The sequence below is a fragment of the Sminthopsis crassicaudata genome, chromosome 1, assembly GCF_048593235.1.
Source record: "Sminthopsis crassicaudata isolate SCR6 chromosome 1, ASM4859323v1, whole genome shotgun sequence".
NCBI lineage: Eukaryota > Metazoa > Chordata > Mammalia > Dasyuromorphia > Dasyuridae > Sminthopsis > Sminthopsis crassicaudata.
In genome coordinates this window covers 432830043-432890990 of record NC_133617.1, presented here as the reverse complement: position 1 = coordinate 432890990, position 60948 = coordinate 432830043, and the positions used below count along the sequence as shown (strand labels likewise).

The 60948-nt window shown below is 36.0% G+C and overlaps 2 protein-coding genes and 1 long non-coding RNA gene across 3 annotated transcripts; 1 reads left to right on the top strand and 2 right to left on the bottom strand.

Annotated features, from left to right (window-relative positions):
- Positions 1–987: 987 nt before the first annotated feature.
- On the bottom strand, positions 988–3123 carry LOC141550188 (uncharacterized). The gene is made up of 2 exons (XR_012484536.1): positions 2927–3123; positions 988–1166 (listed from the first exon to the last, which is right to left on the bottom strand). It is a non-coding gene; the product is annotated as an uncharacterized LOC141550188 (long non-coding RNA).
- Positions 2431–38369, top strand: BFAR (bifunctional apoptosis regulator). Its single transcript, XM_074280568.1, has 8 exons — positions 2431–2568; positions 23743–24069; positions 25366–25570; positions 27696–27865; positions 30138–30282; positions 31890–32054; positions 35478–35680; positions 37084–38369. Exons 2-8 carry the CDS (start codon positions 23807–23809, stop codon positions 37274–37276), a joined length of 1344 nt encoding a protein of 447 aa, XP_074136669.1. The 5' UTR covers positions 2431–2568; positions 23743–23806; the 3' UTR covers positions 37277–38369.
- A 1447-nt stretch (positions 38370–39816) lies between these two features.
- On the bottom strand, positions 39817–51007 carry PLA2G10 (phospholipase A2 group X). The gene is made up of 4 exons (XM_074280569.1): positions 50892–51007; positions 48828–48978; positions 45586–45692; positions 39817–41012 (listed from the first exon to the last, which is right to left on the bottom strand). Exons 1-4 carry the CDS (start codon positions 50968–50970, stop codon positions 40870–40872), a joined length of 480 nt encoding a protein of 159 aa, XP_074136670.1. The 5' UTR covers positions 50971–51007; the 3' UTR covers positions 39817–40869.
- Positions 51008–60948: the final 9941 nt, after the last annotated feature.

The window sequence follows — 60948 nt, the reverse complement described above, 5'->3', positions numbered from 1 at the left end:
TACAGTTCCTGAGTTTATCTTGGCATGTAGACTCCTAAGAATTTTATGTTGTTTACAGTTATTTTAAATAGAATTTGTCTTTCCATCTTTTGCTGCTGGGCTTTTGTTGTTCATATAAAAAAATACTGATGATTTATGTGAGTTTATCCTATGTCCTGAAACTTCACTAAAGTTGTTAATTATTTCAAGCAAACTTTTAATTGGTACTCTATAGGACTTTCTAAGTATACTATCATGTCATCTACAAATAACAATTGTTTGGCTTCCTCATTGTCTATTCTCGTTCTTTCAATTTCTTTTTTCCTCTTATTACTAAAGCCAATATTTTGTGCTATTCCAAATAATAAAATAATAGTGGTGATAAAGGCCAAGTTTACTAATAATAGCCATTATTATATGTTAAGGACTTTTTGTTTGTTTCTTCTGATGCTACTTCTAGTGATGTTTTGCATCCATTGGTTTGAATGCTTTTCTTGTTTCTTATTATCTCACAATTAAAAACAAAACCAACATGATTTTGATGAACAAAATGAAGAAGAGCACTATTTATTTGGAGCTTTTCTTCAGCTTCCTTATCAAATATTGGGTTGAAGAATGGAATTTTCTTGCGAGAATTGCAATCATTTTTATTTCATTTTGATTTGAAAGATTCATGAACATCTTGACTCAGTTTTCAACTCTTCATTCTGCCATTTCCCCGAAGTTCATGCTCTTAATATTTACATCTAGGGATCAACTGTCCTAAGATCCTACAAAGGAAGAGCTGTTTTACCATATTGCCCACTAGAGGGGAGTAGCGGTTTATGTTAAACAGCATCTCTTCCGTTAAGTTTTCGATCGAAGTGTATTAGTTATATAAAATATGAAAAAGAGTAAAGGACTGCTAAAGTGAAAAGAAAGCACACTCTACCCTGCATGTTGTGTTATGAATATGTCCTCTAGTCCATTCATAAAAATAAGCCACTTACAGAGTCTAGTGGACAAAAATTGGTTATTGCAGTTTTAATAATCATTTGAACAAATATTTTAAATTGGAATACAGCAATGATATTGTGATTCTTGGGGCTGTTGATGGCACTGTCATGAACTGAATCATTATCGTCATATTAATAAATTTGATAAGCTATTAGTTTCCAGGTCCATCCAGATGATATTATTCAGGAAATCTGTGAAAATAAAAATAAATACATATGAAAATACTAAGAGGATATAGTGTGGGAGAAATATTGGTTCTGGAAGTAGAAGATCTTAGTTCAAATTCTATTTCTGATGTTTGCTACCTGGGTAACGAGCTGAGATGAAAGGGACCTTGGAGATATTCAGTCGACTGCCTCATTTTCCAGATGAAGAAATTGAAGCAGAGAGAAATCAATTGGTTTGCCCGGCATTACCTAGCCACTAAACTGACTGAGACAGGATTTAGACCCTGGACTTCCCAATCCCTAGTCTAGTAGTTCTCCATCTGTTGAGCCACCTCATTTATAAAAAAGAGTTGGTCTACATGAAATTTGAGGTCCATTCCGGTGCTTTAGCTATGATCATAAGACATATAAGTCACTGGTAAATGTGATAGTAGCAATCTTGAATCATTTCTCCTTACTAGACATTTGCTACGCATTTACCACATTCCTGTCTGTACTGTAATTATCTGGCAATGTTTTCATTTTTCTACCGAGAGTCAGTTCCGTTAAAGATAGCCTATTTTTTAAAACCAGGCCTTGCAAAGTACTTAATAAATGTTCGTGGAGGTGAAGCAGAGCCTTTCTGGAAAGGCATACATTTTTTGCTTTGTTCCACAAAGCATGTGGAAAATGTTGGAAAAGTTATCCAGGATCTTTTGTGGGTACATAGTTAGCATGTTCTCTCTCCCTCAGCGCTTTGGGGTCAGGGAATGTGTGTCTTTTTTTGCACACCCCAGCCTTTAGCATAGTGCCTGGCCCAGAGGGGTCATTTAATAAATGCGGGATGAGCACACAAACAACCCCTGTTTGCCAGGATTAGGGAAGTTTGTTTTTCCTGATTGTGGGTTTAATAGCTGCCCGATTTCTGATTTTCAGTCAGTCCTCTGGCCAGAAGCGCTCAGGTAACAGAAAAACAACTCCATCTGCATCGCCGCCTCTAAATCTCATAGCCCGGAGGAGTCCACTAGCCTAAGGCTCAAATAACTGAAAAAGTGGGAGCGGGTGGATGGGGTGAGGGGTGGGGAGGTGTGAAAGCCGGGTGGATGAGGAGCCCGAACCTAGTAACTTTATTGCGCAGGCGTAAACTACCCCCTCTCAGCACTCCTCCCAGCCCCCGCCCCGCCCCCTCCCCCACTCCACCCCATTCCGGGGAGCTTGGCCTCTCTAGCCAGTGGGAAGATGCTATGGTGAAGGCGGTGGGAATCGTTCCGAACGTGCTCTATGGTTGCTGCGGGGGGCGCACCAATGGCGTAGTACGCCCGCACTTTATTTCCGGAAGTGAGGTCTTCCGCCTCGGCCGCCGCGGCTGGGGGTCGGGGTGGGCAGCTCCGCCTCGGGCGCCGGGGGGATGCTGTGGGCTGCTTGGGGCCGACTCCAGCACGGCGCGGTAAGACGCTGGGAATTGCGAATGAGGGAGGGCGGGAGGCGGGCGACAGCGGGGGAGGTGGGGACGGCAGCCGGAGAATCCCTCGCTCCCGGCGGGCCCCGAGATGGCTGGACAACGTCATTTGGGGATCGCGGCAGTGGGAGGCCCGCGCCTGAGGGCTTTTTCCTCAGCCTCCCGAATCCCAGTATCCTCATGTCGTTTCACTGTTTCTCCCCTCCCTTCCCCCCCCTTTGCTGCGGGGCCGTGCCTCTGGGTGAGGAAACCCCGCAGGCCTATTTCTCCGGGGCACGACTTCAGAAGATAACGGAAACCCCCGCTGTGGGCCGGAGAGAGGGCGTGGGGATAAGGAAGGCCCCACCTGGCGGAGAGGTGGTTGGACCTGTTCACCTCGAATGTGTTCTGGGGTCTTATCCCTCTCCACTAGCCGTCGCTGGAGTCGTCCGCAGTGTCAGGCCCCCCGGGGTGCCGCGCAAGTCTTGTGGGGCTACGGAGGGTGAGGCGAGGGCTGACCAAGCTGAGTGAGACTCGCCTTTCCCTTTCGGGGACCCCTCGCCCGGGTTATTAAAAAGCCCTGGCTCGGGGCGCCGATTGGCCCGCCCTTTGGGGGCTGACGTCACGGCCCCGACCGGTCCGATTGAGCGCTTGCTTTTCCCAATGGCCCAACTAAAAGCTAGACCCGGAGGGCGTGTGCTGCCCTCGCCTAGTTTGGGGCTGGTTTCTAACGCTGAGGCTGAAGGCCCCTGGGTCGTAACCCTAAGGATGTTGTTGCTGCTGCTTTGGAGGTCAGCCTTGAGTTCAGTTAGAATATTGAATCCACCCCGTCCTGGAATTCCTTCCATGACACCTCTAGTCTGCAGTGATTGTAATCTCAAAGGAATCAAATCATTCCAGAAATATTCATAAATCATTTAATGTGGTTCTCTTCTTGGCTTTTTCCCACGGTCTAAGGCAATTATTGTTATAAGTACTCTTAAATTCGGACTTCAGATTTTAACATTTTTGTGTTGTTCTGGACCACTTTGGCAGTGTGGTGCAGCCCAGGGATACTTCTAAGATCATGCTTCAAAATGTACAAAATACTGAGAATTACAAAGAATATTGAAGCACAGCTAACAAAATATTTTTTAAAAAAACAACTTCCAGAATCCTAGCTTAAGAACCCCTGATCTAATTAGAATTAGTTCCTTTGAGTCGCAGAAACTTCTATTTACTATAGACTAAGTGGAGCCATCAGTGGAATCAGAGCTTGAAGGCTCTAATCTTTTTTTTTTTTTTTTTTTTTCTCCCCCTGCGGTTAAGTGACTTACCCAATGTCTAGCACAACTAGGCAGTGTTAAGTGCCTGAGGCCAGGTTTGAGCTCGGGTCCTCTAGACTTCTCGGCTGGGGCTCTACACCAGCTAGGTGCCCCTGGAGGCTTTCTTCTTAAAGGATCACTTTTATCTCACACCATCAAAAACCAGGATTATCTGGGAAGAGTTTCTGACCTTTAAAGTTGAAGTAGCAATCCAAAACCCCGTCACCATTCCTGAGAAAGGGAATTGTGTGTTTTTCAGTTTGGAGAATTTAAAAACCACGAAACTATAAGTGTATTTGAATTTGGAAAATAGAGCCTAGAACATGTTGATCATTTGAGCTTTAATTATCTTGTTTTGTATTTATAGAAAGTGGGAGGGCCAACTTCTTCAGACAATGCACATGCAACATTATGATTTTACTGCTTTTTCTCTATCAGTTCTTTTTCCATACATTTATTTTTCATTACAAGAACACTAGAAACAGCAGTAGCTTTTTGCACAATACTTTGCAAGTAACAATATGTGGTCTTTTCTTAGTAAGGAATTTTTAAAAATTTGTGCTATAAATGCTCAACATTTTGGGTTAGATCAGTATGCTTAGCTACACACCTACAATCTTAATAAATGTTGAATTGAACTGAAACCTTATCAGCGTTTCACATGCAACAGTTGTGAAATTGACAGAAATGCATTTTTCTCTGCGCACTGCTTTGCAGTTTGCATTAGATGATTAGGAGCCAACCTTTGGGGTCTCTGTGTGTGTTTTCCAAATGCTTACGTCATGGGACTTTTTTTTTGTTTGTTGTCTAATAAGGCAGATGTCAGAGCATTTAATTTTGAAAGTCTCTTCTTGGGCATTAATGGATTCCCATTTCTGTTACTATAGCTGTCAAATATTCTCTGATCAAGGAAAATGTTGTTATCTAATAAATATCTAGTAGGCTTGCTATCCATTATAATGAGCAGAATTCCTGGTTTCCCTTAAGTCTTAGCTAAAATCCCATCTTTACGGTAACTTTTTCCAACTCCTCCTTATTCCCTCTGTTAAATTACTTCCTCTTTATCCTGTGTATAGTTTTGCATAGTCTCCCTCATTATATAAACTTCTTAAGAGTACATACTGAGTTTTGTCTCTTTTTATATTTCCTCAGTGCTTAGCTTAGCACATCGACAGGCACATAGAAAGTTTTTTTTTTAATAAATATTTATTGATTCATAGATGGGTCTGTATACTCTACAAGGGGAATCTGAGAGATTGAAGGCTATAAAATTTCTTCCTAAAAGGTGAGACATAAAGACATGTTCTCATATTATAGATCCAGCCATTCTGGAGAACAGTTTGGAACTATGTTCAAAAAGTTAGCAAACTGTGCATACCTTTTAATATAGCAGTGTTTCTGCTGGGCTTGTATCCCAAAGAGATCATAAAGGAGGGGAAGGGACGCACATGTGCAAAAACGTTTGTGGCAGCCCCCTTTGTAGTGGCCAGAAACTGGAAACTGAGTGGATGCTCCTCAATTGGAGAATGGCTGAAGAAGTTATAATATATGAATATTGTGGAATATTATTGTTTTATAAGAAACAATCAGCAGGATGATTTTAGAAAGGCCTATTGAGACTTCCATGAACTGATGATGCTGAGCAAAACGAGCAGAATCAGGAGATCATTGTACACGGCAATATCAATATATTACAACGATCAATTCTGATGGACATGACTCCCACAGTGATTGATGTCAATTTCAATGTTCTTGTGATGAAGAGAGCCATCTACACTCAGATAGAGGACTGTGGGAACTGAGTGTGGATCTCAACAGTCTCACTTTTTGTTGCTCGCTTGCATTCTATTTTCTTACTCATTTACTTTCCTTTTTGATCTAATTTTTCTTGTGCATCAAGAGAATTGTATATATTCACATATATTGGATTTAACATGTTTTAACATGTTTAACATATATTGGATTGGGGGATAGCTAGATGGCATAGCTAGATGGCATCAGCCTTGAAGTTGGGAAGACCTGAGTTCGAATCTGGCCTCAGACACTTAATACTTGCTACCTGTGTGATCCTGGGCAAGTCACTTAACCCCAATTGCCTCAGCAAAAAACAAAAACATCTAGGGGAGGGGGTGGGGGAAAGAGAGGGGAAAATCTGAAGCACAAGGCTGTACAAGGGGTCAATGTTGACAAATTATCCATGAAATATACATGAAAATAAAAAGCTTTAAAAATTTTTTTTAAAAAAAGCTCACATTGGGGCTATTAATGAATAGAGTACCAGCCCCGGAGGCAAAGAGGACTTGAGTTCAAACTAGGATTCAGAGACACTAACACTTACTTCCTAGCTGTGAGACCCTGAGCAAGTCACAACCTCAATTGCCTTACAGACAAAAAATAGTTTACATTTCTATAGCCTTCCTTAAAGTATTGTCCTCAAAATAAGGCTCTGAAATGGTTTTTAAAAAGGTTATTCCCTTTTGATAGCCAAGGTTTAGAGAATTTAAATGACTTGCACTTGTCACATGGCTAGTACCAAAATTGGGATTAGAATCCAGGTATTTTTGGCTCTATCATTTTATATCTCTATATTTCAGCAGCCTTTAAACTTAGAATTCCCTTAGTAATCAGGCACTTAACATTCATGTAATAAAATTGTTGAATTTCATTTAATTTGAATGAACATTTCTTATAAATCTGATGATCTAGATTTTGTATAGGCCAAGTCAGGAGACAAAAATATTCAAGCACCAGAGATTAAATGACATTTATTTAATAGTTACTTTTGAAGCATATCAGGGAGATAGACTAGGAAGAGAACATAATGAATAATGTGGTAAAATTTGGTGATAGTGATAAATTAGCTATATAGTTTGCAAAGCCTGAGGACTTTCAGTTTTTAGAAACCTTTGAAATCTAAAGTGCTTATACTGACTAAGCAACTTTTTATCAAAAGGGAAAAACAAGTTAATTTCTAATTCTTTTGTTTCTTTAGGGAGGAGATTATATACAATTGATATGGCTGTCCCTTTTTTCCCTGGGACTTTTTCTCTTTAAAACTCACCTTACATTTTTCTCCCTCTTTCTCCAGAAAACTATCTTGCCTCAGATATTATATTTTTACAGTCCTGTCATTAACTCTTGCATTGTTCCTCTTGCCCAGAATACTCCTTTTTTTTTTTCTTCTCATCTGTGTTTCTTGCTATCCTTAGCTCACTTCAAGAATTTGTTCAGGACTTGTCTCTAAAAGAGACCTTTCCTGATTTCTCATCTTGCCTTACTTTGTATTCATTGTATATGTGTCTTTTTTCTTCCAGTATTATTTTGTTGAGGTTGGAGACTGCTTTTTGGTTTCTTGTAGGATTCTCAGTACTTAGCAAATGTTTATTATTAAATTGACTATTTATATTCTTTCCATTTAACCTCAAAAACTTTGCTGCTGAAACAGCTCTTGTCTTGCATGTCTGAGGCTTTGTGGTGCCCTTTTCTCTTTAGATACCATTTTTCTCTATAAGGTCATCAAGTTGGGGTTCAAATGATATTTCTATGCTGAGGTCACTTCTATTTATTTATGTTTGGCCCCTTATCTCCAATTGAGTATGGAAATATCTGAGTATGGAAATAATTTCTCATATATATCTGAAATCCAATATGTCCAAAGTGGAATTCATTATTTTTTCCTAAACTGTTCCCATTTCCTAACCTTCCAATCATCTAGCTTCATAACTTTAGGGTTGTCTTCAATAGTGCTACTCTTCTTTTTTTCAGTTTTTATAACCAATTAATTTAAAAGCAAAAAAGCCCTGTATTAACCTCTTGGGTGGGGATTAGCAGAAAAGGAACAAGCATTTTATTTAGTACCTACTCTATTCAGGAATGCTAAATGTTTTACATATATTTCTTTTGGTCCTCTAACAACTGTGGGAGGTAAGAGCTATTAATATTCCTATTTTGCAATTGAGGAAACTGAACTGAACAGAACATAAGTAACAAAATTTTAATACACAAAACTGCAGAATTTCCTAAGCGTTACATAGGCTGTAAATATTAGGGGACAGATTTGAACTTAAATCTTCCCTATTGTAGGCCTAGAGCTCACTCTACTGGACTTTTTCTCCACTCCAGTTTGCCAGGTTTATTGCAAGTTTTTGAATGTCTTCTGCCTCAAATCTCTGTCTAGTCCGTTTGCTACCCAGTTGCCAGATTGATATTCTTAAAGCACAGGTCCGATTGTGTAATTCCCCTACTCAAGAAACCACCTCGTTTCCAGTTTCAAAGACTGGGGCATTTTTAAAGCATTTAACAAGTTGGTTCCAACTTGCCCTTCTAGATTTATTGCCCATTACTCTTCCCACATATCCCATGTTCCAACCGGACTGACCTACTTCTTTTCATGTTTATGTTACATTCTATCTATGTTCATGAATGACTTTGTAGAGTGTATGAAGAGAAATAATGTGTTATCAAAGGTATCATTATATTGCAGCATAATACAATGATTCACTGTTCCTGAGTTATCAAGTTGTTAGGTTTGGCATACCCAGTTGGTAAGGAGGCATGGAAATACAAAGTACGTTTTGGCAAGATTTTTTTCCCCCAAAAAATGAGGTGTCCAAATTGACCTTTATCAAAGACACTAGTCAGGTTTTTATTGTTTTATTATTAGATGTTAATACTTTTTAACTGTTTCCTGTTTCAGATGCTTGTAAAAAATTAACCAAAGGGAATATTCACACCTATGGAATTGGCTCAGAATTACACAATAAGAACACGCTTAATTTCAGTGCAGTATAATCTGATATTGTCATTTGCCATAAGTTCAGCAAATAGCATATAGAGAGCAAACTTCCTGTTTATAAAGACCTTTAATCATATTGCAGTAGAGAGAGTATTTTAAAAAAATCATAAAGCCACAGCTTTTATTAATTTAGTTTCTGAGTTTGTTACTTCATGAAGCCGTACACTTCTAAAGTATATTTAGTATATTAAAGTATATTTCTAAAGTATACATAATAAAAATTATGTCTAATGCATATCAACTTGAAAGTATTGAAGTGTAAGACAAAAGACCTGTAGGAAGAATAGCTGTAAGCAAGAGAGTACAAAGCTAAGAATGAATATTTTTGCTTAACTTTCCAAGTTTATGACATTATAAAATTGTCCATTGAAGTATTCCAGATATTCGTTTGCAGATGTCTCTTGCATTATCAAGTACCAGAAAACTGCAGAATTTCCTAAGTGAGATGGATAATCATTTAAGAATTCAGAGTAACTATACCCACTGTAAAAACCTAGGGGATAAAAGTTGTCTTATTCCAGTGGTGTAATGATGCTATGCATATAGCCTAAGGGCTATTTTTTTTTTTTTTTTAGCATCTGTAGGTTGGAAGGTTAGATGATCGATGATGACTTTAGCTCTGAATTGAACAGAAGGGAAAAAAACAACATTAGATGCTATTTGCAACAGCCCAGTATTTTTTTTTAAATAGTTTTTATTTACCAGATATATTCATGGATAATTTTATAACATTGACAATTGTCAATCCTTTTATTCTAATTTTTCCCCTCCTTCCCCCTCTGCCCCCGCCAGATGGCAGGTTGACCAATATATATTAAATATGTTAAAGTATAAATTAGGCAGAGGTTCCTAACATGGCAGCCTTACGCCTAACATGCCAAGGATCTCTGTCCACTGGAATCCTTTTCTGATGGCCTTTTATCTCTACCTTCACCTTTTACTAACTAGACATTACTTCCAAACCCCATAATAAACCTCCTTTATCAATCTAAAAAAAAAAAAGTATAAATTAAATACAATATATGTATACATGTCCAAACAGTTGTTTTGCTGTACAAAAAGAATCGGACTTTGAAGTAGTGTACAATTAGCCTGTGAAGGAAATCCAAAATCCAAAATTCCTTTTAGTGGTTCATAGTCATCCCCCAGAGTTCTTTCACTGAGTGTAACTGGTTCTCTTCATTATTAAACAAATGGAACTGATTTAGTTCATCTCATTGTTGAAGAGGGCCATGTCCATCAGAATTGATCATCATATAGTATTGTTGTTGAAGCGTATAATGATCTCCTGGTCCTTCCTCATTTCACTCAGCATCAGTTCATGGAAGTCTCTCCAGGCCTTTCTGAAATCATCTTGTTGGTCATTTCTTACAGAACAATAATATTCCATAATATTCATATACCACAATTTATTCAGCCAATCTCCAATTGACGGGCATCCACTCAGTTTCCAGTTTCTGGCCATCACAAAGAGGGTTACCACAAATCTTGCCCATACAGTCCCTTTCCCTTCTTTAAAATCTCTTTGGGATATAAGCCCAGTAGTAACACCAGCCCAGTATTTTTAATGACTTCAAGCATCTCCATGAAACAAAATCTTTTCTTTTAAATACCAGTATTGTTTTGGTGTTCCTATATTGCTTTAAATCATGGGAAATCATAAACTCCAAAGAAACAAAAGTGTGGGCCACACAAAGGACAGTGAGATTTGGTGAGGTTGTAATGGAACCAAAGGCTGAGACATGGGAATGAGTCAGTCTGTCACTCAACTGAAGGTCTTAAAATAACTGAGTGATGGAAAGGACTTAGTTCAGCTAGTTAAAAAAAAATTCATTTTATGGATGAAGACACTGAAGTCCATAGAGTTAAGTTATTTAGCCAAAGTCATACAGATAGTCTGTGGCAGAGCCCTGGATTCGGGCATGTATCCTGTGCCATCAAGTTCAGGACTCTTCCCACTGTACCAGAAGTGTAAGTATAAACTTTTCCAATTCTCAAGAATTGGCTAAAATCAAAAAAGTTTAAAATCCATTGTTATTCAGTTGCAGAATAGATAATTATAATTTTTACTATACTATGTTAAGGAGATATGTAGAAAGGTATCTTGTTTCCTGTGATTAATATTTGAAAATACAAGCCATAAAAATATTCTCCTTGTTATGCTATGTATTGTGAGTGGATATGAACATAAGATATGCCCAGTATGATTAGGATGGTATTTAAAAAGTAGATCTTAGGTATTCTTTTAAGAATGTATATTTTATTTATGACAACTTTCATTTTCAGATCTGGCCAATGTTTTTTTATTTAAGTTTTTTTTATTTTCAAAACATATGCATGAATAATTTTTCAATATTAACCCTTGCAAAACCTTGTTCCAAATCTCCCTCATCTTCCCCCAGCTCCTTCCTAGATGGCAAGTAATCTAATATATGTTAAACATGGTAGAAATATATGTTAAATCTAATATATGCATACATAGTTATACAATTATCATGCTGCAAAAGAAAAATCAAATCAAACATGAAAAAAATGAGAAAATAAAATGCAAGCAAAGAACAAACAAAAAGAGTGAAAATGCTATATTGTGAACCACACTCAGTTCCCATAGTCCTCTCTTCATCACAAGATCATTGGAACTGGTCTGAATCATTTGAATTATTGAAGAAAGCCACATGATCTGGCCAATTTTGTAAGTACTAATATCTACTGCTAATAATTGGACAACTTATGAATTACAGATTTTTAGAACATCTTATTTTAATTTCTATGTGAATGTCTCATCTGTAAGCTTTTTAACTTAAGACTCTTGGCCAGCTTTAGTTCCTTGTGGAGTTTGTTGTTGTTGTTGTTGTTGTTTTTTTAATAGTATTTTGCCTTTCCAATTACATGTAAAAATAATTTTCAGTATTCATCTTTGCAAAATTTTGTGTTCCAAATTTTTCTCCTTCCCCTCCATCTCATCTCATAGACCGCGAGCAATGTGATACAGGTTATACATATACAATCATTTTAAACATATTTCCTTATCAGTCATGTTGGACATGCTAGATATCTATTTGGACAACCTGCTACCACTTCAACTCAATTTATCTGAAATTAAATTCATTATCTTCTTTCTAAAATTAACTTCTCCTGAATTTCCTAATTCTGTAAGCATTGGTTTTTACTAAGCATCCAGTTGAAAAACCTTGGATTCATCTTAAGAAAATTCTTTCTTCCTATATATATTTTTAATTAAAAAAAATTTTTAGTATATCTTCCAAATTAATTTTCCATTTTTACTTTACAACTTTCTCTTACATAACTTTTTCAGAACTTTGTAGTCTATTTGATGCTTCAGATAACACCTTGTTGAATCCTCCTTAAACATTAGTTGGATACAAGTTATTACTCCTCATTGTTTATGAATAAAAAAAGAATAAAGGCAAGTGATTGATTCCCCCTCTGGCAAACTTTGACCACCATCTTTAAACAGAAGTCAAAGTCAATATCAAATTAGAAAAAAAAAAAAAAAAAAGAATAAAAATTAGAATTTGTTTTATATTCACGAGGCAACTCCATGATGAAGAGTAGAAAATGGATTAAAAAACAGATATCCAACATTACTTATATTTATCAATTGCCAAATGGAAGAATATGGCACTTAAATGTATCACTAGTTTAGAATATATATTTGTAAGCTTTTATAGAGGAGGATGGTGGAAGATCACAAATAGCATTTCTCACTTTCTTATGAGGCAAGATTCTAATGTGAAAACAGGTTTATGGGAAACTTGGTTGGAGATCCAATTAAATACAAATTTTCCTGAAGCATTAAAGGATAAATTGGCAGAAAAGCAAGAAACAGATCAAAAAAAAATGGCAGTGCAATCTGGGTTTGAGGAACAGTGGAATAATGTGATGGATAATGCACTGACCTGGAGTCAGGAAGATGAGAGTTCAAATATGGCCTCAGAAATTTAATAATTGTGTGATCCTGAGCAAATCACTTAATTATTTTGCATCAATTCCTCAGCTGTAGGCAGTTACATGGCGAAATGGATAGAGCACTGCCTTGGAGTTAGGAGGACCTGAGTTCAAATCTAGCCTCAGATCCCTTACACTTAACTAGCAGGGTGACTCTGAACAAGTCACTTAACTCCAATTATTTCTCAAAAAACAAACAAACAACAACAACAAAAAAAAACCACCTCACCTAAATAAATCATATTTAAAATAAAGTGAGCCAAAGAAGAAAATGGCAAACCACTCCATTATCTTTGTCCAAGAAAATCCCAGTTGGGGTCCTGAAGAGTTGGACATGATTAAAATGACTGAATGACAACAGTATGACACGAAGAAATGCCACAATCTCCAAATAATTAAAATTGAGGGTCTCCCCAAGAGCAATGAAGAGATGTAGCATGAATAGACTGCAACATATCAAATTGGTTGGTGGCCAGCTGTGCTGCTGTGAAGGTTATGGTAACAGGTAGACAAGAGCTCCCATAGGAATAAAGGACATAGATTTCATTCTATATATTGATGAAATCTCAAATCCATACAATTAGCCTAGATTTTTTCTTTTACATTTTGTCCAATTTTGTTTTAATTTTTGATAGTATTTTATTTCTACATACATGTAGGATAGTTTTCTTTTTTCTTTTTTTTTTTTTAAGTGAACAGACCTTTTTTAATACACAAATTATTTCTTTATGACTCATCTTGAGAGAAAAAAAAAGTGAACATAACATGTTTATATTCAATCACAGTTCTCTTTCTGGATGCAGATGACATTTTCTATCTAAAGTTTATTGGGATTGCCTTGGATCACTGAACCGCTGAGAAGAACCAAATCTTTCATAGTTGATCATCACACAGTCTTGGTGTTACTGTGTACAATATATTCCTGGTTCTGCTTATCTTGTTTAATGTCAGTTTGTATAAATCTTTCCAAGCCTGTCTAAAATCAGTTTGCTCATCATTTTTTATAGAACATTAATATTTCATTATTTTCATATAACATAGCTTATTTAGCTATTCCCCAACTTATGGGCATTTACTCATTTCCAATTCTTTGCCACCACAAAAGGAGCTACTTAAAGCATTTTTGCACTCCTTTGGAATATATATCCAATAATAGCACTGCTGGATCAAAAGATATGCACAGATTTATAGACTTTTGGACATAGTTCCAAATTCAGCAATTGTTTTTGTGAGATTTTGTGTTCCAGATTTTTCTCCTTTAACCTCCCCCTCCCCAAGTCAACAAATAATCTGATATAAGTTAAATATGTGTAGTTCTTTCAAACATATTTCCATATTTGTCATATGCAAGAGAAATCAGACCAAAGGTGAAAAAGTCCTGAGGAAAACAATCAAAAAAAGGTGAAGATACTATTTTTCTTTAATCCATATTCAGTCTCCATTGTTCTTTCTCTGGATGTGGATGGTATTTTCCAGCCCAAGTCCAATGGAATTGCCTTGAATCACTGCATTATTGAAAAGAGCCAAGTCCATCACAGTTGATCGTCAAAATCTTGTTTTTACTGTGTATAATGTTCTCTTGGTTCTGCTCACTTCATTCAGCATTAGTTTGTGTAAGTCTTTACAGGTTTTACTGAAATCAGCCTGCTCATCATTTCTTATAGAACACTAATATTTTATTACATGGATATTCCATAACTTATTCAGCTATTTCCCATTTGAGGGACATCTACTTAATTTCCAGTTCCTTGATACCACAAAAAACAGCTGCTATGAGAATTTTTGCACATGTATTCTTTTACCTCTTTTATAAAGATTTCTTTGGGAGATAGATTCAATAGTGACATTGTTGGATCAAAGAGTATTTTCAGTTTTATTGTCCTTTGGCTCAACTTTTCAGACATGTTGTCAAACACTGTCAGTGAGGACAAACATGGAATTAAAGTCACTAGAGTGGAGGGAGTTTTGGTGCGTGGAATTTTGTCTGCTGGTAGTTATGTACTGAATGTAGCATCTGAAACTGAGATGCAGAAAAGTATGGATTAGTTCTCTGCTACTTATACTAATTTTGACCTAACATTTAACACCAACAAAATACAGATCTTCCATTGGCCAACACCACACTATTCATATTGGGAATCATCAATTACAGTAAATGGTAAATTTTTGAATGCTGTGGATAAGTTCTCTTTCCCTAGCAGTATACTTTCTAGTGATATCCACATTGATAATGAGATTGATGCATACATTGACAGAGTTAGCTCAGGGTTTGGGAGGCTCCGAAGGAAAGTGTGAAAGAGGAGAGGTATTGGACTGGCTACCAAAACCGAAAGTCTACCAAGCCGTTGTACTGACCGCATTTTTGTGTGCCTGTGAAACCTGGACAGTCTATCAGTGTCATGCCAGGAAACTGAATTGCTTCCATGTGAACTGACTTAGGAAGATTCTGAAGATCACCTGGAAGGATAAGATACCAGACACTGAAGTCTTTTCTCAAACTAAACTGCCAAGCATTCCAACTCTGTTGCAGAGAGCACAACTCTCTTGGGCTGACCACATTGCTCAAATGACAAATGTATGTTTGCCAATAAATTTATTTTGTAGAGAACTCACAAAAGGCAGGGCTCACAAGGAGTGATACAAAGACATTCTCAAGGTCTCATTAGCACTTTAGAATTGATTGTGTGACATGGAAGACATTGGCATAGAATCACCCAGCATGATGTGCCCTCATCAAAGGTGTTTTGCTCTATGAACAAAACAATTGAATTAGCCCAAAGGAAATGTGAGATGCACAAAATTAGAGAAGCTACCCCAAATGTTCATTTGGACTATTGGTGACCAATCTGTGGCAGAGCTTTCCCAGCTTATGTTGCTCTGATCAGCCACAGTCAGACACACTGTAACTTGACTCTAATGTGGTAATGTCATTTTGTGTCCTCTTGAGTATGAAGAACAACAATCAATTAACCAACCTTTGGACATAGTTCTATCTCCATAATGGTTAGATTATTTCACAACTCTACCAACAATGTCACCAAGATCATTAATAATTTAACCAAAATTCTCTTTGTGCTCATTTAGAACTAGACAATATGGATTCTTTGCTGTTATCAATGCAGACTACAGTCCATCCATGCTTTCTCATTCTTCATGTTTCTTGTCCATGTCTCCTCATAAATTCTTCCTAAAGGATCCATCTAATGTTCTAAAGGCTTTCCATCTTAAAACATCAGTGCAATAATAACACATTATCCCTCTTTTTCTTTTGTGTTTTATTGAATTATTTTTTTTTTAACATCTCTGTACCTCTTCTTCCTGTAGAACCCTCTCTCTCTCATAGCCAAAAAATAAAAATACAGCAGAGTAAAATAAATATTTGGTTGCATGTGGAAATAATTTCTTTATTTCTAGTGGTAACACTTTGCCAAGAAGAAAAAGGCATATTTCATCAGATTTTTGATGTCTTTGTGTCTCTTGATCTTTTTTCCCCTCTGAGGAATTTATTATTTATTGAATTGAAGTCAGTATATAACACTCTTAAATTTCTTTCTTAGAGGTTTGTAAATTTTACTTTATAATCATAACAATACTTATCAATACGCTTTTAAAACTTTGTTGACTATATTAACTTATCCACCTAAAGGAAATATTGTTGTATTTCTCTGATCTTAGTTCTTTTCAGTTGAAGTCTTTTGTCATGGAGTTCTTTGAAGTCTTATAAGTTTTCAAGTGTTATTCTTCTGTCTTCAGAAAAGAATTATAGGGTTTGCTGGAAAGTTAGTTTCAAGTATATATTTTCTTAACCACCATTGAAACAATGCTGATTAATGCATTCTGATTTATAATTTAATCTTTCTTGAGGTCTGGATTAAAAGGATTTTTTTAATTTAATTTTTATTTTATTTTATAATTATTACTTTTTTTTGACAGTACATATGCATGGGTAATTTTTTATAACATTATCCCTTGCACTTACTTCTGTTCAGATTTTTTTCCCCTCCTCCCCCAACCCCCTCTCCCAGATGGCAGGCAGTCTTATACATGTTAAATATATTACAATATATTCTAGGTACAATATATGTGTGTAGAACCAAATTTCTTGTTCACAGGAAGAATTGGATTCAGAAGGTAAAAATAACAGTTTACACTCATTTCCTAGTGTTCCTTTTCTGGATGTAGCTGATTCTGTCCATCATTAATCAATTGGAATTGGATTAGCTCTTCTCTATGTTGAAGATATCCACTTCCATCAGCATACATCCTCGTACAGTATCATTGTTGAAGTGTATAATGATCTTCTGATTCTGCTCATTTCACTTAGCATCAGTTGATATAAGTCTTTCCAAGCCTCTCTGTATTCCTCCTGTTGGTCATTTCTTACAGAACAATAATATTCCATAACCTTCATATACCATAATTTACCCAACCATTCTCCAATTGATGGACATCCATTCATCTTCCAGCTTCTAGCCACTATGAAAAGGGCTGCCACAAACATTTTGGCACATACAGGTCCCTTTCCCTTCTTTAGTATTTCCTTGGGATATAAGCCCAGTAATAGTATGGCTGGGTCAAAGGGTATGCACATTTTGATAACTTTTTGGGCATAATTCCAGATTGCTCTCCAGAATGGTTGGATTCTTTCACAACTCCACCAACAATGCATCAGTGTCCCAGTTTTCCCACAGCCCCTCCAACATTCATCGTTATTTGTTCCTGTCATCTTAGCCAACTGACAGGTGTGTAATGATATCTCAGAGTTGTCTTAATTTGCATTTCTCTGATCAATAGTGATTTGGAACACTCATAGTAGAAATAGTTTTAATTTCATCATCTGAAAATTGTCTGTTCATATCCTTTGACCATTTATCAATTGGAGAATGGCTTGATTTCTTATAAATTAAAGTCAATTCTCTGTATATTTTTGGAGATGAGGCCTTTATCAGAACCTTTAACTGTAAAAATGTTTTCCCAATTTGTTACTTCCCTTCTAATCTTGTTTGCATTAGTTTTGTTTGTGCAGAAACTTTTTAATTTGGTGTAATCAAAATTTTCTATTTTGTGATCAATAATGATCTCTAGTTCTCCTCTGGTCATAAATTCCTTCCTCCTGCACAGGTCTGAGAGGTAAACCATCCCCTGTTCCTCCAATTTATTTATGATTTCGTTCTTTATGCCTAAATCTTGGACCCATTTTGATCTAATCTTAGTATGTGGTGTTAAATATGGGTCCATGCCTAGTTTCTGCCATACTAATTTCCAGTTAAAAGGATTTTAAAAAAAATCTTTGTTTTGGAGTTTGATATATCTTGAGGCTTGAACTTTTGGTTTCTTGTTAGGATTCTGACTTTTCTTTTATTCAAGTGTGTTATTAAATATTCTTAGAAATATTCTTTTTTATTATAGCTTTTTATTTACAAGATATGTGTATGGACAATTTTTCAGCATTGACAATTGCAAAACCTTTTGTTCCAACTTTTCCCTCCTTCCCCCAATCCCTTCCCCAGATAGCAGGTTGACCAATACATGTTAAATATGTTAAAGTAGAAGTTAAGTACAATATATGTATACATGTCCATACAGTTATTTTGCTGTACAAAAAGAATTAGACTTTGAAATAGTGTACAATTAGCCTGTGAAGGAAATAAAAAATGCAGATGGACAATAATAGAGGGATTGGGAATTCTATGTAGTGGTTCACACTCATTTCCCAGAGTTCTTTCCCTGGGTATAGCTGGTTCAATTCATTACTGCTCAGTTGGTGGCCATGTCCATCAGAATTGATCATCATATAGTATTGTTGTTGAAGTGTATAATGATCTCTTGGTCTTGCTCATTTCACTCAGCATCAGTTCATGTAAGTCTCTCCAGGCCTTTCTGAAATCATCCTGCTGGTCATTTATTACAGAACAATAATATTCCATAATATTCATATGCCACAATTTGTTCAGCCATTCTCCAATTGATGGGCATCCACTCAGTTTCCAATTTCTGGCTACTACAGAAAGGGCTGCCACAAATATTCTTGCACATACAGGTCCCTTTCCCTTCTTTAGTATTTCTTTGGGATATAAGCCCAGTAGTAACACTGCTGGGTCAAAGGGTATGCACAATTTGATAACTTTTTGAGCATAGTTCCAAATCACTCTCCAGAATTTCCACCAATTCCACCAACAATGTATTAGTGTCGCAGTTTTCTGACATCCCCTCCAACATTCCGCATTATCTTTCCCTGTCATTCTAGCCAATCTGACAGGTGTGTAGTGGTATCTCAAGAGTTGTTTTAATTTGCATTTCTCTGATTAATAATGACTTGGAGCATCTTTTCATATGGCTAGAAATAGTTCCAATTTCTTTATCTGAGAATTGTCTGTTCATATGCTTTGACCATTTATCAAATGGAGAATGACTTGATTTCTTATAAATTAGAGTCAATTCTCCATATATTTTGGAAATGAGGCCTTTATCAGAACCTTTGACTTTAAAAATGTTTTCCCAGTTTATTGCTTCCCTTCTAATCTTGTCTGCATTAGTTTTGTTTGTACAAAAACTTTTCAATTTGATATAATCAAAATTTTCTATTTTGTGATCAGTAATGATCTCTAGTCCTTTAGTCATAAATTCCTTCTTGGTATCCAGAAACGTTAATCCTTTAGCATTTCTTGAGCTACTTTTGGTGCTGCTTTAACAGGAATAAAGCATATTTTGGACTAATGTTGAAATCCAAATTTTAAACTCAGTAATGAATATCACTCAGATGCTTTTGTATTTCTTTGTAGCGGTAGTTTCACTGTAACAAGTTTATTATCTTAGTTCTTGTTGATCCCAGGGGCCTGGAGGTGATTAAAGTTTTAAAAGTGAGGCTTTCCATCCCTTTCCTCTTACCCTACTTCCCCCCTTTTTCTTCCCCCCCCCCCCCAGCCCAGGGCAAGGCTACCAGTGCTGGTCACATATCTGATGCCTTGAGGGCTGGCTTATGTTTCTTCCCAATGGAGCTGATGCTGAAACAGTTTGTCTGCTCTTGATATAGGTCCTAACCTCATCCAGATTGAAGGAAATAATGTGAGGTTTGACAGCCAGGAAAAGTGTATCCCTGTGCTGCCCTCTTTCTTTGCTGTTGTGGGTGAGCTTCATACCCTTTTTTCTAAGGGCAGAAACTGAGCGGGTTCACCACCTTCAAAGAGGAGATGTTTGTCTTCACCTTTTCTAGAGTGCCACTGTTCAGCATTATTTTAATACTCTTTTTATTTACATTATTGTATTGTCTTCATAAAGAGACCATCTGCTTAATTTCTTCGTTTTATGCTGCTTTATATCCTGTTGTTTTCTTTTAATGCCTAAAAGTCTGTTGCCCCCATATTGGTAATCCAATGCCAAGTGAGGAGGTCTGCTCCCTATACATTTGGCAATCATTATGCTTAAACCTTTGTTTCCTTAGTCATTTTGGGTTTTACCTATCCTAGTGTTTCCTGTGTGCCAAGCACTGCTGGGAATACACAAAGAAAACTGAAACAATTTCTACTTTTAGTGAGTTAGCATTTTTTAATTGGAGGAAACACATATAAGAGAGATCACTTGCAGAATGGACATTAAGATCTGGTAGTTCCTAGGGTGTAAGGACAATTTAGATAGGGGTCCTTAGGGTTTAGTGGTAGGGCAAATAGGAAAGCTTGGATGTCTCCTCTTGCTAGAAAGTTTGTAGTTGGAGATTCCATATTCATCAAAGCAATGTTATTGGGTAAACTTTTCTCACAACCAGGAAGCTAAAAGCTCCATACCTATTCATTAGAAGAAGAAACATTGGTGGGATCTGGGCAGGTTTTGGTGTTTAGAGGAATGACTGCTTAGTAGCTCCCATTGGCTCCACCCTCAAGAGCCAAGTAATGGGTTTTTGTTGAGCAGAAGTTAAATAAAAAAAATGCTGCTGTGAATATTTTTCTGTATGTGAAAGGAGAGCCAACATTTCTGTATTTTATGATTTTACAGCAATATACAATCACTTAAAGAAAACTGGCATTAAAAAATTGGGCTTTTATTTCATAGAGCTTCTTGATATCTTCATCCAATTTCCCAAATTCACTTCAGGCTACTTTTTTTTCATCCTACAATTTGGGGCCCAGAACATTACCTTCCAGATATCTGAGATGATTGTCAATGGACTGCGTGTTAATCTGAGGAGTATCTATTCTTGCACTTAATTTTAAAAAAATTAATTGTTTTATTTTTTCTGCATATTAACTGTATATGTAACATTAACATGTATATTAACTTTTAAAATACACATTTCTTTGATGCCTATCAATTGGAGAATGGCTGAATAAATTGTGGTACATGAATATTATGGAATATTATTGTTCTATAAGAAATGATCAGCAGGACGATTTCAGAAAGGCCTGGAGAGATTTACATGACCTGATGCTGAGTGAAATGAGCAGGACCAAGAGATCATTATATACTTCAATAACAATACTATATGATGATCAATTCTGATGGACATGGCCACCAATTGAGCAGTAATGAATTGAACCAGCTATACCCAGGGAAAGAACTCTGGGAAATGAGTGTGAACCACTACATAGAAGTCCCAATCCCTCTATTTTTGTCCACCTGAATTTTTGATTTCTTTCACAGGCTAATTGTCCAATATTTCAAAGTCCAATTCTATTTGTACAACAAAATAACTGTATGGACATGTATACATATATTGTATTAAACTTATACTTTAACATATTTAACATGTATTGGTCAACCTGCTATCTGGGGAAGGGGTTGGGGGAAGGAGGGGAAAAGTTGGAACAAAAGGTTTTGCAATTGTCAGTGCTGAAAAATTACCCATGCATATATCTTGTAAATAAAAAGCTATAATGGAAAAAAAATACACATTTCTTCATGAATCATGTTGGAGAGAGAAAAATCAGAACAAAAGGGAAAAACCATGAGAGTAAAAAACAAAAATAAAAAAAGTAACAAACTTACAAATGACATTTTGACTGTTCCATTATACTGTGTACAATTTATTCCTGGTTCTTCTTTCACTCAGCATCAATTCCTGTAAATTCTCTCAGGCCTTTCTAAAATAAGCTTGTTCATCATTTTTTATAGAATATTTCCATTACTTTCATGTATTGTAACTTATTCAGTCATTCCCCAATTGATGGGCATCTACTCATTTTTCAATGCTTTGCCACCATAAAAGAGCTTAAGTTGATTTTTTTTTAATCCTCTTCATACACAGTAATAGCAAGATTGTGCCATGATTCCTAGTTAGGAAAGACTTGGTTCTTCTCAGTCGTTCAGTGATCCAAGGCAATCCCAATAAACTTTGGATAGAAAACACTATCTGCATCATGGAGATTGAATGTAAATCAGTACATGCTATGTTCACTTCTTTTTTCTGTTTTGTTTTGTTTTTTCCCCTCTCCCATGGTTTGTCCCCTTTTGTTCTGATTTTCCTCTTTCAACATGATTCATTTAAAAAAAAAAAAAAAGTGTATTTAAAAAGTTAATATACATGTGTAACCAGAAAAAATAAACATAATTAATAATTAATAACATTTCAAACTGCAAAAAAGCCCCCCTAAAAGATAAATATGAAACTTACTCAGCAAGTAATTGTTTTTGTTTTTTTAATCATATATTACCTTTGCATGGGAATACTAAAAACTGCCTTTCATCGTCTATCTCTTATGCACTCTTCTCTTCTTCCTCCTCTTTCTTCCTCACTATCCTTGCCTCCTACTCAATTTCATAAAATCCTCCCTTGTAACAAACCTACAAGTGACATTTTGACTGTCCCATTTGATGTCCTTTACAATGAGATCTACCACTATTCAAAAATGATTAGCCAAACAGCCAATAGGATGCTTATTTACCACTAAAAATTTTGTAGTGGTCCCTGGGAGACAAATTCTGACCCAAGCACTTTTTGGAAAACCAGAGTACTCAGATATTTAGTTGTTTTCCATTTTATCAAGTGACTGATGAAACTTAAGTGAACTTTCTACTTCTCAAGATGAGTAGAAGAAAAATTTCATACTAATTCAAAAGGAGAACAATAATCCCTGCTAACCATTCCCCTACTCCTAGTCATAGAAGACGATTTATGAACTCTTGAGTTGAAGAGCTCCATGATAATCTTACTTGCTTAAACATACCAATCAACAAGTGTTTTTTTAACCAGGCACTGCAATAAGCCCTGGAGATATAACTATTTTGAAAAATGAAACAATCCTAGAGGCACCTGGATGGTACAATGGCTGGAGCGATAGGCCTGAAGTCAGGAAGATCAGAATTCAAAGTCAGCCTCAGCTGCTTGCTGAATATGTGACTTTAAACAATTCTCTGGGCCTCAATTTCCTCATCTGTAGAATGAGCTGGAAAAACAAAGGGCAAACTCTTCAGTATTTTTGCCAAGAAATCTCCAAATCAGGTCATAGAATTGGACACAGCAGAAACAACAGCAACAAAATGAGCATGAGACTGTTGTGAAAATATTTGTAAAGTGTTTAAAACTGGCATATAATTGGACCTTTAAAAAAAATTTACTTCCTTCTTCCCCACTGACATGCCCTGGTACCTGAAATTTTCACCTTTTGTCATTCCTTTATTAAGACATTGTCTCCAGAAGGCATTTAAAAATACACTGGCTAAGGAGGGATGTAATTGTTTCCTATTTGTAGTTAGCATCTATTAATATGTTGGCTAGGATTAGTTTATTGGTTTATTTGCATTTCACTTTTACAACTAGAATGTAAAACTCTCAGGGAATAAGATTTAGGACTGATAAGTATTTAAGATAGAGGCAGCTGTGGAATTGTAGAGGCCAGAAGACTAGGCTTTTGTCCTTTGGACATTTGTGACTCTCAGCAAATTACTTGACCTCTTGATACCCTCAACACTCTAAGACTCCAGTTGCAAAGAATCTAGTAATCTACATTGGACTTTCCCTCAGCCACTGAAATCTGTAAGAAATGGCAAAGATTTTTATAAACCTCATCTATCCTAATTGATTTAAAGTTTTAGTAATAAAAGCTTAGAAGGACATTTTATTATGAGTAGAATGATTTTGGTTAATTCTTGTTTTATTTTCTCCTACACCTTTTTTTCTCCTAGATTTAATGAAGCTCTTAAGACTGAAATAGATATATCTTCAGAGTACGGAATGATCTAGAAAAAGATGGAAGACGTTCAGCTAATTGCACCCAACATGGCAAGCACTGAAAAAGAGAAACCCATCTCTGGTGTTAGTCGTCAAATTTCTGTTAGTGAATTTTCTTGCCATTGCTGTTATGATATCCTGGTGAATCCAACCACCTTGAACTGCGGACACAGTTTGTGTCGACATTGCCTGGCTCTATGGTGGGTGTCTTCCAAGAAAACAGAATGTCCAGAATGTCGAGAGAAATGGGAAGGTTTTCCAAAAGTAAATATTCTGCTAAGGTAATCCTCAGTCATCATCCAAAGCATAGATAGGTAGCTTTTATAATGGTCTTATGAATAGGAGATACTATTGCCCCATGTTTGAAAAAGGCAAATTCAGAAGAGGTCTAATTGTTGTTTTTTCTTTTTTTTGATCTATTGTAACATCATTTGAAGCTTTAAACCATAAGTTAAAAAGGGCAGAATTTGATTTCTTCTTACCTAGAGGTTTTTTAATAAGCATAGATGATAATTCTGATTATCAGATTATTTACTTGAAACAATTTGCCTTTAATAATGACTTCCTGAGTCATATGATATAACCTAGATTTTTCCTTTCAGGGCAAATGGTTTAGCCACACAATTCTTTTAAATAATGGTTATTGGTATGATTATTTCTGCAAATCTTTCACATATTATACAGTATATTACACATTATAAAGCAATATGTGGGAGCAGCTAGGTGGCGAGAGAGCACCAGCCTTAAATTCAGGCGGACCCGAGTTCAAATGTGATCTCAGATACTCAACAGTTCCTAGCTGTGTGACCCTGGGCAAGTCACTTAACCCCAGCCTCAAAAAAAATAAATAAATAAATAAAGCAATATGTGGTAGGTCAGATAACCAACAAGTAGTTTCAGTTTCTATAATATAAAATTGGGCTTTCTTTTTGGTGGGAAGACAATCAGGATTAAATTATTTGCCCAGGGTTACACAAAGTGTCGTGAGGCTGGTTTTGAACTCAAATCTTTTTGAATACAGGACTAGTGCTTTAGTTATATTATAATGTTATATAGTTTATCTTGGGCAAAGTAGGACTGAAAATCTGGACTTTACTCATTTCTTTATTACTGACTTCACTTAGTCACATTAGTGAGGTAATACGACAAATAGTTATGCATAAGTTAGTGAAAATGATGTTAGGTTATGTTTCAAAGACTGCTTTCATCCTTTAGTGGTTTGCTTTTCTTAAACTGTGGGTTGTGATCTCACATGGTATCTCATAACTGAATATGGGATTGTGAAATTATGGTTTATTATCAGTAATTATTTGATTTGTATACTTATTTTATATACCTATATACCTGAAGTCACATAAAAATTTCTTGAAAGTTTAAGTTAAAGTCCTCTTTTACAAGATTTAGTTTTCACTGAACTGTTAGATTCTTTAGTTAAAGTTAAACCAACGGAGCCTACTACATCATAAGCAAAATACTAGTATTTTCCCTACTACCAGACTTTAAATCAGGGTTCAAAGCTTTACTACATATCCTTATGAATTATTAAATGATTTTGTTTGATTTTGTTTTCTTTTTAGAGATGCCATTGAAAAGTTATTTCCTGATGCCATCAAGTTGAGATTAGAAGACATTCAGCAGAACAGTGATATAGTCCATAGTCTTGCAGCCTTTCATAAATATGGCAATGATCAAATTTCTGTAGCTCCAAATGCAGGACGAGCAAATCCTCAAAGAGGAGGGGGATTTTTTTCTGGAGTATTGACAGCTTTAACTGGTGTTGCAGTAAGTTTATCTTTTGTCCAATTCCCTCTCCACTTCATTTGCTAATTTAAGCCTATTTCTCTTTAAATATGACTAGATCATTAAATGGTATCATGAAAGAAGTAGCCATATGTAGCAGGTACAGTCAGAAAGATCTGGGCTTGAGTTCTATATTTACACATTGACTGTGGGATCCTTGACAAGTCAATATCCTGGTAAGTCTCCAACACTGTAAGGTGCAGGGTCTATGCTGATCTGCTTTGGCAAAGAGTGTTTTCTTACTGGGAGTTTTATACACCAGTGAAATTTCAAATCTCATTAAAAAACTAATCAAAATGAAACAAAAAAAACTTAAGTGAAGTTACGCAATAAATCACTGGTGAGCATTTAAAATTCCTCATTTCAAATAAATTTCTTCATATATGGAACTTTGGTATACTAAATAAAGCTTAATAGTATTTCTGTATGTGTTATATGTTGTAAAAACCTAAATATTGCATATTTTATTTAAATAGAAAGATACCAGGTTAAAGATATTGTTCTATTTTGCTTTTTTGATTGGGACCTATGATTTCATTGGTATTAGGAATTGCCAGTGAAGAAACTCCCACTGCTAGTGCAGATTGGCAGCTGCACATCATTTTACAGTCTTGACAAGATACCCTGCGGCACTGAGAGGTTGTAGCTTTCCAAGGATCCCACAGGTCTTTATGTAAAAACATCCCTTAAACCCAGGTATTTCTGACTTTATTCACTCCACATTGCTGCTTCTTCATGAAGCTATATGATTGTCTACTTATTATATGGGATTAGTATTACATCTAAAGAGGATTCAACCTTCAGCTGGTCCCAATTAATTTGGTGCTTATTTTAAGCTTATGAAAACAAACTGTACTAGTTTATACTAGTAATACTAGCACAGATTTCTTGGTGTTTCCTTGATTGTTCAGGTTCTCGGTGGAATGACTGGAAAATATAACAAAGAGCAAAGAGGTAAATAAATACTTTTCAAGGTGACTTTCAATGGTATAACTGACCTGCTTTCATATTAAAGATTTTCATTATAAATGAAAAAAAAATCAATAAATTTTTATTAAGAATCTGTGTATGACCTCTCAGATTGGCTAAGATGACAGGAAAAGATAATAATGAATATTGGAGGGGATGTGGGAAAACTGGGACACTAATACATTGTTAGTGGAACTGAACAGATCCAACCATTCTGGAGAACATTTTAGAACTATGCTTTAAAAGTTATCAAACTTTGATCTAGCAGTGTTTCTACTGGACTTATATCCCAAAGAGATCTTAAAGGAGGGAAAGGGACTCACATGTGCAAAAAATGTTTGTGGCAGCCTTTTTTGTAGTGGCTAGAAACTGAAAATTAAATGGATGCTCATGGAGAATGGCTGAATAAATTGTGGTATATGAACGTTATGGAATATTATTGCTCTGTAAGAAATGACCAGCAGCATGATTTCAGAGAGCCCTGGAGAGACTTACATGAATTGATGCTAAGTGAAATGAGCAGAACCAGGAGATCATTATACACAGCAACAACGAGATTATATGGTGATCACTTCTGATGGACGGGCCCTCTTCAGCAATGAGATGATTCAAACCAGTTCCAATTGTTCAGTGATGAAGAGAACCATTGACACCCAGAAAGAGGACTGTGGGAACTGAATGTGATTCATAACATTGTATTTTTCACTCTTTTTTTTTTTTTTTTTTTTTTGTCTCTTGCATTTTATTTTGTTTTTTGTTTTTTGTTTTTTTCTTACTGGGTTGATTTTATTTTCTTGTGCAGCACAATAATTGTATAAATGTGTATGCATATATTGGATTTAACATTTCTTCCATGTTTAACATATTGGACTGCTTGCCATTTAGGGGAGGGCATGGGGGAAGGGGGAAATTAAAACACAAGGTTTTACAAGGTCTAATGTTGAAGAATTGTCTATGCATGCTTTGAAAAATAAAAAGCTTTAATTAAAAAAAAAAGAAGAAGAATCTCTGTGTGCCAGATACTGCTAAGCACAGCTCACAGGAAATGTGCTTTTTTTCCCCCCCCTTGAAACTTTGATTTTTAACAACTGAAACATTACAGTTAATTATGCCTTAAACTTGTTATTATCTTTTCTAGGTGGTTTTACTTGTATATCACTGGAGCAGTAGAGAGTCAGAGCATGACCTGCTTGTTCACAAATCTGTTGCAAAATGGACGGCTGAAGAAGTCATCTTCTGGCTAGAGCAATTGGGCCCTTGGGCCTCTCTTTATAGAGAAAGATTTTTATCTGAAAGAGTTAATGGCAGGTAAGCAATACATTGACATTTTTAAAGATAGTCCACTGTTGTGGTAGATCAGAGCTTTCAGAAGGGAAAAAATTAGTATAATTAAATTAACATATAAATAAAATCTCACTCCTTTGCTTAACTCTGATATCTCATGTTATGAAAGTGACCCTGAGTTGCCCCAAAGACTGCCAGGGGAGACAAGCTCTGACAAATCTAACCAAGCTGGAAAGCTAAATTTAGGCCTGGAAGTGACTTATGTGTCTCATCCAGAGACCAGCTTAGTTGAGAACAGGAAGTTTACTCAAATTTTTTTCATCTACAGTAACTCATAAAGATTTCAGTGTGTGTGGAAGGGTTGTAGTCTACATCAGAAGATGGAGTATATACACCAGAGAAATGAATCCTTCAAGTTTTGAAAAAAAATAAAACCTACATGTCATTTGTGGATAAACAGAAAATTATTGAAGTTGCTTCAAAATGGAGACAAACTTCAGCTGCTGTTCACTTACTTTCTCTTGAAAGTCTCCTTATAATTTTCAGCTTTTTTCACAGTTGAAATTCCTGTAAATATAGCTATACCTTAAATTGGGGAATATAAGATGGTCATTCTGAATCTATACTATTATTACTTTGTATTTTGCCTATGTGACCTATCATAAAATATTCCTAAGATAATAATACCAACAAAGTGGTTCTCCCCAACAAAACAAAAACCAACCAAACAAAACCAGTGGAACTAGAAGATCACCTACAATAATAAGTGAGACTGAAAAAACTTTTGTTCATAGAGTTAAGATGCAGTGACTAAAGCTGAGATGAAATGTATTTTAAGTCTATATAAAGTCAGACTGGCTTTGGATAGAGTTGAACATAGAATTGTCTACCAAAAACCACATCTCCAAAGTATGAAAGGGAATAAGACATATATGGGGAAGGGTTATTTTAAGCCAATGGATAGTAACATAGAATTAACCCTATGTTTAAAAAAAAACAAAACAAAAAAAAAAACTGAGAATGTATTTAGAGAACTGTATGTGGCTGTAAAAAAACTATACAAAACTCAGAAATTTTTAAAGATATAACTGCAATCTTTGAACTATTCTTATCTATAAGCCAGCCTTAGTGCTAATGTCAAAAATTGAATTTTGTTTTGGATGGATTGTGCGGCTGATCTAGTATAATGATTCTAATGTTTTTATGTATATAGCTATTTCAGATGATTTGAAATTAATTTCTAATTAATATGTACTCTTCCACTTATCAAGTCTCTGTTAATGTTTGCTTTTTTTAAGCTATTGGAGTTGAGTAAGTTTATTATTTAAACAAACCATTTAACAGACACCTTGAGCATGAGCTAACTGTTATGCTCTACCAAGAAAAGAGCCGTGTCAAGTGACTCTGATGTCCTACTTGTTGCATCTTAAGTGGCCTCTTATGCCATTAACCAGCCTGAATCAGCCTCTAATCTGTAGGCTGGAGCTGAACAGAGCAAGCTAGAGACAGAAGAGTCAGACATCAAAGAGAAGTTTAATTTCAAAGTGAGGGAAACAACTTGCAAGTGAAGTCCACCTTCCTAAGAAGAGGTCTCATTTGCTAATGGCAGGGGTAGGGTTTTTAAGTGTGAAAAACACAAGCAAACAGTATCCAAGTTGTTAGGATTGTCAAGCCTTGTAATTGTTCAGTGGGACACAGAACCAGGGTTAAGCGTGGCTGGGAGCAGAAGCAAGGCATCTGGTTCAGTTCATTTGGTAGTTATAAGCTCAGGGGATTGTTAGCATGTCAGGGAATCTGAATGATCACTTCAGTTGTGACATGTCAGCTGTAATCTCTGCTTCCAAGTCAGGATCTTGTGGAAAATAGGGAAGCACCTATAAATTTAAATACTATTATCATTACATATATCATGTTGATTAATATGAAAATTGTAGATCTCATTAATCTCATTACAGTAATACTATTCCTGTATAATATTCATTTATATACATTTATTTCTCATTAAGCATTGTTGCTGAGACTTGGGAGCTCAGTCACTTTATGGATTTTAGAGCAGTATTTTTTGTTTGTTTTTAAATAGTTTTTTTGGCCTCTTAATGAGAATGATTTACTATATTGCTATGGTAGCCTCCACAGAAGAGTATATGTGTTGAGTTCCAGGTGTATTAAATGCTTTAGCTCTTTTACAAGTTTGGGATTTTCTTCCAATAAGAAATTTTGAACACGGAAGGGGTATTTTCAACACGTAATCTCAAAGAACAGATTTTTTTTTTTCTTTTTTGCTCCCTTACCATAGATTGCTTTTAACACTGACAGATGAAGACTTTTCAAAGGCTCCATATAACATAGAGAATAGTAGCCACAGAAAAGCCATCATAATGGAACTGGAGCGTGTCAAAACTTTAGGAGTAAAGCCCCCACAGAATCTTTGGGAATACAAGGTAAACTTTTATAGCCATTGATTCCCTTCTTCATACATAGAATAAACCATATGTGAATTTTTAAGATAAAGTACTAAATTAGAACCCAGGTCTTCCTCTTTCAGTCAGTCCCAACTTTAGCACTACCAGATGTATAACCTTGGATATTGAGTTTTACTTTTCTCATGTATAAAATTAGGTGTATTGGAACAAGTGATTCCTTTAAGCTCTTAAAATTTTATGAATGAAGTATAATTGTAATATACTATGAAAGCCCCATAAAGTCAGAGAGTTAGATATATTCCAGCCAACTCATTAGCTTCTGGGATTCTTTAAACAAAATGTTTCCCAGTCCTGAACTTTTCACTCTGGATCTTTTAAGATGTTGACACTAATTTTACTAGTAATATGAGAATATTGTAATTAGTAAAAGTAATTTTATTGCAAAAATAAATGCTACATTCCATAGCCAAATGGATTTTTTTGTACCACTGATTTCCATTCCATCAACATGATAAACAGTATAGTGTAGTGAATAGTGAATCAGTTTCCAACTCAGGAAGACCTGAATTTAAGTCTGGCTTCTGCCTTATATCAATGACCTAATCAAGTCTCTAAGAATCTTTGAGAAGATTCTAACCTACCTTAGGAGAAGAAATTCCTAATCTTGGAGTATGTTCCTATGCCAGTAAAATCATAGGTACCATTCCTATCACCTCCTTGAAAGTTGACATATAGGGAAAGGAAATGTAGCCAAATTTTGAACCTAGAAAGACATAGGAATTGTCTACTTATGTATTCACAGCATCTCTTAAACTTATATGTTTGAGGAAATGAAGACATAAAGAGGTTTCATGATTTACATAAGATCACATAGTTAATGTCAGTGTCCTTTTGCTCCTTCCCTGATATTTACATTATATCATAATGGGGTTCCTTAAATTTTCCATTTATGCTAATAATCATCTAAATATTTTTTTTTCATCAAACGAATACTTTTATGTTTAATATTTCTATGCTGGGTGCTTGTGGTCATTTGTATTTCCTCTGAGGCTGGGGTTAAGTGACTTGCCCAAGATCACACAGTTAGGAAGTGTTAAGTGTCTGAGACCAGATTTGAACTCGGGTCCTCCTGAACTCAAGGCTGGTACTCTATCCACTGCGCCACCTAGCTGCCCCTGGTCATTTGTATTTCAATTTTTCTTTCCTTATCTTCTGGAAAGTAGCTAAGAACTTTTATCTTTTCAGGCCAAGAGTTCCATTAATATGATTCTTTGAGTTGGCTTGAGTATACTTTTCCTGAAGACTTGTAATAGAACCAATCCTGGCATTGTTTTTGTAACTGGAATTTGCAGTACTGTAGAATTTTTGATCTTCAGACTTAGAAGACACTTTTATGTAGGGCTACTGCTTCTCTAATCAGGCATTTTAAAATAATTTTAGAAATTGGGACTTTATATATTGGATATTAATGAAAAATACTATTTTTTCTCATTGTTAACTTCATTTATTTAAGGCTGCAATAAAAAGTATAATTTTTTTTTTTATAAAATGGTTTAAAGTGAGTTTAAAAGTATGATTTCCTCGTGTTTTTAATATTTCATTGTTCACTTTCTAATACATTTCAGGCTGTCAATCCAGGCAAGTCATTATTCCTACTGTATGCCCTGAAGAGCTCCCCAAGACTCAGTATGTTGTATCTGTATTTGTTTGATTATGCTGAAACCTTCCTACCTTTCATCCATACAATATGTCCTGTGCAAGAAAAAGAAGATATCATCACAAAGTTTCTAGTAAGTTTTTTTTTAAGAATATCTTGACTTTGATGGATACACACACACACACACACACACACACACACACACACACACACACGTTATTGAACCAAATGCTTTGATAAGAATTTGATATGGGACAATAGAAATAACTTAACTTGCCTTGATTATGCCCCACCTTGAGATATATAAAGCCCTTTTATCATAACATCCCTGAAAGGTATTAAACATTTTTTTTTAATTGGGTCTGTTCATAATAAAAGGGAAAAGAACCCCATGTGCAAAAATGTTTGTAGCAGCTCTTTTTGTAGTGGCAAGGAACTGGAGATTGAGTGCTTGCTCATAAGTTAAGGAATGGCTAAATAAGTTATGGCATATAAATGTAATAGAACATTATTGTGCACAGCAACAACATGATAATGTGTTGATTGACTATGATGGATTTAGCTCTTTTCAACAAAGAAGTAATTCATAGACTTGTGAGGGAAAGAACCATTTGTATCCAGAGAGGAATTATGGAGACTGAATATGGAACAAAGCATAGTATTTTCACCTTTTGTTATTGTTTTTTGTTTTCTTGGGTTTGTTTTTTTTGCTTTATTTTTGTTTTGTTTTTCTTTATGTGTCTCCCCTTTTGATCTGATTTTTTCTTGCACAGCATGATTAATATGGAAATGTATTTAGAAGAATTGTACTACATGTTTAACCTATGTTGTATTGCTTTCTGTCTAGGGGAGGGAGGAGGGAAGGAAAAAAATTTCAAACAGAAGGTTTTGCAAAGATGAATGTTGAAAACTATCTTTGTATTTGAAAAAATAAAAAGCTATTATAAAATTAAATTAAATTAATTTTAATCTATGATTTCGTTCATTTGGGAAACTATGGAGGGACATCTAAGTAGCATAGTAGCATTGGTACTAGAGTCCAAAAGACTAGAGTTAAGATTCAACCTAAGACATATACTTGCTATGTAACCCTAGGCAAGTCACTTAATCTCAGTTTTTTCAACTCTAAAATAGGGATTATAATAGCACAAAACTTCTGGGATTATGAGGATCAAATGATACAAAATTTGTAAAGTATTTGGGCACATTCTAGGTAATTAATAAATGCTTGTTTCCTTCCTTCCTGTTGTAGAAACTCCTTTCACCAATGCTGATCAGTAATTCACTTATAACTGGTAGTTTTAAGAGATTGATCTGGATCACTGAGAAGTTAAATAGTGACTTGGTCATGGACATGCATCTGTTAGTATGTGTTAAAGATGGGACTCGAATCCAGATCTTCCTAAATGCCGAGTTGCCCCTCTATCCACTGTATTATGGTACTTCTAATGGCCAGTATTATTCTCTTAGATTTTACAAATGAGGAAACTAAAATTTAGAGATCTATAATCTGAGGCTTGGTGTATGTAGATTGGCTAATGAATAATGAATTTTTTGCCCACAACAAAATTTTCAAAGTTACAAAAGGGCTGGGATGTTCATCAGTTGTTATACCAACAAAATTAGCTTCTTCAGTCATCATTGCATTATTTATGGAATGTTTTACTCCAGAGAGTAAAGAAGTAAGCAAATGTGACTTACAAGTTCACAAGGAGATATGTTGTATACCTGAATGAATGCTAAATGGTGGCATTGCCCATATCATATTACAAAGTCATATGCCATACAAAACACTGAGAGCAGTGCTCAGTAGGTGCTTTGCTCATGGCAGGCATTTAGAAGCTTATGGTAATGGACAAATAAAACACCAAATTGACATGGTGAGTCAAATTTTTATCTGCCCCACCCTGATTGTCTGCCTTTGATGTTGATGCTTGACCTGTTAGCTGGGTTATCATCTAAATTGTTAAACTTAGAACCTTGGGTTTGTATCTAAAGTATCCCTAAGTTTGCTGAATAAGTCACTGTAGGTCTATTTTTTAATAAACTTTACCTAAACTTTCTTTGAATTTATTTTTGTTTAGAAAAACTATAATCTCTTTATAGACAGATACTATGTAAGACCAGTAAAGAACAAACAATCCCACAAATCTGGCAATGACTTAATTTTTAAATCTCTTTGGTATAGAAACTGGTCATTTTTTTTAATGAAGTGGTATAAAAAAGTAGTTTGCTGTTCCTTCCCTTGTTTATAGTCTTTCTTTTACTCCTTTAAAAGAACTAATATATTGGTCAGGAATGAATTTCCCCATTAGAAATTATTTTTCCTCTTCCTTCAGCAGATTACATTTAAGAGCTAACAATCCTATACTTTAAAGTTCATCTAATAGACCTTGTTCCATTTAGGTGTGGCCTGAGTCACCTTAGCTTCCACCAGCTGGAAGAGATTTTCTTTTTTCTCTTCTACCTTGTGGCTAGATTCCCTCATCATCACTCTCCCATTCCTTAGGTTGGTGTGAGTATAGTGATGATTGTCTATCAAGCTAGAAATACCAGTAATAATTGATTTAATGATTCTGTATCTTTTTTTTTTTTTTTTTTTTTTTTTTGTCCCACACCTTCTATATTCTAGGATTCTGAACTTTTTTTTTTTCCCAAACTACATGCAAAGATAATTTTCAACGTTCACCCTTGCTAAACCTTGTTTTCCAAATTTTTCTCCTTCCCTCCCTCCCTATCCCATTCCCAGGCAGCAGGTAATCCAATATAGGTTAAAGATGTGCAGTTTTTCTAAATAGATTTCCACATTTATCATGCTGCACAAGAAAAAAATCAAGTCAAAGAGGGAAAAAATGATAAAGAAAAAAAAACAGTAATAAAAAAAGTTGAAGATATCCTTTGATCTACATTCAGTTCCCATAGTTTTCTTTCTGGATTAAGATGGCTCTCTCCATCCCAAGTTTATTAGAATTGGCCTGAATCCCCTCATTGTTGAAAAGAGCCACATCCATCACAGTTAATCATCACATAATCTTGTTGCCATATACGATGTTCTCTTGGTTCTATTTACTTAGCATCAGTTCATCTAAATCTTTCCAGTTGGTTTCCAGTTCCTTGCCACTACAAAAAGAGCTGCCACAAACATTTTTGCACATGGGTCCTTTTCCCTTTAATGATCTCTTTGGGATTTAGGTCCAATACTACTGGATCAAAGAGTATACATAATATGATAGTCCTTTGGGTATAGTTCTGCTCTCCAGAATAGTTGGATCAGTTCACAAATCCACCAACAATAAGGAACTTTAATCAACTAAGTCAGTGTCCTGAGGATTGCCTTAGCTTTATATGAAAGAACTTCAGCTTGGTTTTTACGTGAAGTGTTCCTTGAATTATTTTTTTGGCCTACCTAATGTCCCATGTTTGCTTTAGTAGGGATCTTTGTTTTAATCTTAGAATTAACTTCATTAAATTATTTCAAAAAGGAATAAAAAGTAAAAATTAATCATTATAACCAAATAGTTCATAAAAACTACATATTTTTTCCTTTTCCCCAAAGGACTTTAAAGAGCCCACTTGGAAGCAGTGGAGAGAATTCCTTGTTAAATATTCTTTTCTTCCATATCAATTAATTGCTGAATTTGCCTGGGATTGGCTGGATGTACACTATTGGACATCACGGTTTCTTATTGTTAATGCCATGTTGCTCTCTGTTCTGGAGTTATTTTCTTTTTGGAGGATTTGGTCAAGAAATGACTTGAAGTAAGTATAGAAATGGATGAAATAGCAGGGCTTGGGGAAAAATATTTTTCAGGACAAGAAGCTATCTTTGAAGTATTTTGAAGATTGTCTTATTTGGGGAGATATTTTAAAAATTAATAGTCACTTATAAAATATTTCCCCAAGTATTATTTACATGTAAACATCAGCATGTGCCTAGGAGGAAAGATTTTTTTAAGGAAAGAACTAAAATAAAATGTTTCTAGGCAGAATGCACTATGATATAATAGAAAAGGAATTAGACATTAAACATTCCAGGTTTTCTTCCTGGTGTATAAACTCAGAGTAAGAAAGGAGAGGGAACAGGCATTTATTAAATGCTTACCCTGTGCCATGAGCTTTACAAATACTGTTTCATTTGATAATGATCTAACTTGACTTATTGTCCTTTAGTCACTTCCAGCTATTTCTTATCTAATAGTAGATTCAGAAATTTAGATCTGGAAAGAATCTTTAAGGACATCTATCCCAATCCCTTCATTTTATAGATGAAAGGAAGTGAACCTAAGAGGTTACATGACCTGCCCAAGTTCACTCATACATTACGTATCTAAGGGAAGATTTGAACTCTGCTCTTTCTGAGTCTTGAGGGTGATGGTCCTTTCAGTATTCTACCTAGCTTCCTCTAACTGAGGGTTTTGGATTAAATGATTGTGAGGGTTTTTTCCCCAGATTTCATATTCTATGATCCTGTTATAAAATGACTCCTGGATGTATATTGATCCAAACTGGAGTACATTTTTTTCTTTTGGAATGCTAAAGAAATTGTGTCTTTGCCTTTTTACATTTTATTTCCTTCCCATTCCTTAGTGACCCTGAAAACCCCATAATATCCAAGAAAACAAGCAGACTACACCAATCAGAGTATATCAGTTGGAATTGTACTCTAAAGGAAAATGCAAATGAATCATTTGCCCCAGAGTATGTAGAATCTTAGAAACTGATAACTTACATGTAAACTGTTAAGTTTAGAAAGCTCTTTTCTACCAACCTTATAAAATCAATACTGTGTGTATAACTTTTTCCATCTTACAATGAGTAATCAAAGGTTATCATTTTTCCTCCTAAATTCAAGTCCAGTTTTGTTTCTACTATACCATGCTGCTTCACATATGGATTCAGTAAGAAACATGTTTTTCTTTTTGAAGAAAGAGATTTGACTTTGTAATAGCCTGCAAATTTGGGGGCAAATAAATCAGAAGCAACTACAGCATACAATACTCTTTTATACAAAATAGGACATACGTATTAATCTGGGTCAGGTTCTTTGGAAATAGGTGAGATGATTCTTCCCACTGTTTGAAAAAAGGCATGTTCGTGCCCATAGCAATGAACAGAACCTCTCCATAGATTTGCGCTCTAATATAATCTTTTTCTTGTTTCAGAACTGTTCCTCACATAATGTGGAGCCATTTTTGGAAAGTATCAACACAGGGACTTTTTGTGGCCATTTTTTGGCCTATTATCCCTCAGTTTATTTGCAACTGTTTATTTTACTGGGCCCTGTACTTTAACCCAATTATCAACATTGATCTTGTGGTCAAAGAAGTACGCAGACTAGAAACCCAATTGTTGTGAGTGTTGCTGTTCCAGCTCTGAGTTAAGCTGGTCCAGCAGGTCTGAGCTTTGAAATTTAAGAATGGTGGGGGCTGTGATGGGAGTGAGGGTAAGAGGGGTTGTCCACTTTTCTATAAATAGTGATTAAAAGGAGCTGCTTTTTTAAAAAGCTACACAAAGTTTTTCTTGGCATGGGAAACAGGACCCATCATTCCCAAACCAGTATTGGTTTACTCAAATTGTGCAGAAATGTTACATGCCATGTACTATATCTACCTCACAAAGGTGTTGTGAGGCTCAGTGAAATGGCCATTGAAGGACTATTTAGAGCTCCTCAAAGAAGATGGGACATACATTAAAGTATCATGGTATTAGGTTGTGTGTATTTGCTTCTCAATAGGCCTTCTGAAACCTAGGTTGATAAGAGCTGCTAAAGTGACAGAATCTCTTTTGGAGGGCTCATGAAATTGTACTATGCAGGACCTTATCTTCCAGTGCGCATAAATGAACTTTTAGTCACATGGCCAGAAACAGCTGCCGACCAGAAGTGTATTGTGGAAGATGTATTGGTGACTTCTTGGGAAGCATCATAGTGAATATTCTGCAATTGCTGATATATTCCCTCCTAGTCAGTTTTAATTGATGTTTTGTGTCTTTTTTTTTTTTTTTTTTTTTTTTGAAAAGGGATATTGAACAACTTTGAACAATTAATGAAGACTAATCTTAGCCGTACTTTGCTGTCTCAGTGCTTCCTAAAAATTCCAAAAAGAATTGGATGTGACAAATTTCAAGATTGTACTTTTAAGAACCATTTTATAATTGACCTCACCCTATATTATTTGTTTTTGTGGTGTGATATCTGTACCAAGAGCTGTGATTTGTAAATACGGAATGGTATGAACTGCAGCTTTTTGTATATGAAAACAACAGGTATGAAATATATGTGAACAGACTGTACAGCTATAGATGATTTCTATCCAAAGAGAAGTGTGGTGGCTTCTGGAACTATTCTTTTGACCCTTTGTATCTTGTCTTAGAAGTAAGGATTTCATATTTGCATCTGAAGATTTCAAAAAGTTACTTTAAACAAAAATAAAGGGTTTTTTAAAAAGAACTTCTAGGTCCTTATGAATTTAGAACTGAATTTTTGAAGATTATGTCAACATATCACACCTTCTCCTTACTAAACACATCCAAGTTTCTAAGCATTTTAGATGTTAAAGACTTTGCCTTGGGGCTTCACCATTATTTATGTCAAAAGAGGCAGTAAGAGCCAGAAACTTGACTTCTAGTCCTAGTTTTTAACTAATTGTATGATCTTAAGTAAGACAAAAAACACTCAACTTTTTTTATCTAATGAGTGAAGATAGCCTTCTACCACCTATAATTGTGGGGAATTAAATAAATGAAAATGCATTTATTGATAATGGCCATTAGTATGTAAGATTTACAAAGCCATATCTCATTAGATCCTCACAAACAATCCTTGGAGATAGATACTATTATGTTCCACTGTTTGTCCCTAATCATATAATTTTGAAGTTGGATTTGAACTCTAGTCCAGCCACAGAGTGGTGCAACAGATTGCCATGCTTTGAGTCACTTAATCCTCTTTGCCTTGGTTTCCTTCTATAAATATTGAGAGAAAGAAAAGGCAGACCAACATCTTTGCCTAGAAAATCCCCATGGACACAACTTTGCTTCACCAGACATAGTGTTTTGTCCACAACACTATCCAGTCTTTTTTGTTCAGTTGTGTCCAACTCTGGGACCTCATTTGAACTGAGCAATTAATGAAGTTTATTTTTAGCTGTACTTTACCATCTCCATCCTTCCTAAAAATCATTTTTCCAAAAAGAATTGGATGTGACAAATTTCAAGATTGTACTTTTAAGAACCATTTGACAGTTGACCTCACGCTGTATCATTGTCTTTGTGGTGTGATATCTGTACCAAAAGCTGTGATTTATAAATATGAAATTATGTGAATTGCAGCAAAGATATTGAAGAGGATTGCATTTTTTTTCTCCAGTGTGTCCCCATTTTACACATGAAGAATTGAGTTAACTACGGATTAAGTAATTTGCTCAGGGTCACACAGCTACTGTCTGAGGCTTGATTTGAATTCAGGTCCTATGTTTTATTCATTGCACCACTACCCAACCTTAAAGTGTCGAACATAATGCTAAGCCTGGGGATTCAAAGATAAAGTCACCACTCAAGAAATAAACATTCTCAGAGGGAAAGAACTTGCGACTTTAGCTGAAATTGAGATGCTCATTAGCGTGTAAAACATGTCCTTTCTGAAGTAGATTAAACTTGGATTGAGCACTGTCATCCACTGTGCCACCTAGGTAGGTCTAATAAGGGTACACTTGAAGCATTAATTTTGATATAGGATAGGTGTAATTAAAATACTAGACATAGGGCTGACTTTGGTTCAAAACTTATGACCATGGTAAACCCCTTAATCACACTGAATCTATTTCCTTATCTGAAATATGATACTAATAATATTTGCAGAGTAATTAATTATAAACACAAAGCATATGAACTCTTCATTCCAGTTGAATGACACCAATAATTTGGTGCACTTTAAGCATTTATTAAATGTCCTTTCTGTACAGAGAATGCTAGACACCAGGAAGTTAGATAAAATAGCAATTTTATAAAACAGGTAAAGAAATTTTGATCTAGTTACAAGACTAGAAATAAACAGGAGAGGTAATCCTTAGCTTATACCCTATCCCCACTTCTTATGTGGAAACCATACTTAGTTTCTTTCACAATTATAATAATAATCATAACTAGCATTTATATAGCACTTTAGAAACATTATTTCACCCTCACAACAACTCTGGAGGTAGATGCTGATTAGCTGTCATTATTCTATTTTACACTTGGGAAACTAACTTGTCTAAGGTCACATAGGAACTAAGAATCTGAGGCCACATTTGAATTTGAGATTTTCTTGACTTGATATCACTCTTTAATCCTTTAAAGCTCCCAAGGTAGATAAAATAAACAGAACTATGTTTACTAGCTAAAATATCTTCCATCATGAATGTCTGATGATGAATTCCTTATTTGTAAAAGTAAAAGAAATCCATAAAAAAAAATTGGATAGGGCAAATTTGTTGTTGTAAAAGCAAAATTTAATAGATTACTACTAAGCTTTCATTTTATGGATGCCAAATCTCAGGCCATATAGTGAAATAAGAGGTGCTAGAACCTCTTTTTTTTTACTTAATGTCTGTTTTTTTTATTAGGCCTGCTTTCCTTTAAGTTTATCATCTTTGTTAGTCTCCTTTGATTTAAAATCCCTATCCTTAGAGTCATAGATGGTTCGACGTTATCCTTAGAAGACCATGGGTCTTCAAAAGTGTGCCATTTTCACACTTTTGTTTCTTGGATGAGTCCGTTGGATTCAAAGTAAGGAAATGGTTTCCAGGTAGGTTTCAATGGAGATGAAGCATGGCGATAGATGGGGTTCATGAGGAAGAAATAAAGAAGAACCTTAATTTTGCCTTTACAGGAGCATTGATAACTGTTTTTTGCTAAAGGAAAAATTATTTTTGTATACCCACAGTCAAAAACAAAATTTCCAAGTTATGTCAGTCACACTTCGGCATCCTATTTCCACAAAGGAAGTGGGGGAAGAAAATTAACTTTGGATTATATTTTGCTGTGGCCAGACAGTGAGCAATTTCCATGTCACATTTGCACATCATTTCTTGGCATGTATTCATATCGGCATCTGCAAGAGGCAGAGAGAATACAAATCATGGGATTAAATGTGCCAATTAAGTACACTGAGCAGCATAGACAAGATACAAGTGAGAAGTAGAGAACACTCAGGCTCTGAAAATTTGACATTCCAACTACCCTGTAGGATTTCCACTGTATCTCTTGGCATTGTTACAATATTTCTTATTTCAAGTTTAAATCTCTTCCCCGGGTGTTTAGAACAATTCAGCATTATCTTTATAATTAAATTGATTTTTTTAAAATGCCATTTCTATGTCTCTGTTTTTACATGATTTGAGAATTGTACATTTTAAATTTAAAGTCAGAAATCCTGGGTTCAAATTCTGCCTTTAAATTACCTCAGTGGTTTTTCACAACTCACTTAATCTACCTTTTCCTTAGCTGCAAAATTATTATTTCATTATTTCCTCCAGGATTCCATGTAGACAGAAGCATCAAGTGATTGAGGTAGGTAAGTAGGAGGTCCATGAAACAGAGACAAACTAAAACAAATTCCAGGAATTTTGTCTAGAACTCAGGCCTAGATCTAAGTGAAACTGGAACTAAAGTTAAGATCATCCAGATTACTTAGAAAAACCACCACCAAAATCTTCATATTCTATCTAGGTTTGTACAGGTTTCCTTAGCAATTTTTTCTTAGATTAGTAAGAAATTCAGTGATGGTAGAAAGAGTACTGGCTTTAGAATCAGATGCAGGTTCAATACCTGGTGCTACCTATAATGCCAAGTCAGTCATGTAACCTACCTCTCTCAGCTTCAATTTCTTATCTGTAAAATGGGAGTGTTGAAATAGGCATTATACTGCAGTGGAAAGAGCACTGAACTTGTTATATCTGTGACCTTGGATAAAGCAAGAAAGCACTCAGAACTAAAGGAGTTAGACTAAATGATGTCCCTTCTACCTCTCACTATGTTCTATGAACTATTACTTCCAAATCTCATAGCACTCAGTCTATATTAGATTCTAATTGGGTAATTTCACAGGATCTCAAATATCATACATATAAACAGGGATCCAGACCTTTTCCTTCTATAAGCTTTCTCCTAGTCATCACCAGAAACTACAGAGTAAATAGGAGAGTAAATCTCATTTTTCAGAACACAGAATAAAGTAGTTTGGTGTTGGCTGACTTTGGGTTGTTGAAAAGGAATATAGTTGATAATGAGAAAAATCCAGTGGGTTTTCTGGCTTCTACTTGAGAACTTTAAATAAATCTATTGTACTTTCTTGGGCTGACAGTATTTCAGAGGACCCATTCTTTAATGTTTAGAAGGAAGTTCCTTAAGCAAATTTGCTTGCATAAACTTTTTTCCTTTCTTTTTTTAAAAATGGCACTTAATTTTTTTCCCCCATCAACAAAATTCTATTTTTTTTTCTCTCTATTGGAAAAAACAAAAAGCAAATGCTTTGTAACAAATATACATAATGAAGCAAAAAATCCTGAATATGCCATGTTTTCGATAAGGTCAGAATTCTTCAGATAAGTGATATGAGGATTTTATATGTTGAATCATAGTTGAATATCTAGGGAGACAGATTCCATATATCCAGGTCACTTGTATATGATGAATTAAGGTGAACAATCTGATCTTATTGTCATCAAACAAAAGTCAAAGTCACATTGACTTATTAACCTGAGAAAAACTTTTAATCTCAGCTCTGAGAGGCAGATAATTATAGTAGATTGAAATAAGACATTATTTACTAAGATTCTATGAACTCCAAATATGACAAAAGCTCCAGGAAGCAAACCCCAGGTCTAAACTGAGATCTGATTTTGAAATAGATCTGCCTCATTAGTTATGACCACTCACAACCTGCTAGTTAGGACTTGATGCCTACTTCTGATTTTTCCGCTTGAGTTCTAACCTTTTTCAGACTCAGTTTGATCTCTTCTCCAGGGATGATGATTGAAAATTGACTGCTTTTTTCTAACAATGTCTTATAATTAGAGCTATTTCCAAATGAAATGCCACATAAAGTGGTAGTATCCCCATCACTAGCAAAGACTATTACATTTCTTCATGTCTGGGATACTCTAAAGAAGATTTCTGCATTGGGGAAATGGTTCTCATGACTCTAGTTGAAGAGGTTCATGCTAAAAATCCTTTAATGATATCTTAAACAGCAGGTAATTGTAAGGAATATCATGAGTACTACATTAAGTTATCCTGAGAGTTTCATAATACAACAGAAAAACATGTTAAGAATCACTGGGATGGATGACTTCCTAGCATACTTTTAATTCTAGTGTATTTTTCTCTCTCAGTAAACCCAATTTTTGTTGCAAGGTATATTGTATTTTTTTCACTCTCTTGCCTACTTCTGACTCAACACATTATATTCCAGGTTGTATCCAGTTTTTATTTTACTTGCTTACTGACATCCACAATGTGAACTTTTCCATACATTTTGCTTTATAGGAAACCAAAGGATCACATTTACTATATTGCAAGCCTTAGTTATGGTTGGAGGAAGACAGGTAGCTAATGAGACAGATGTTCCTGTGGAACATAAAAGCCATTTTAATGTTTTGCCAAATCTTGAGTTTAACTGGTTGTACGAGTCATATTACTGGGAGAACAAGACATCAGGCATGCAGAGTTAGAGCACATAACAGGATAAAAGCCTTGCCTCAGGCCCAATCCAGTACAAGTTGTGGTCTAATTTTTCTAAAACAAAAAAAATACATTGGCCGTTTTTCTTGCTGGAGCCAGATTCATAAGGAGTAATGAAAATATGAGAAATCACCCCCAAAAGAAGTCATCAATAAAAAGACTATAGAGCTAAGTGGTTTGCATGCCACATTTTAAGTTATTGGAGGTGTTTGAGTAAATATTACCATAATCCACTTTTTTCTTAATATTTATGCTCATCCCATAAATGGAAATTGGGCAAACATGTAATTAAAATAAGCAGAACACTATTTAGAGTATCTCTAAAAAAGGTGAGATGTTTTTTGACAAACATACTAAAGGTATATAAGCAGATATATTGGTTAAAACAATATTTAACATGCATTTGCAAGGTCAGAGAACATTTATTAAGCACATACTAGGTGCTGAGCAGGGTGGCCGGGTTGTACAATGGATAGAGCACCAGGTTTGGACTAGTTCAGATGTGGCCTCAGACACTTAGCTATTTGACCCTAGGCAATTCATCTCAGTTCCTCATTCTGTAAGATGGGGACAAACTGGAGTCTAATGGAGAAGATAATATGGATACAACTGTAGAAATGAGGCGTGTGTGATAGAGCTAATCACAGACCACCAAGATTAAGAAGTCTGGGGAAAGTATTTTAGGTGCCACTTAAGTTCCATTTCATTAAATACTCATGATGTAGAGGAAACTGCTTAATAGGAAACTATTACCCAGCAACTACATTATCCTTTGGTTTTCTGCCTGCCCCTAATCATATTAGGTAAGTTAGTTGGTTAATTATTGAACTAAAGTTCCCTTTTCTGTAAAATGAAGGTGATAAGATCAGCTATTTTTTTTTTTCTAGAACTAGAATTCTAGTATTGGTTCTGCTGTCAAACAGCTTTGTGACGAGAGGTATGATGTATATGATGGAAGGCTGTAACGAAAGGGAGGGAGGACAGAGATAATCACAAGCCTGAAAGTCTTCCTCTGATCTTCAATATTTAGAAAGCAATTGCCCCCCTTATATACTAGAGTTGCTTTCTAAGATTTTGATACTTTTCCTTGCTCCATGACACCACATAGTGGAAGTGTGTGGTTTTGACTTGTGTCTATCACCAACTCTTTGGTGAGAAAATTCCCTAGATCAATATTTATAATTTAAAATCATTTCCTGGGACATTTAGTGTTTAATTCAAGAGTTAATTTCAGGCTAACCCAAATCAATCTCCACATTATTAATCCAAAGGGAAGGCAGAAGGAGGTAGGAGGTCCTAAGGTAGAACAGCATTCTACTTGAAGTTCCCTTAACCTGGCAGCTATTCTGACTGTATTCTATGAGGCTGAGTTAATTGGAAGTTTTGATTATATGGGAACTCTTCCCACATTGAAAAACTTCCTTTCTGGTTAGCTGGGAAGTACGCCTGGATCACTGAAATAGTTCACCCACAGATGGAAGTAAAGCTATCTTCTCTAGCTTCCTTTGCTAATTTGACTACTGACATCTGTATTTTTCATTTTTTCCCATTCCGAGTAGCAAGTAGTGTTAGAGATAGGCTTTGAATCAGTTTTCCTGATTCCAAATCTAGCATCCTGTCCACTAGGCTAGTTGGCCTTTATGGAATCTGCCAAAGGGTGGATTTAAATCCAAATGTTCCACACTTCAAGTCCAACTGAGATCTCTGCTGGTTCTAACTTGCTATAATTCAAATAACCAGTTAAGTATTTCACTTAAAAAAGAAAATTATATATCCCAGCCAACTCCCCCAAATAGAAAAACTACCAAACAGACTTAATTTGAGATTTGCTGAGGGGCCAGACAGCCCAGCTTTTAGAGCACAGGGGTTCCAATAGACTCCACCAGAAAAAAAAGGACATGATTGCAAGGGGTGGTCTAGGAACAAGGAATCTCTCGACTTACTGCATTCCACCCTCTGCTCTGTGCATTTCCAATCATAACGTTCTGTTTTGGGGCCACAGCCAGCCTCCTCAACCTTGCTATAACAGCAGTCATGTTTTTGGCAGCACCTGGAAATAACAATGTTATGGATATAGTTTACTTGAGAAGCTATGTCACAGTCACTAAAGAGACAAATTTTAGCTACATGTGTAAAAAGTAACAACTTGAATTTTAAGTGGTAGGAGAAGGCAAAATTAATGCAAGAAGAGTGAAGTTAGGATACCTGTCTTATTCCCCCTCCATTCATATGCTCTTCATGATGACCTCTGTGCCTAGCAAGGAGCATCACTAAGTACTTTAGTGGGTTCTACTCATGTTCTGTTACTAACAAGGATACCAAGGAACAGGAAGTTACAGGAAGTGGATATTTCCCCCTTCACATCTATTTCAATAATTGGATGTGTCCCTCACATAGTTTTTCTTAGCAGGTCATTATGAACACATCTAAATATTCTTTATCTTCCAACAGGCTCTCATATCTAGACTTTTCTTGAAATTACTGACATTTTCAATTTCTCCCATTTTTAGGATAATAAATTCCATTAATTTCCTCCTTTTTAGTATGTGATGGTTTAATATATATTATCAATTCAACAAGAATTTATTGAGCACTTAGGTACTGTGGAGCACAGAAAGTAAGTATATAGTATGTCTGCCCTCAGGGATTCATCCAGTATTGCTTAAATTCCTTCTCAGTACTTAATTTTGTGTTCCTAAAACTTTGCTAGGTATTCTGGAAGTCAAACATAGGACATTATCCTTGTCCAAAATTTATAATCTACCTAAGGCAGTAAGAATAACACACAAGAAATAGCAATCATGGATGGTGGTGTTACCTAAGTAATAAATGTAGGGTTCCTACTTAGGTCAACATTGGCAGGCCTAAGGAGTGATCTTGATTAGAATTACAAACAATAGATAAGAGTGCAAGAAAAGAACCTGAGTCAGAGTTGAGTCGATAATACCTTATTAAAGGGTCCACAAGTCCTTTTGGATGAAGTGGACCTCAGATCTTCCTCATGATCTGAGATGCTCCCTTCTTCCAGGGCCTTATTTTTATGAGGCTCACTAGTACATTTGATAGATGAACACATCTATCTTAAAAAGCTATACAAAGTACCTTGTTTCATGAACCAAAAATGATGCATCAGCTAAAAGTATGTTAGGAAGGTCTTGGGTTAGGCGAAACATGGGGCATCTTCACTGACTAGGTCATAAGATGGTCACCTGATTTTGGACAAAAAAGTAGTCCAGAGGTCCAAAAACAAGTTGGACTTTCCATATAACTAGTTCACCTTTACTACACAGGACTTGGTTACCATTCCAAGGAAAATAAAGAAGGCTTATGCTTAAGTGAATTTATAATCTGCAGCTCACAGCTCTATAAAGTATATTTAATATTACATATATAGATATAGATATATAATATAGATTACCACTATGGAATCAAAGCAAACTGATTGGAATTAATTAGGGTTCCAAAATGAGATTTCTCACCCAAGGTCAACATGGTAATGAATGACAAAGCACCATAAACAATTTCTTCCTGAGCCACTTGATGACAAGCTCCATGCTGGAAGCTCTTTCTAAGATTGGCAGCTGTAACCTTAATGACTTTCATTGAGAGTCATTCCATTATTCTTAGGTTTTTCCTTTTCTGTTAATAGAAGTCTAAGGGGCATTTGGATGGCTCGGTGTATGTACAAAGCACCAGCCCTGAAGGCAAGAAGACTTGAATTTAAATCTGTCCTCAGACACTCAACACAACACTTACTACAGATCCTGGGCAAATCAATAACCCAACTTGCCTTGACAAAAAGTCATCTAATATAATAAATTGGGTTAGAAATCCTGAAATTTTTGGTTCAACACCTGACCTAATGTTATGTGACCATGAGGTAGACTAACCTCTAAGTACTTCATGTAATCCCCAATACTTAATCAAAGGAAATAACAGATCCAGCATTTAGTTATTGAGATGCTGGCAAATAGCCAGTAAACAAATATTTTTAATTATATCAGTCCTCAAATTGAATACTAAGCACCCTAAGATTCCTATAAATGCCTGGGGGAAAACAAATGTGTGTAAACAGTAGCATGTGTGATATACTCCCTGTCTGTGAAGATCTCTGATTTGCCACAAGAAACTAGGCTTCTGTAGGCTGAGGGATTTGCCAAGGATCTGAGACAGAATTTGAACCCAGGTTCAGCACTCATATCTACTACCAAAGCTTTTTTTTTGTTTGTTTTTTGTTTTTGTTTTTTTTTTGAGGCTAGGGTTAAGTGACTTGCCTAGGATCACACAGTTAGGAAGTGTTAAGTGTCTGAGACCACATTTGAACTCCGGTCCTCCTGAATTCAAGGCTGGTACTCTATCCACTGTGCCACCTAGCTGCCCCCTACTAGCAAAGTTTTACAGGAAGTTTTCATCTTAAGACAGAGGGTCCAACTTAATATATATTATTCCAAAAATTAAAATTTAAAAAAAATGTTTTACTGGGTTAAAGCATTCTAAAAATGCTATTAAAATTCTTGGCTGAATCTCTTCATTGATTTTCCTCTGTTCCATGGCAATAGAACATATGCCTAATCCTGTCACTTTACAAATGGACATCTTTGCGGAAACAGACATCCACATACAGAGAGAACTATGGAGATTGAAAATGGATTCTTCATATTTTCACCTTTTGGGGGGGAGAAGGAGGGAAGGAGTGGTTTACTTGTTTTTTTTTTTTTCCTTTTGACCCGATTTTTCTTGTGCAGCATGAATATGGAAATATGTTTAGAAAAATCACACACAGTTAACCTATATTTGAGTGCTTGCTGTGTTGGAGGGGGAAGAGAAGAGAAGAAAAATTGGAATAGAAGGTTTTGCAAAGGTGAATGTTGACAACTATCTTTGCATGTATTTGGACAAATAAAAAGCTATTTACAAAACAACAAATGGACATCTTTGTGAAGAAAGTATAGTTGATTCAAATCAACTGCCATTCTAAGAGTCAGAGTTCAATTGCCTGAATCATTTTTAAATAGATCAGCACCAGTGTATCAAAAGTGGAAACCTATTGAACTAAACCCTTTTTGTATTTATCTCCATGTAATTGGCTCTTCCAGCCAGAACCAAAATCAAAATCAGTTTTTACTGAATGTGGCAGGGTCAGTCCAGACAATTATTGGGGAGACAGGACTGAGATGATGCCTACCAGTCAGTTTGGTCTCTTGGCCAACCAGTTCCTCCAAGGCCACAGTAGCAGCCATAGCTCACATAAGCTAATGCTGAACGGCTTGTAGCACAATTGAGAGCTCCTGCTAGCTCCATGAGTCCCCTCCGATGCACATGAGATTTCCCTGAAACTGAGAAGGGCAAAATTAAGTTAGAACTGATCTGCCAGAACCTTGGAAGGTTTGATTGTCGGCTTCTCTACTACCACCTTCACTTCCCTACTGCAGTACATTTTTATTTAAAATCACATGAGGTTAAAATGAATATTATGGATATTTTAGAAGGATAAGGAAGGCTAGAAAAACCACTTCTGTCATGTAGAAGGAGCTGGTCAGGAAGACTCTTCATAAGTCTGAATCCAGTTTCATGCACTTATTACCTGTGTGACTCTGAGCAAATCATTTAATTCTATTAGCCTCAGTTTCCTTATCTATAAAAAGACTATAAAGTGAGAAGGAAATGGCAAACAATTCCAGTATCTTTGGGAAGAAAACCCTAAATGGAGTCAGGAAGAGTTAAACAGGAATGATTTAACAATAACAAAATCTTATGATTTAAGGTACATCAAAATGACCCATTTTTATCTTCCCCTGCAATCTCACTTCCCAGTAGCTGAAACATTACATTAAATGCTTTCAAATACCTAAAATGATCCTCACAACAACCCTATGAGCTAAGTGCTATTATGATACCCATTTACAGTTGAGGAAACTGAGGCAGGCAGACAGACGGTCGCAAAGCTACTAAGTGTCTGAAGGATAGATTTAAAATATTGGTCTTCCTGATTCCAGAACAGAGACTATTCACTGTCCCCCTTAGCTGCCTCTGTGAAGATAACACAGGGGACATTCCCTTCAGACTCCACTTTTCTTTCCATCCTGATCATTAGAAGATCTCCCTCCTCCTCCTACCTCCCCTTCCATTCCACGAGGGCTAAACCCCTATTCTACAGATCAATGCCCCATCTACAAGAGACATTCGGTTTGAATTTCTGTCCTTCCCCCCCACCCATCCAACTCTCCATGTAGTTGACTGGCTGTACTCAAATACCTCCTAAGAACCAGGATGGCTTACATAGAGGGAGCAGTGTATGCTGACCAAAGAAAATACTCCAGCACGCCCTTTAAGGAAGCTAAGTCTCGGATATGTGTCTGATTCTCCTAACCAGTCACAGCTGGGTCTAAGTATATCCCAAGCAAGCAGAGGCGAAGCCTTTGCATCAGAAACAGCTGTCCTCGGGCAATAATGTTCTTTTCCAGGTTTATCGCCGTGAATCATCCTCTCCTACCCTCTCCCGGCTCTGGGTAGCAGTCCGAGGTGATTACACCCTGTAGTTTGGGAGCCTTCCTGTTAGACCCGATTCTAAGTAGTTAGTTGATAGTAAGAGAGAAGCAGCAAAAGCTAAAAAAGGGTCCGTGGTTCGAGTACATGAAGCAAGATGGATGGGGCGCTCCCTCTCTCCTCCCAAGACGGCACTTCGACGCATCTTTTTCCCTTTAAAAGACTGGAGGTTCATTTTCACCCGACGCTGCCGGTATGAAAATGGACCAGGGGATGGCGGTGAGATGAGCTTGCCCCTACCCTTACTCCCTCCTATGCTGAGAAACCCTATTTACTCTCCATCGTGGCTGAGGTTTAAAGATCCATTCCATTTCCCGGCTGCGAGAAGATTTCGGGAATTTTTAGGTTTCCTATGGCTTCGCTATTTCTAGAGAACTAGGAAATCCCCCAAATTCCCCCTCCCATTAAATCCCACAGCCCTATCCAGGGCACCGAAACTGGCTTCTCCCTGTCCCCCTCACTCTTCCTCCCCATAGTCAGCTAGACTTCGGTGGAGTCCGAGGAAGGGGGTGACTCCGCGTAGTGGGACCGAAGGGAGCCCGTGCGGACCGAGTCTGATGCCAGAGACGGGGAGGACTACTAGGTCTCCTGCAACCCATTTTCCTCAACCCCCCAGTCTTCCTCCTCCGCTCCTCCGTCCGGTGAAACTGGTCTTCGGAATGGGAAGGAGAGCGCGCGCTCTGAGAGTTTTCACCAGACTTACCAGTTGTGAAGAGCAGTAGGAGCAGCAGGTACAAAGACTCCATCTGCTCTGAGCTGCAGGTGTAAGAGCGGGGCCGCATCGCTGACTCCTCTACAAGTACCTAGGCGCTCTCTTACCGCCCCCACTTACTCCGCCCCGACCCCACCCCCCCCACCCAGCTGACCAGTGCGAGAGGTTCACATTTACTCAGGGGGCTGGATACCTGGGAAGCGTCACTGGGCTGGGGTAGTTTCAGGTTCCTGTTCAAACTTTCCCTCCCGGGGCAGAGGGTTCCGTCCTTAATATCTTGGCTCTCCATCAGCTGAACTCAAGGCTTTTGGATGGGTGAGAAGGCAGTGCCTGGGCCAGAGAAGCACTTCCTTTCAACTGCTCTCGCTTCTCCTTTTCTCCATCCTTTTCCTGGAGCCCATTGAGTCAATATTTATAAAGTACTTTTTTTTTTTTTTTAAACAAATAGTTACCACTACAGCAGCAGTATCACTACTGGGTCTGTATCCCAAGGAAATCAAAGGATGGAAGGACGGAAAAAGACCCAGGTATGCAAAAACATTGGTAGCAGCCCTTTTTGAAGTGGCAAGGAACTGGAAACTGAGTGGATGCCCATCAATTGGAGAATGGCTGAATAAGTTATGGTATGTGAATGTTATGGAATATATTGTTCTATAAGAAATGACCACAGGAGGAATATAGAGAGGCTTGGCGAGACTTACATGAACTGATGCTAAGGGAAGGGAGCAGAACCAGTTCATTGCCACTACAAAAAGGGCTGCTACAAACATTTTTGCACATGTGGATCCCTTTTCCTCCTTTATGATTTCTTAGGGATACAGATCCAGTAATGGCACTACTGGATGAAAGGGTATGCACAGTTTGATAGCCCTTTGGACATAGTTCCAAATTATATAGTGGAGTTGTTGTTTTTTGTTTTTTGGGTTTTTTTTTTTTTTTTTTTGCAAGGAACTGGACATTGAATGAATGTCCATCAGCTAGGGAATGGTTGAATGAGTTATAGTATATGAATGTGATCGAATATTGCTCTAGAAGAAGTGATGAGTAGACTGATTTCAGAAAAGCCTGGAAACATGTACATGAAATGATGCGGAGTAAAGTGAATAGAACCAAGAGAACATTGTATACAGTAACCACCAGGCTATATGATGATCAACAGGGATGAACCTAGCTCTTTTCAATAATGAGGTTATTCAATTCCAATAGACCTGAGATGGAAAGTGCCATCTATGATCAGAGAGAAAACTATGGAGACTGAATGTGGATGGAAGCATAGTATTTTCACCTTTTTTGTTGTTTGTTTATTTCTTTCTTGTGTTTTTTTTCCCCTTTTGGTCTGATTTTTCTTGAACAATGTGACAAATATGGAAATATGTTTGAAAGGATTGCACATATTTAGTCTATGTCAGATTGCTTGCTGTGTTGGGCAGGGAGAATGTAAGAGAGGGAGGGAGAAAAATTTGGAAGTCTTACAAAAACATTGAAAATAGTCATACATGGGGCAGCTAGGTGGCGCAGTGGATAGAGCACCAGCCTTGAATTCAGGAGGACCTGAGTTCAAATTTGGTCTCAGACACTTAACACTTCTTAGCTGTGTGACCCTGGGCAAGTCACTTAACCCCAGCCTCAGGGGGAAAAAAAAGAGAAGAAAAGAAAATAGTCATACATGTCTCTATCCATGTAAAAATAAAATACTATTGAGAAAAAAAGGCAATAGCAAGTTGGACACAGTAGATTTGTAGTTTCATATGCAATTATCTTTTTCTTGTTTTATGTCATGGAACTGCTTTTTTTAGTCCATAAATTAAACATAAAATTAAATTTAAAAAAAAAAGAAAAGAAAAGAAATCATGGGTCAAAAGGGGAAGCTATGTCCTCCCAAGAGGGATTCCTTTATGCCAGATGATTGTCACACATCACTCTGTATTAATTCTCCCTACCTCCATTTTTCTCCCTCCTCTTTAAACCTCTTACTCTTCTGCCAGTGATCTTTATTGTATAGAGTGGCCCTTTCTCTCATCTGCTGAAAAACTTCACTGTCCTTTTGTCCACTTAGTAAAGTTGAGAAGGGCAGCTAGGTGGCACAGTGGATGAAACACTAAGCTTGGCATCAGGAAGAGACATTTTCCTGGATTCAAATCTGGGCTCAGAAACTATCTAGCTATTCAATCCTGAATTTAATTCTAAAAAGGATAAGAAGCTACTGGAGTTTTATGTGTTGGGGAAGTACAGTGGGAAATTTATCTTTCTTTCTTAGTTTTTATTTTGTATATTGTATATAACTAGCATACAATATCTGAGATTTTCAAAGCACTTTACAAATATCTCATGTTATCCTCAAAATAACACTGGTAAGTAAGGTGCTGTTATTATTCCCATTATACAGATAAGGAAACTGAGGTAGGCAGAGGTTAAATAATTTACCCAAAATCACACAGAACCTGAAGCTAGAGTGGAACTTGGATTTTTCTGACTCTAGTTCTCAATCTACCATTCCATTTAACTACCTGTTTATGTGTACCTTTCTCCCTCTAAGTTGGATGGAGACAGAGATAGTTTTTCAAGTAAATTCTGACTTTAGAACAATACCCAAAGCAATAGATATAGAATACACAGTAGGTATAGAACAAATACTTGTTGAATTGAATTGCTGAATTACATACAGGCTCAAAATTTTTTTCATCAGGTTTCCATTTGCTTTGAGTTCAATTTCATCAACTGTCCCAGTATTTCTTGAGAATTCTGCACATGAAAAATGTTTGTGGCAGCCCTTTTTGTAGTAGCAAGAAACTGGAAACTGAGTGGATGTTCATCAGTTGGAAAATGGCTGAATAAGTTATGGTATGTGAAGGCTATGGAATATTATTATTCTATAATGACCAGCAAGATGATTTCAGAGAGGCCTGGAGAGACTTACATGAACTGGTACTAAGTTAAGTGAGCAGCACCAGGAGATCAGTATACATGGCAATATCAGTATCATATGACCATCAATTCTGATGAACGTGGCTCTTTCCAACAATGAGATAATTGATGCCAGTTCCAATGATCTTGTGATGAAGAAAGACATCTACACTCAGAGAGAAGATTGTGGGAACTGAATGTTAAGTCACAACATAACATTCTTTTTTTTTTTAAATTAATTTTATAATTATAACTTTTTTTTTTGACAGTACATATGCATAAGTAATTTTTTACAACTTATCCCTTGCACTCACTTCTGTTCCGAATTTTCCCCTCCTTCCCTCCACCCCCTCCCCTAGATGGCAGGCATTCTCATATATGTTAAATATGTTATAGTACATCCTAGATACAATATATGTGTGCAGAACCGAATTTCTTGTTGCACAGGAAGAATTGGATTCAGAAGGTAAAAATAACCTGGGAAGAAAAACAAAAATGCAAACAGTTTACACTCATTTCCCAGTGTTCCTTCTCTGGGTGTAGCTGATTTTGTCCATCATTGATCAATTGGAACTGAATTAGATCTTCTCTTTGTTGAATACAGTATTGTTGTTGAAGTGTATAATCATCTCCTGGTTCTGATCATTTCACTCAGCAACAACATAACATTCTTACTCTTTTTGATGTTGATTGTTGCATTTTGTTTTCTTCCTTATTTTCTTTCCTTTTTGATCTGATTTTTCTTGTACAACAAGAGAATTGTATAAATATGTTTACACATATTGGATTTAACATGTATAACATATTATGGATTGCTTGTCATGCATGGGAGGGGGTGAGGGAAAGGAGAGGAAAATCAAGGCTCAATGTTGAAAAATTATCTGTACATATGTTTTCAAAATAAAAACCTTGTGGTTTTTTTTTGTTGTTGTTGTTTGTTTGTTTTGGTTTTTTTAAAGAGAGAATTCTGCACATGTATTGAGGATTTTGAAGATGGATTCTGTGATTATAAAAAGGTTAAGAGACTTAATTTCTGGATAATTAATCATTTTCATCCTTCACAGCTAATTAATAATTAGTGAAAGGGATCCTGGTGACCTATATGATCTTGGAAGATGGGTGTTCACAGTACTTTGGTTAATGATTAATGAGATAAGGAATATTATAATGAAAGGGAATCTTTTTTTTTCCCTGAGGCAAGTGACTTGCCCAGGATCACACAGCTAGGAAGTGTTGTGTCTGAAATCACATTTGAACTCAGCTCTTCCTGACTGAAGGGCTGGTGAAGGGGAATCTATTTTTATGAGGGGATGGAGGTCATGATTGATTATGTCACTTTACTCCCAAACCTTTCTCAAGCTTGGGCAATCTAGACCAAGCTTTCTTAAACTTTTCCCACTCATGACTATTTTTTGCCTGAGAAATTTTTTGTCAATTCTGTCTTAAATCTAAGATGAGATATTTCTGGAAGTGTTCATGCACGCACAGCTCAAATTGTTCATGTTGTGTGTTCAGAATGAAGATTACAGTGAAGTCAGTGTGATGTAACATTTGCAAGCACTGGCAGACACCTCAGATTCATTATGCATTTGATTTTGAATTGATTTTTGGTCATTGTGCATTCAGAAACCTTTTACTTTTGCTAAATTTTTTCACTATCCTTACATTTAGTCACACGACTCCATATAGTTTGAGAAGCTTTGATCTGCTGTACCACAAAGAAATCATAAAAGAAGGAAAAGGAGCCTCATGTGCAAAAAAAATTTGAGGAGTTCTTTTTGTCATGGTAAGGAATTGGAAATGGAATAAATGCCATCAATTAAGGAATGGCTAAATAAGTTGTGGTGTAGAAAGTAATGAAATATTATTGTTCTATAAAAAAAGGATGAACAAGCTGATTTTAGAAAATCCGGGAAAGATTTACATGTACTGATATTGAGTGAAGCAAGCAGAACCAGGAAAACATTGCAATTCATTGGTCCAAGGATCAAGTGATTCCAATAAACTTTGGATGGAATATGCCATCCACATATAAAAAGAAACTGTATGGAGACTGAATGTGATCAAAGCATACTATTTTCACTTTTTTTCTTCTATTTTTTTTTCCTTGTGGCTTTTCCCTTTTGTTCTGATTTTTCTCTCTCAACATGATTCATATGGAAATCTGTAAAAAATGAATATTTATGTATAACCTAATTTAAAAAAAAAAAAAAGAAACTTTGACCTAGAAAAAGTATCCAACCATACCTGAGTAGAATACAATGGACTTCCCCATTTGAATGGGGTCTGAACAAAATTGAGGGGAAAGTTAATCCAATCACATTATCCACAATATCCTTCAAATTGGGAGTAATTTCTGAATGAGGGAACAGAAAGGGAAATAATCTTCACCCTAATTCAGTAATTCATTATTAATAAAAGAGAGAACTCATTATTTCTCTCAGTTCTTTAGAGTCTTCTTGGTATAGCATATGATTTCAGGAGACTTTCTCAGCTTTCAATATGATAAGAAAGGAGAGTAGAGCAAGGCTAGCTATATTTCCTCATGTCTTTAGGGTTTAACATGAACAGTCTGAGATATTTTTCTAATGCTAAAACTCACAAATCCCTCCCTTTGTGGTTCTCCTCCCCCCATGATTTTCAGTTATCAATTACTCAGCCAGACTGAGTTAACTTTTATAAAAAGATTTTTCAATATGGCAGGATAGTTGGTGAATTTGGCCCATATATTTCCTTAAAAATCTGTGATACACGAATTTCCACTAGGTACAGAGCGATTGAAGCTTAGGGCATGTGTGGCAAAAGGATAGCTCATACTTTCTGGAAGTTCTTTTGCTAGAATCCCATGTAGGGTATAGCTTCTTTGCTGAGCTCTTCATAGAGCACTCGATCTTTATCTAGTCTATTCATGGTTTCTGATGCACACACTGCTATCCATGGTCATTAACTGATTTGAAAATACTGATGGGAAGACTTCTGGACCACTGAAGTTCATTATATCCTTTTTTGCTCCAAAGTCTGTGAGAAAGAGACTTTGACCCAAAGCCTTGGGCTTTACTCTATAGGGATATATCTGGAATTCACTTTCCATTTGTTTAAATCTTTTCAGTACTGTTAAAATTTCTTCAGTCAGTCTGAACACACTTCCTTTGCCAAAAAGTCACTTTAGTTGGTCAAGGATTTTTTTTCTTATTAATTCTAAAACCTATGATTAACTGATTGATTTGTTCAGCATTTTATCATTTATTTTAAGAGGGATGGAATGCCTCAATAGATTTACATAACCAATCCTCACTCTTATACTGGCTTTGCTGAACTGATCTAACAAATGATCCCAATATTTAGCATGAACCTAAATTAAACTTCCTCCTTATGCATTTGATTTTGAATTTGATTTTTGGTCATTGCACATTCAGAAACCTTTTACTGTTGCTAAATTTTTCACTATCCCCACATTCAGTTACACAACTCCATACAGTTTGAGAAGCTTTGATCTGCTGTATCCCAAAGAAATCATAAAAGTGGGAAAAGGACCCTCATGTGCAAAAATTCATTCACAGTACACATATATTAAGAATATCAAGTTATTAGGAGACACCCTCTTTTTCAGACCAAAGGCCCAGCAAGCAAGCTATGCCCTGAGCTTAGCGTAACAATAATCCTTTGCTCTCACCCTCTAGTTGACCTCAGCACAGCAAAATCCCAGAATTGTTTCTGGTCATGAATCCCAGCTGTCACAATTTTACTGTTTACCTCTCTTTAACAGGACAACACAACCATTAGTATAAGTATTGAGATCTCCCCACAAGAAGCTCTCCACACTAGAGGCAGGAATATAGCATCCTTGTGGCAAGCCATTTTCCTCACTTTGAAATTAAATTTCTGTTTCATTCCTGACTCTCTTGTCGCTAGTCTGCTTTGTTTGGCTCCAGCCACCTAAAAGTTAGAAGCTGGTTCTGATCAAATTAACAATTGCAGAGAACTTATATGCAGAGAACTGTGTTATGTGTGTAGGGGAAACAGAGTTTAAATAAAATTTCTGTACTTGTAGAATATAAAGTCTAGTACTGCTATGAGATAAGCACAGAAAATGATAATACACAACATTACATGGTAAGTTCATTACAGAATTCCCAAAAAAGTGCTACAAATGAAATCCAAAGAAGAAGATTGTAATCATTGCATGATAATGTCCAATTATGACTGCCTACTTCCTAACCAGGGAAAAGAGAGATTAAGATACTAGGAAATCAGAACTGACAGGGGATCTGAGTACTACCAAATATTTTATAGAGGCTCCAAAGAATGCATATTAACCAGATTGAGTTAATTTTTAATTCTTCTTATAATATTTCTTATTATGGTAGTATAGGTGGTAAATTTGGCATATTCACATACAAATATTTAATACCTCCAGGTAATAGTCAACAGTAGTACTGCCAAACAAAAAAAGGAAATACATGAGGTTACATGGTTTACATTGTCTGACAGTAGGAAATAGATTTATCTGCATAGATGATTTCAAGTTGAAATTTATCACAAGGGTTCTTCATTTACCATTTATAAGTACCTTCTGGATGCTAGGTACTAGAGACCCAAAGCCAAAAATGAAATAGGCCTTGAGGAGCTTCCAATCTAATGGAAGAAATTGATCTTTGTATCAGGAACATTATTTTTTTATTATTATAGCTTTTTATTTACACAACATATGCATGGGTAATTTTTCAACATTGACCCTTGCAAAAACTTCTGTTGCAACTTTTCCCCTCCTTCCATCTACCCCTTCCCCTAGATGGCAGGCACCCTCATACATGTTAAATATGTTAAAGTATATGTTAAATACAATATATGTATACATATTTATATAGTTATCTTGTTGCACAAGAAAGATCAGATTTAGAATGAAGGTAAAATAACCTGAGAAGAAAAAAACCAAAAATACAAGCAAATAACAACAGAAAGAGTAAATGCCATATTGTGGTCCACACTCATTTCCCAGTGTTATTTCTCTGGGTGTAGCTGGTTCTGTTCATTACTGATCAATTGAAACTGATTTGGATCCTCTCATTGTTGAAGATATCCACTTCCATCAGAATGCATCCTCATATAGTATCATTGTTGAAATGTATAATGATCTCCTAGTTCTGCTCATTTCACTCAGCATCAGTTGATGTCTCTCCAGGCCTCTCTGTATTCCTCCTGTTGGTCATTTCTTACAGAACAATAATATTCCATAACCTTCATATACTGCAATTTACCCAACCATTCTCCAATTGATGGGCATCCACTCATTTTGTATCGGGAACATTATAAACAGAATTACAGAATCTCAGCATCACAGGATGCAGTGTACTGAAAAGTCAAATTGCAATAGTCATTTAGTGTATTTAGAGTTATGGAATGTAATTATAATGCTCTGAGTCATAAAAAAAGATCAAACAAATGTGCTTTGCCTACAAGTATCAAAGTTAGAGAATGCTAACATTTCATCTTTTTCCTCCTCTAGCTTATTTTACAGATGGAAACTGAGGTAAACAGGTGACACAGGGTCACAGGGTCACACAGCTAGTGTCTGAGGCAGGATTCAGACTCATAAAGATCAGTCTTCCTGATTGTAAGCCTAATGTTCTATCCACTGTACCATCTAGTGCCTTGTGTCTTATGTTATACTTCCTCATGTCTTACACTTCAGCTTAATAAGCAAGAGAGTTTTACACTGAAATAATCAGCAGTCAGAATAGGAATCTATCAGATGTTGAGTTGAAATGAGCTCTTTTCCTCTTTTTCTTCCTCTAGCAATAGCCTCAGTAGCAGAATCGTTATTTGGTAGCTTTGTCTAAGGAGTAGAATGAGGAGGGCATAATTCATGCCATTGACCCAATTGTGATTGGTGGTGGTTTCCATGAACACAAAAATTTCCAACTATACCCTAAGTATATCTATTTTTCTGGATAAGGTTCTGTTCTGTGATGTTATAGCTTTCTACAGTATTGGACACAGAACCTGCTAGTATAATAGATAGTTCTGGATTTGGAGACAGCAAGCTCTGAATTGAAATCTTATTTCAGATATCTACTACTTGTGTGACTCTGGACAAGTCACTTAAGCTCATTCAGCCTCAGTTTCCTTACCTATAAAATGGATATAATAATAGTGTCCATATTACAGGTTTATTCTGTACAAATATATGTAAGGCATTTGCAAATCTTAAAATGCCATAATAATGCTAGCTATTATTGTTATTGTTGTTATTATCATAGTAAATGTTAGGGCAAATATTCCTTCATTTAAAAACTGAATCAAGTCTACATTTGACTTGAAATGAGACTCTCCTGCCATTTATACTATTGACAACTCATAGATAGCTGACCTAATAACATTCCTATAGAAATGATATTTATGCAAAGGAAGAGAAAATGGACCTGTGATTTCATTGGTGCAGGGAGTTAAAGCACTTCAACACGTTCTCTGAACCTTGAAGTCTGGGAATTTTCTAGAAAATTGAGAGGTTAAGAGCTTGCTTGACCAGAATTACAAAGTCAGTGAAGAGGGATAAAGTTAACAGGATAAGAAGGATAGTGAGCAAAATTTGGATGGAATATATATATATAAAACAAATACTTATAATTTAGAATGTGAATGGGATTAATTTACCCATAAAACAGAAATGGATAACAGAACTACCTGGTACTGGATAGGAAATGAATAAGTGAATTAGTGAAACAGAGTGAACATATTATACACAGTAGTAAAATATTATAGAAACTTTGTGTTTGACAAATAGAAAGATTTAAGTTTTGGGGATAAGAATTCAATATTTGGCAAAAATTGTTGGGAAAGCTGAGAAGCATTTTGGCAAAAGTTAATTATAGGCCAAAATACTAAATGATGTAACAAGATAAGGTCAAAATGGATATATATATATATGTAATCTAGATATGAAGGGAGATATCACGAGAAAATCAAAATATGGAATATATTACCTATCAGACTCAGGAATAGGAGAATAATATATGAACAAGAGACAGAGAACATTGTTGAGGTGCAATTTCGATTCTTTAAATAAGACTTTTATAAATAAAACCAATGTAATCAAGATTAGGCAGAAACAGAAACTTGGGGAGAAATTTTTCATAGTTTTTCA

What these genes read in the sequence shown, in the direction of transcription:
- BFAR (XM_074280568.1), top strand. Translation starts at nt 23,807, where the DNA reads ATGGAAGACGTTCAGCTAATTGCACCCAACATGGCAAGCACTGAAAAA. An exon ending in TCTGAAAGAGTTAATGGCAG is followed by an intron (nt 27,866 to 30,137) that starts GTAAGCAATACA and finishes CCCTTACCATAG; the next exon opens with ATTGCTTTTAACACTGACAG. An exon ending in TGGTCAAGAAATGACTTGAA is followed by an intron (nt 35,681 to 37,083) that starts GTAAGTATAGAA and finishes TTCTTGTTTCAG; the next exon opens with AACTGTTCCTCACATAATGT.
- PLA2G10 (XM_074280569.1), bottom strand. Translation starts at nt 50,970, where the DNA reads ATGCGGCCCCGCTCTTACACCTGCAGCTCAGAGCAGATGGAGTCTTTG. An exon ending in CCTACTGCTCTTCACAACTG is followed by an intron (nt 48,979 to 50,891) that starts GTAAGTCTGGTG and finishes TGCCCTTCTCAG; the next exon opens with TTTCAGGGAAATCTCATGTG. An exon ending in CCAAGAGACCAAACTGACTG is followed by an intron (nt 45,693 to 48,827) that starts GTAGGCATCATC and finishes TGTTATTTCCAG; the next exon opens with GTGCTGCCAAAAACATGACT.